This window comes from Hyperolius riggenbachi, chromosome 9 (genome assembly GCF_040937935.1).
Source record: "Hyperolius riggenbachi isolate aHypRig1 chromosome 9, aHypRig1.pri, whole genome shotgun sequence".
NCBI classification, from domain to species: Eukaryota; Metazoa; Chordata; class Amphibia; order Anura; family Hyperoliidae; genus Hyperolius; species Hyperolius riggenbachi.
The window spans coordinates 111,937,058-112,009,146 of record NC_090654.1 but is presented as its reverse complement, the minus strand read 5'-3'; the positions used below and the strand labels follow the sequence as shown (position 1 = coordinate 112,009,146).

The window sequence follows — 72,089 nt, the reverse complement described above, 5'->3', positions numbered from 1 at the left end:
AAAACAAAAAAAGTCAACCTTCAAATAATTATGTTCAGTTATTCACTCAATACTTGGTCGGGAATCCTTTTGCAGAAATGACTGCTTCAATACGGCGTGGCATGGAGGCAATCAGCATGTGGCACTGCTCAGGTGTTATGGAGGCCCAGGATACTTCGATAGCAGCCTTAAGCTCATCCACAGTGTTGGGTCTTGCGTCTCTCAACTTTCTCTTCACAATATCCCACAGATTCTCTATGGGGTTCAGGGCAGGAGAGTTGGCAGGCGAATTGAGCACATTAATACCATGGTCAGTAAACCATTTACCAGTGGTTTTGGCACTGTGAGCAGGTGCCAGGTCGTGCTGAAAAATAAAATCTTCATCTCCATAAAGCTTTTCAGCAGATGGAAGCAAGAAGTGCTCCAAAATCTCCTGATAGCTAGCTGCATTGACCCTGCCCTTGATAAAACACAGTGGACCAACACCAGCAGCTGACATGGCACCCCAGACCATCACTGACTGTGGGTACTTGACACTGGACTTCAGGCATTTTGGCATTTCCCTCTCCCCAGTCTTCCTCCAGACTCCGGCACCTTGATTTCCGAATGACATGTAAAAGTTGCTTTCATCCGGAAAAAGTACTTTGGACCACTGAGCAACAGTCCAGTACTGCTTCTCTGTAGCCCAGGTCAGGCGCTTCTGCCACTGTTTCTGGTTCAAAAGTGGGTTCATGCTTCCATCTGCTGAAAAGCTTTATAGAGATGAAGATTTCATTTTTCAGCACGACCTGGCACCTGCTCACAGTGCCAAAACCACTGGTAAATGGTTTACTGACCATGGTATTACTGTGCTAAATTGGCCTGCCAACTCTCCTGGCCTGAACCCCATAGAGAATCTGTGGGATATTGTGAAGAGAAAGTTGAGAGACGCAAGACCCAACACTCTGGATGAGCTTAAGGCCGCTATCGAAGCATCCTGGGCCTCCATAACACCTGAGCAGTGCCACAGGCTGATTGCGGAAGCAGTCATTTCTGCAAAAGGATTCCCGACCAAGTATTGAGTGCATAACTGAACATAATTATTTGAAGGTTGACTTTTTTGTTTTAAAAACACTTTAGTTTTATTGGTCGGATGAAATATGCTAATTTTTTGAGATAGGAAATTTGGGTTTTCATGAGCTGTATGCCAAAATCATCAAGATTAAAACAATAAAAGGCTTGAACTACTTCAGTTGTGTGTATTTGAATCTAAAATATATGAAAGTCTAATGTTTATCAGTACATTACAGAAAATAATGAACTTTATCACAATATGCTAATTTTTTGAGAAAATCCTGTATGTTCTCATTTGGTCTCCAGGCTGAGAGAATATTCCTGAATGCAGCCTTTTTAAAGCGGGATTGTCACCATAAAAAATGAAATTTCAACAGCAACTTGTCTGAGTGTATTAAGAAGTGATAAAAATGCCAATCCTGCATTCAAAACTTTCAAAACTTTTTCTGCTGTTATGATTTGGAGTTATCACATACTTAAGGACCACTGGCCCTTTAGAAGTCAGTGCCATACAGTTGCACGCTGGGGGTTCTTTTTATCTATAATATATTCCTCCTGTTCCATTTATTTCCCTGCCTAGCTGCTTATCTGAAACACGATCTCCTTCTCACTTGTGTTTACAAGCAAGGCTGAGGTGACTCAGTGATTGGAGGAGAAAAGAAAAAAGTAAAAGGCAGAAATGACATCAGGATTTAGCCTAAACTGTGGGCAAAAGACATGGTTCCCACCAGGAACAGTATTCTCTTCATTCACTATATAAAATTCACTGAAATCAAAACGTGGATAGTACAATAGCGGGAAATTGTATACTTACCTAACGGTAATTTTCCTTTCCCCTAGCATCCATGGCAGCACAATGGGTATTGGCCCTGCCCCTAATACCCCATAGGACAGAATACCTATAAGTGTTTAATCAACCCTATGCCCGGCGTCTTTGTAACTAGCACCTCACCGAAACGGGTGGGTACCCTGTGCTGCCATGGATGCTAGGGGAAAGGAAAATTACCATTAGGTAAGTATACAATTTTCCGCTTTCCCCTAGCCTCCATGGCAGCACAACGGGATCGAACTAGCCAAAAAACACAGACGGGAGGGATACAGTTGCAGGTGAACAAATGTTTTTTTTATTTAACAGAAGTAGAAATTGACCCAGAAGATAAAACAGCTCTTCCAAAGTCTAATGAAGTATTAGTAGTAACATCCACTTGATAATGTGCAAAACATGTATTTGTCGTAGTCCAGTTAGCAGCGTGGCATATTTTCTCTGGTGAAACTTTAGCTTGTGCTGCCCAAGATGTTGCTTCACTTCTGGTTGAGTTTGCCCTGATCTCCTTGGGTGGTGGTAAATCAACATTTGGAGGCACTCTGAATTATTCGCACTAGCCATTAGGCAATAGTCCATGTGGCTGCTGCTTCTCCCTTTCTATAGCCTGAGTAGACAACAAATAGTCTGTTCGACTTCCTAATGTCCTTTGTAGCTGATACATAAGCCCTCAACGCTCTAGCTACATCTAAAGAATGAAGCTTGGATGAATCTTCCTGTGAAAAGTTTGGTAAGGACCATTCTTGGTTTATATGATAGGAGGAAGAGACTTTAGGCAAGTACAGGACGGATCTGAACCCTGTCAGGAAAGAATACCAAGTATGGTTCCAGGTGACTCAAGGCCTGTAATTCGGAAACCCTGCGGGCTAAGAAAATTGCCACTAAGAAGATTGTTTTTGGGGTTAGATTGGCTGAAGAAAAATCCTCTACCGGATCAAAAGATGCTCTTGACAAGTAGTTCAGTACTAAGTGTAGATCCCATGTTGCAAAGATGGGTTTTACATGAGGATGGATCTTCATTACTCCAAAAACAAATTGTTTGATTAGAGGATGAAACGCCCATCTATGACTTGTTAGGGAAGAAATTGCTGTTGTTTGAACTTTCACTGAATGAAAGCTAAGGCCTTTCTTCACTCCGCATTGAAGAAACGCTAAAACTTGATGCACCAAGAGATCCATTGGATTAAACTTCTGTTGGATGGCATGTTGGATATATACCTTCCAGATTCTCTGGTAAGTAACATTTGGCGTGTTCTTCCTAGCTTTAAGTAAAGTAGTTATCACGGCATCAGAACAACCAACCTCTTTTAGCTTCCTACTTTCAATTTCCAAGCCGTCAATTTCAATCGCCTCGGATTGGGATGAAATATGGGACCCTGAGAGAGAAGGCTTGAGCTGCACGGAAGATGAAGGGGTGGTTCCATCATCATCTGTTGTGCTATAGGGAACCAGGGTCTTCTTGGCCAGTAAGGTAGTATCGTTAACAATATAACTGATTCTCTCCTCAGTCTCAACAGCAGACGTAGGATTAGTGGAACTGGAGGAAAGGCAAATGCCATGTGAAAGTTCCACGGTGCTGTTAAGGCATCTATCTCCTCCGCTTCGTGACTGTGGTAACAACTGAAAAACCTGTGGTATTTTGTGTTGTACACTGTCACCATTAGATCCACCTCTGGATACCCCCATTGATCGCAAATCTTCTCGAATACCTTCTGTTCCAGGGTCCATTCGTTGTTCGAGACTTGTACCCGACTTAGAAAGTCTGGAATCACATTTGAAACTCCCCGAATGTGAACCGCAGAAAGAGAGTTGAGATGCTGCATCGCAAATTTGAATATAAGGGCTGCTTCCTCTAGGAGAAGTTGACTGCGAGTACCCCCTTGATTGCGTATATAGGCCACCGCTGTTACATTGTCCATACGCAAAAGAACTGATGTGTTCTCTCATTTCTTGAAAGTGCCGGAGAGCACACTAAGCCACCCTCAATTGTAGCCTGTTTGCAGACCACTCCTTCATGAAAATAGGGCAGCGACACTGAGCTGTCTGAGTCCCACATGTCACCCCTCAGCCTATTGTACTGGCATCCGTTGAAATAATAGTTGGGTTGTCCTTGTATAGCATAATGCAACGCTGGAGATGCATATCCGTCAGCCACCACATTAAATCTTTTTTCATTTAATTCGTCAGTATAATGGTCTGCTGAAGATTTTGACTATCCCATTGACTTAGAAACCCTTGCTGTAGGGCTCTCGTGTTCCACTGGGCCCATGGGACCATGGGTATTGTCGAGGACATTGTCCCTAATACCCTCAGGCAAGACCTGTCTTGAACCTTGTCACAGGAGCCCTCAGTGGCTGACCGCACTTAGCCTTCTAAACGGTGCCAGCGCACAGATCGTGCGAACTCTGGTCGCAGTCAATGCGCAGGAACCGTTAAGAATTAGCCGCAGACAACTCAGAAGGGAGCCTGTGAGACACGGGTGATTACAACGTCACCTACTGGTTCAGAGTAAACTGCCACCACCGCGGTTACTATGGGACCGTGGGGCCCACTAACTGACTGACTAATCCTGCGAATAAAACGGTTAAACACACGATATTCTGTCTAGCCAACAACAAACAAACAGTAGCGTATCTTCAGAGACCCGGGATCATTTCTGTGTGTGCTGATAAGCAGGGTAGCGGAAAGTGAATGACTTGGAGAAAGTCGTTTATTCACGCAATATAAATAATTAATATATACAGACAATTATGAAAATCAACAATTATGAAAACAGTAATAGCCAGTATGAAAAATAAAAGAAGGGAGAAAAATACTTAGTTCTGGAAAGATGTCCTTATTGTGGGAAGAATCATAAAGTCCTTGGTTTCAAAGTCCAGAGTTCAGAGTTCAGACCAGGTGGATACCAGCATATCCTCAAGCTGGCATCTGATGAGTGCAAGATGGTTCAGTGTGGAGGACACTGAGTTTTAGTCCTCAGCCATTCTTATGCCCCTGCTTCAGTAGGAGGGAGTGAGGGCGGGGAGCTATACACCTCCTTCAAAGATGAGATGAGCCCTCCTCTTGTACTGGGGCTAGAAATCATATCTACCCATATATGGGCTCTATCTCACAGAACCGTACAGGTCAGGGCAGATTTACTAATATTTCCAGATCTGCCTCGATGTACCCAGCAGTCTGATACCAAACATGAGGGGTGGGACCCCTGTGGTACCATTAGGGCACTGTTGGACTGCCTAACGGGCAGTCTTTACCTCAGAAGGTTCTGAAATGTGCTCAGAACCAACGCCAGGCAGGGCCCTACCTGCTCTGTTAGTTTGGAGGGTCTGCCAGCCTGGCAACACAGAAAATATGATACATATAGCCATTTATGGAATATGAGAGACCCCTGGGATTTATACCAGGTCATTCCCAGGCAAAGGTTCTTTGAAGTTGGCAGCAGCAAGCCACATGTCGGCTCCCTGCTGGGAAAAGGAGTCGGAGTGTCTGAGTTCCCTCACTCTAAAGTTGGTTCTGTCATGGTGTTTGTCACCTTATACCTGATGGATGGGCCATCAGCACAGCTTGACGCCAGGGACTCTCTGGGCCCAGGCTCATTAGCATATCAAAAGAGCCATCCTGCAGTTAAGGTGATGCTATTCCTCTGCTAAGAAAGGACTGCAGACCTCCTACACACTAAATCCAGATTCTATCGATTTGAAGCGCAATCGACGCAGAGAATCGAGTGCGATCGCTTTTCTTCACGGGCGGTTCCAGGACGCGCCTGCGTCCCCGCAATCGTCCGTGACAGCCCCCCCCCTTGTCCGTGGCTTAGCCACTCATCCGCAAGATGTGTGGCGGCGCCGCTAACCTGGCTGACGGGCCTCGAGTTGCCGGTACGGCGGGAAAACCTATGGGAGCCTGTGGCTCGGTTCCCCTGGACCGGTCGCGGTCTGCTACCCTCAGGGTTGACCCAACATGGACCGTTCTGGACAGGGCGTTTGCGCCACTGCAGTCGGACGTGGTGTCTGCCGGGACTGCGGACAACGGGCAGTGGGTTGGTTAGGTCAACAGCCAGCCCACGCAGGGTTCCCCTGCTGAGTGGCTGTGGACCTAAGGGAACCCCGCGGGAATCCCTGGACCTTCCCAGCTCCTGACAGACGGCACATGCCCCGCAGTAGTTGGCTACATCCCTGTTCATCCGGGGCCAATAAAACTGTTTCCGAATACCGGCGAGTGTCTTGCGGACACCCGAGTGCCCGGTCAGAGGATTACCATGTGCGGATTTCAGCACATGTCCCCTGAACGCACTCGGGACCACAAGCCATTTGGTATTCGCGTGGGATCTACCTGTAGGGGGCTGTACAGACTCACTGTACAGTCTCCCACCTTCCCAGTACACCTTGAAAGCGGCCCCGTCTGCGAGGGGCTCAGCGGCTTGCTTCCTGAGCACCTCCAGGCTTGGGTCACTTTGTAGTGCGGCTGAGAATATGGCGCTGTCAGTTTCAGCCAACTGGCTCATGTCCCACGAGGCCAGCGGCTGAAAGGTCTCATCCCTGCGGTCAGAGGAGGGGGAGGAGGCCGGAACCCCCTCCACCTGTTCTGAGCTCGGGTTCCGAGCAGTGCAGCTGCGCGGTACTGCTAGCACCGGTACACTGTCAGAATGGCACAGACGGACATTACTCAAATCATCATTGCATGCAGTAATGACATTGACAGGTATAGACATTTTTTCATTACAGACAGGTTGTACAGTAAACTTAGGTACAGTTACAGCATCATCACAACAGACAGTCTGTACATCAAACTCAGGTGCCTTTGAAGCAGGCACTATTGAACCTGGTACCCTTGAACTGGGCACATTCAACCCACCTCCCCCTGGTGCTCCCCCAAGTGTATAAAGTACCTGGTGGTGGGTGGAGAGTCCGTCTCCTTCCGTGAGCGACAAGGCGGTCGTGGCAGGTTCATAGTAGGACACAAGCTTGCCCAAATCAGTCCCCAGCAACACAGGGACTGGGAGATCCTTCATAACCCCAACAACCCTTTCGTGGACCCCTCCCACTCCCCAATCCAGCTTCACTCTTGCGTGGGCTATGTGGAAAAGGGTGCCCTCTACTCCAGTAAGGGCAAGGGATCGGCTGGAGCTGATGCTCTCCTTTGGCACAAGATGTGAGTGAACTAACATGATGTCAGCTCCGGTGTCTCGAAATCCGGTGACAACTTTGCCGTTCACTCTAACAAGTTGCTGCTGGTCGGTTCGGTCGCGGATTTCCTTTCCGTGTGCAAACAGGACAAAATCTGACGATCCAGGCTGTGGTTCGCTGGCGGGTTGCCTCTGCTGTGGGTGAGGTACAGGTGATGCAGATGATCCAGGTGCTGGTGGTGTCTGTCTCCGCTCCGGACAGTCGAATTTCATGTGTCCGGGCTGGCGGCAGTAGTGACAGGTGACCTCTCCAGGCGCTGCAGGCCTGGGTGCAGCAGCTGCGCTGGGTGGCCTCTGTGGCGGACGGCTCACAGGGGCAGGAGAGTCTGCCAGAGTATTGGGCTGACCTCCTCTCCAGCTGGATGGGACAGTTCTGCGGGTATCAGCCACCCGGGTAGTTGCAAAAGTCTCAGCAAGGTCTGCAGCGACAGTTGCTGAAGTCGGCTTGCGTTCTAACACAAATTGTCGTACATCAGCAGGGCAAATGTTCAGAAATTGCTCGAGGACTATCAAGTCCTCCAGGACGCCATAAGACCCTTTGGTGAGGCCTAGAGTCCACTGACGGAGTGTGGTGAGCAAGCTGCTGACCACATCTCGGTACGAATCAGAAGACTTTTTCTGCCAGGCCCTGAACTTTTTGCGATAGGCTTCTGGCGTCAGCTGGTACTTAGTAATGATAGCGTCTTTTATAGCAGCATAATCATTATCCTTCTCCGCAGGCAATTCTGCGAAGGCATCAAGCGCTTTGTAGCGCAGCAAAGGTGTCAGATGTCTGGCCCACTGGTCTTGGGACAGACGATACTGACGGCATGCTTTTTCAAAAGACCGCAAAAACAAGTCAATGTCTGTGTCTTTTTCAATATTAGCAAACTTAAATTTTGCACTTACGGGTGCTGCAGCTCCTTCAGCAGGGAGGCTGGGCGGTGAACTCCGGCTGGCCTGTTGAACCTTTGCCATGTTGAGCTCATGCTGTCGTTGGCGCTCCCGCTCAGCGGCATCCCTCTCTGCGTGGCGTTCAGCAGCAGCAGCTTGCCGCTCCCGTTCCTCTCGGGCTTCCATGTACTGCATGTACTTGTCCAGGTCAGTCTCCATCAGCTTTTGTAATGCCTGCTGCATTACCGGGTCAGCACCCATGGACAGTCCAGTACTGGCCAGTTCCGGGCGAGTAATGTCAGAAACTCTGGGATTGGGGTCCATACTGACAGTCTCTGGCGTAACTGTTGCAACAGGGCCCGCAGGATGCTCAACCTCTGTACGCCTAAGATCTTCAGCCTCTGGTTCCCCTTGATTGTCAGATGGGCTGGTATCCACCTCAGCGGACACTCCCGGCTCCCGCAGTTGCTGGGCATCCCATCTGGACAAGTCTGCTATCAGGTCCCGTTTTGTCTTGCGGAGGATGCCAATGCCCCTCTCTTCGCAAAGATTTTCCAGGTCTGCTAGGCACATGTTCTGGTAGTTCCCGGACATTTCCATGCCAAATAAAATAAAACTTTGGGGAAGGGGTACTGGCTACACAGTCTCTCTGTATATATAAAAAATATATTGCCTTCCAGCTACACCAACGAATTAGTTCGTTTCTCGATAGCGCTAGCGCTATCGCAGATACTTTCAGCACAACACAGATCCAACCGCTGCCTAACACTGTCACAGGAGCCCTCAGTGGCTGACCGCACTTAGCCTTCTAAACGGTGCCAGCGCACAGATCGTGCGAACTCTGGTCGCAGTCAATGCGCAGGAACCGTTAAGAATTAGCCGCAGACAACTCAGAAGGGAGCCTGTGAGACACGGGTGATTACAACGTCACCTACTGGTTCAGAGTAAACTGCCACCACCGCGGTTACTATGGGACCGTGGGGCCCACTAACTGACTGACTAATCCTGCGAATAAAACGGTTAAACACACGATATTCTGTCTAGCCAACAACAAACAAACAGTAGCGTATCTTCAGAGACCCGGGATCATTTCTGTGTGTGCTGATAAGCAGGGTAGCGGAAAGTGAATGACTTGGAGAAAGTCGTTTATTCACGCAATATAAATAATTAATATATACAGACAATTATGAAAATCAACAATTATGAAAACAGTAATAGCCAGTATGAAAAATAAAAGAAGGGAGAAAAATACTTAGTTCTGGAAAGATGTCCTTATTGTGGGAAGAATCATAAAGTCCTTGGTTTCAAAGTCCAGAGTTCAGAGTTCAGACCAGGTGGATACCAGCATATCCTCAAGCTGGCATCTGATGAGTGCAAGATGGTTCAGTGTGGAGGACACTGAGTTTTAGTCCTCAGCCATTCTTATGCCCCTGCTTCAGTAGGAGGGAGTGAGGGCGGGGAGCTATACACCTCCTTCAAAGATGAGATGAGCCCTCCTCTTGTACTGGGGCTAGAAATCATATCTACCCATATATGGGCTCTATCTCACAGAACCGTACAGGTCAGGGCAGATTTACTAATATTTCCAGATCTGCCTCGATGTACCCAGCAGTCTGATACCAAACATGAGGGGTGGGACCCCTGTGGTACCATTAGGGCACTGTTGGACTGCCTAACGGGCAGTCTTTACCTCAGAAGGTTCTGAAATGTGCTCAGAACCAACGCCAGGCAGGGCCCTACCTGCTCTGTTAGTTTGGAGGGTCTGCCAGCCTGGCAACACAGAAAATATGATACATATAGCCATTTATGGAATATGAGAGACCCCTGGGATTTATACCAGGTCATTCCCAGGCAAAGGTTCTTTGAAGTTGGCAGCAGCAAGCCACATGTCGGCTCCCTGCTGGGAAAAGGAGTCGGAGTGTCTGAGTTCCCTCACTCTAAAGTTGGTTCTGTCATGGTGTTTGTCACCTTATACCTGATGGATGGGCCATCAGCACAGCTTGACGCCAGGGACTCTCTGGGCCCAGGCTCATTAGCATATCAAAAGAGCCATCCTGCAGTTAAGGTGATGCTATTCCTCTGCTAAGAAAGGACTGCAGACCTCCTACACACTAAATCCAGATTCTATCGATTTGAAGCGCAATCGACGCAGAGAATCGAGTGCGATCGCTTTTCTTCACGGGCGGTTCCAGGACGCGCCTGCGTCCCCGCAATCGTCCGTGACAAACCTGATTTGCAAGAACAAGTTGAAGTACTCTCTGTTTTAATATTGGAATTTTCTCTTGTGGTAGACATACCGCATTCTTGTCCGTTAGGAACCGAGCTCCCAGGTAAATTAGGTCCCTTGTAGGCTCCAGGTGACTCTTTCGATGATTTAGTAGCCAACCAAACTGTACTAGAGTCTGTAATAGAATCTCTCTGTGTTCTAAAATTTGTTGTTCCGACTTTGCTAGAAGTAATACGTCGTTGAGATAATGATGAACTCTCAGACCTCGTACTCTCAAAATGGCTATAACTTCCACCAGCAGTTTGGTGAATGTCCTCGGAGCAGTGCAGATTCCAAAGGGGAGGCAGACGAACTGGAAGTGATGATTTATTATGCAGAAACGCAGGTATTTTTTAAAAGAAGCTTGAATAGGGACATGCAAAGACGCGTCTTCCAGATTGGCTGAGAGTAAATAATCGTTGGGTTTCACCACCGAGATGATGCTATTGAGGGATTCCATCTTGAACTTGTCCAAGTGGATGTAGGAATTTAGATATTTGAGGTCCAAGACTGGTCTTCAGTCCCCTGATTTCCTCTCGAAAAACAGGGTCAAATAAAAGCCCCCCTGTTTTCTTTCCTGTCGAGGCACTTGTTTGTCCAATAGTTCTTGCAGGTAAGTCTCCAAAATCTCTTGTTTCTTTAAACAGACAGTTACCTTGGTTACTCTGAAGTGGTTTGAAGGAGGTGGTTTTGTAAACGTCCAATAGTGCCCGGTTGTAACTGTTCTTAAAATGCAGGGAGAATTGATTTGTTGTTTCCACACCTGTGAGAACATTTTTAGTCTTGAACCTATTGGGCACTTTTGGACTCTGTAATCGTCAAAAAGGCTTTTTGTTAGCCTGACCAGGAGGGTTAGTCTTCTGTTTATTAGCTCTGTTAGAAGCAGTTTGACTTGACTGCCAATTTCTTCTAAATCCCTTACCCGGGTTGTATGATCTTGCATTACGATATCTAGATGACTGAGACTGAGACTGCGACCCTGAAGACTGTCTATTAGGGTGTCTATCCTGAGGAATCAGGCCTGACTTGCCCCTAGTCACTCTATTAATAGCAGTGTCCATTCTTTCTCCAAATAGAGATTTTCTGTCAAACGGTATTTTGCACCATAATACTCTTGAAGAAGGATCAGCCGTCCAGGATCTTAGCCATAAGGCCCTCTTGCTTGTAACAGAATACAGCATAGATCTAGCTGAGAAACAGAGCACCTCAATTGCTGCTTCCCCAATGAAGTCTCCTGGCACCTTCAAATCTTCTAAAGCAGAGATCAATGCTTCTTTATCTGCTCCTTCTCTAATACCTTGTTCTAGGTTTTCAGTCCAAAACCTTACTGCCTTAGCAACAGATGTAAGTGCAATGGCAGGTTTGCACACCCCTCCGGATGTTGTATAGATTTTTTTGAGGTTGAAGTCCAGCTTCCTAGCCAAAGTATCCCTGAAGGAAATAGAATCCTCCACTGGAAGGGTCACATGCCTTGCCAGGCGCATTACTGAAGCATCGACTGTAGGGGCATTCTCTAAAGGTTTACTTTTTACATCTGGAATCGGATACAGCTTCGAGAAGCGATTCGCCAAAGGAAGCTTCTTCTCCAGTTTCTGCCATTCATCATCAATGATCGCTTATATTTCATCCATAACAGGAAACGTTGATTTAGTTCTGGTTAAATGCTTATAGTATTGTTTCTTTGCCTTATTTTTAGATTCTTTATCCTCTTCTTCTTCCGATTCAGGCCAATCAATCACCTCACGAACTGCCTTTACAAACGGTTCTACTAGGGCGAAATCAAATCCTATTTCATAATCTTCTTGAAGAGCTGCCGTAGCAGACGTTGAAGGCAGATCCTGCAGTCCTGGTTGTGCCAGTGTAGTTTGAGAAGGGAGATTTGATAAATAACTTTGCATTGAATCCTGAACTGCTTCCTGAATAATCTCAGAAACATCCACCGGCTCTTGGAAGCAGTTTGCACAAACAAATTTCCCAGGCAGAACTGGTTGTGCGCATGCCTAACATAATTTATCTTGTTGGCGTTGCTCTGGAGACTTTGATCCTGACTTTGGCTTTTTGTGAGACTTATGATGTTTTGATCTTCTCTTCTTCCTGTCATATGAGGGAGAAGGATCCATTGAAGCTTGTCTTCTCGGTGAACGAGAGGATCTCCTCTTATCCTGTCTTCTTGCACTGCCACAAAGAAAATAGAAGGGCAGGATTCGGCACTCCTCCTGTAGCTCCAAGTCAAACTTACCTTAACCTCCCTTACCTATAAGTATAGTGCTGGTCTGTGTAGGGCATACAGGCATCCATAAGTAGCCACCGAACAGCAGTGGTAAGCTAGAAAGACAGAAGGAAAGAAAGATAAATAGCTTTGCCAAGCTAAAGTCAATAAAGAAGTCACCTGCAAAAAAACACCTGTCCCCCCAAGTACCTATATTGTGTACAGTAGGGCCAAAAAGTCTCTGACTCCCAGAGCATGTCTATATAGCCACCGCACACAGCGTCTGGCTGCCTTAAATAGGGGCGTGCGCGCCGAACGTCAGCTGCCGCCCATCCCCGCATTGAGCACCCAGCCATCAGCCAATCAGAATGGCCGAAAGCCGAACTTCCGGTTTAGCGTGCGTTCTGGCCGGAGGAAGCGGAAGCGACGTCATAGCTCCATGGAACGTACGCCGAACCCTGCATCAGTGCCATTACCTGCCGAAGGGACAGACAGAGAGGAGAAAGAGATGAAGGATGCCCGCCTGATCACGCTTTTAGCCTGGTAAATAATAGCAGAGGTTCAAATATACAGTGGCTTGCAAAAGTATTCGGCCCCCTTGAAGTTTTCTACATTTTGTCACATTTACAAAGTGGTGTACACGTGAGAAGTGGAACGAAAATCATACATCATTGCAAACATTTTTTACAAATAAATAACTGCAAAGTGAGGTGTGTGTAATTATTCGGCCCCCTTTGGTCTGAGTGCAGTCAGTTGCCCGTAGACATTGTCTGATGAGTGCTAATGACTAAATAGAGTGCACCTGTGTGTAATCTAATGTCAGTACAAATACAGCTGCTCTGTGACGGCCTCAGAGGTTGTCTAAGAGAATACTGGGAGCAACAACACCATGAAGTCCAAAGAACATACCAGACAGGTCAGGGATAAAGTTATTGAGAAATTTAAAGCAGGCTTACACTACAAAAAGATTTCCAAAGCCTTGAATATCCCACGGAGCACTGTTCAAGTGATCATTCAAAAATGGAAGGAGTATGGCACAACTGTAAACCTACCAAGACAAGGCCGTCTACCTAAACTCACAGGCCGAACAAGGAGAGCGCTGATCAGAAATGCAGTCAAGAGGCCCATGGTGACTCTGGATGAGCTGCAGAGATCTACAGCTCAGGTGGGGGAATCTGTCCATAGGACAACTATTAGTCATGCACTGCACAATGTTGGCTCTTATGGAAGAGTGACAAGAAGAAAGCCATTGTTAACAGAAAAGCATAAGAAGTCCAGTTTGCAGTTTGTCACAAGCCATGTGGGGGACACAGCAAACATGTGGAAGAAGGTGCTCTGGTCGGATGAGACCAAAATGGAACTTTTTGGCCAAAATGCAAAACGCTATGTGTGGCAGAAAACTAACACTGCACATCACTCAGAACACACCATCCCGACTGTCAAATATGGTAGTGGCAGCATCATGCTCTGGGGTTGCTTCTCTTCAGCAGGGACAGGGAAGCTGGCCAGAGTTGATGGGAAGATGGATGGAGCCAAATACAGGGCAATCTTGGAAGAAAACCTCTTGGAGTCTGTAAAAGACTTGAGACTGGGGCGGAGGTTAACCTTCCAGCAGGACAACAATCCTAAACATAAAGCCAGGGCAACAATGGAATGGTTTAACCCCCTTGCCGTTCCAATTGTGTCGGCAAGGGGGCGGCGCAGCACTTTTTAAGGGCTCGCTACATGATAGCTGCTGACAAGCGGCATCCCCCTACCTAACCCGATCGCTGCCGACGCACTCTGAAAGCAGGAAATCCCGTTCAGAACGGGATTTCCTGCTGGGCTTCCCCCATCGCCATGGCGACGGGGTTGGATGACGTCACCGACGTCATGGACGTCGGGACATCAGAGGGAATCCCGATCCACCCCTCAGCGCTGCCTGGCACTGATTGGCCAGGCTGCGCAAGGGGTCTGGAGGGGGGGCGGCGTGGTGTGGTGGCTAGCGGTGAATTGGTGGCGAGCGGCGGCGATATAAATATGCACGCAGCTAGCAAAGTGCTAGCTGCGTGCAATAAAAAAAATTATGCAAATCGGCCCAGCGGGGCCTGAGAAATCCTCCTGCGCAGGTTACCCCGAGCTGAGCACGGGATAACCGGCAAGGAGGTTAAAACAAAAACATATACATGTGTTAGAATGGCCCAGACAAAGTCCAGATCTAAATCCAATCGAGAATCTGTGGCAAGATCTGAAAACTGCTGTTCACAAACTCTGTCCATCTAATCTGACTGAGCTGGAGCTGTTTTGCAAAGAAGAATGGGCAAGGATTTCAGTCTCTAGATGTGCAAAGCTGGTAGAGACATACCAAGACTGGCAGCTGTAATTGCAGCAAAAGGTGGTTCTACAAAGTATTGACTCAGGGGGCCGAATAATTACGCATACCCCACTTTGCACTTATTGATTTGTAAAAAATGTTTGGAATGATGTATGATTTTCGGTCCACTTCTCACGTGTACACAACTTTGTATTGGTCTTTCACGTGGAATTCCAATAAAATTGATTCATGTTTGTGGCAGTAATGTGACAAAATGTGGAAAACTTCAAGGGGGCCGAATACTTTTGCAAGCCACTGTACATCTGAATGCTCCCAACACTATTAGTGTTCACTAAGGAGATGAGAGAAACCTCGAGAAAAGACCCCCATGACACAGCAGAACGGGTCATTGTCAACCCACTCTATTAGAGTGTATATAGACAGTCATGCAGCAGGGGAGGCAGCCTGCGCGTGAGCTACATGATGCAGCTGGTAAGGGAGAAAAAATAAAAATTATGCAGTGTGAAACCTGCCAATCCATCCTATGAGGTGAAGGACAAGGAAAAAAAGACGCCGGGCGGGGTTTTATTAAACACTTATAGTTATTCTGTCCTATGGGGTATTAGGGGCGGGCCAATACCCGTTGTGCTGCCATGGATGCTAGGGGAAACATGTTTTATGTAAGTAGATCAAGTATTTACTTATATATGTGTTTTTTTCCTTGGCATAGTATGGCTAATCCTCCTGCTTTAACAGAAATGGATGGAGAGAGCTCTGCAATCGATTGGGGTGTTACTAATTCTCATGGCCTGTGTACTGGAAAATAAAATGATTTTGCTATTTAAGATCATTGAAAGTATGTTTCCTGTTTTTGCATCTCTGTCTCTGGGGTATTTCATACTAAATGTTCACAGACTAGAGCTTTATTAATGTTTCCATTAGTACTCTACTCTGTTCCCACCACACCCAGATAAAAAACGTTCAGTCCTTTCGGTTTTCACATACCACATTTTTAGAATCTGAGCTAAAAGGTTCTGTTATCCATCCTTCAGCACCCTCTGTGCGCACAGTGCGGAACACTGATACTGTGCCCTGACAGTTACAGCCAACTGTTAATCTGCAGCGACTTATCCAGCTGCCTAATGCACACTCTTTACCGCTGCAGCAGATACTATGAAACTCTCATGACATAAGCTAGCGCTACAAGCTGAAAATGCCTCAATGGAAATATCCCAAATATAAATGGTTCTGTTGTAAAACATTAGCTGTGCCAATTTTGAATGAGGATGTCATGGTTAGCAAACCCTAAAAATCATTGGCACTGTGCTCACACTTGTGATGCTTAAACTAAGCTGGGCCTGTTTTCCTTATCATGCTTTGGGGAAGGCTTATCTATCTACAAGACTGTCTACAATGTTCCTGGTTGGGAATGTGAATAGCCCATTGTTGTCTATACAGGAACATTTCTCAATGACTGAAACCTCTTCCATCCTATTTGGCTTATTTTTTTAGCCTACTGAAATGTATACATACATATTTTAAAATGCTTTTACCCATTATTTTATGTAAACAGCTTATTAAAGCTGCCTGTTTAACTCCTATCATAAAGGTGCTACACACATCCAATTTTGATTGGCCAATCACCGACCAATTTTTTTTATTAATGTTATTATTATTATTATTATTAATCACTGACCAGGTAGTATGAGGGCTAATAGACTGTGAATTCTATGAATATATTGTGTAGGTAAGCTCCCATGCTACAGGGAAGTGGTAAAATTGACCAATCAAAATTGAATGTGTGTACCAAGCTTAAAGAGACACTGAAGTGAAAAAAAATGATGATATTATGATTTGTATGTGTAGTACAGCTAAGAAAAAAAACATTAAGATCAGATACATCAGTCTAATTGTTTCCAGTGCAGGAAGAGTTGAGAAACTCCAGTTGTTATCTCTATGCAAAAAAGCTATTAAAGTGGATCCGAGATGAACTTTTACTCATTGCATAATTGCGTTCCTTACATATAGTTTATAGGGCATTCCTCAAGCCAAATACTTGTTTTGTTTTGTTTTAATACCCTAATTTCCTATAAACTAAATAAGCCACACCCACAGCTTCTCCAGAGTGCCTTGGCGCTTGCAAGGGATTGTGGGATTTCAGTCTGGGCAGGTGAAAAAGGTGTTACTAGCTATAGATTTCAGAGGCAGAGTTTTCACAATCTGAGACCTGCAGTGCAGATACAGATCAGTTGCCTGTGTAATGGATGGAGATAAGAGTGGAGTTTTCACAGAATATGCAGATTAGCATGCCTAGATACAGATAAGCTTGCCTGTGTGTGTGATTGTGTAATAGTGACAAGCAGAAAAAATGTCTGCTCCCATTGTATCACAGGAAAAAATATTAATATACTGTTGAAGCTGTTTGAAGATAGATTTGCTGTGTAAACTATCTAAACTTTAGATAAGATATATAGACAAGTCACTTGTTATATTTAGTTTTTCATCTCGGATCCGCTTTAAGCTCTCCGACCAACTTGGTCGTGGAGAGGGCTGTTATCTGACTTTTATTATCTCAACTGTAATTGAACTGTTTACTTTTCCTCTAGCAGAGGAGAGTTTATTACTTCACAGACTGCTCTGAAAGACTCATTTTCAGGGCCGGCCCGCTCATGAGGCGGGGTGAAACTTTTGCCTCAGGCGGCAAATTTCCAGGGGCGGCAGTGCGGCACCCGCCCGTCCGTGGGTGCGGGGAGCCGGCCCGCCGAGCTGGAGGGGTAGCTGGCAGGACGGGGGTATTGGGCCAGCGGCGGGGAGGGGGGTCGGACCCCCCCCCTCCCTCGCCTGGGTCCCCGTCCTCCGCTCCCTTCCAGCCTAAATAGACGCAGCCGAAGTGTAAGAGGCACGGGCGGGGAGGACACTCACCTCCTCCTCGCTCCAGCGTGCGCTCCACTGACATCACTTCCTGCAGGGCGCTGCAGGAAGTGACGTCAGTGGAGCGCACGCTAGGAAGAGGTGAGTGTCTTCCCCGCCCGTGCCTCTTACACTTCGGCTGCGTCTATTTAGGCTGGAAGGGAGCGGAGGACGGGGACCCAGGCGAGGGAGGGGGGGGTCCGACCCCCCCTCCCCGCCGCTGGCCCAATACCCCCGTCCTGCCAGCTACCCCTCCAGTTCGGCGGCCCCCCAGAGCGCGCCCCCCCCCCCTCTCGGGGGGGGGGGGGGAGGGGCGGCGGTGGCAATTTTTTTAAAATTTGCCTCAGGCGGCAAAAAGTCTAGGGCCGGCCCTGCTCATTTTGAATGCTGAGTGTTGTGTAATCTGGACATATGTTAGAAAAAACACTATATACCTGAAAATAAAAATATGAGAATATTTTCTTTGCTGCTAATCTTCTAGTAATTATTCATAGTACACAACCAATTCATTATATCATATATTTTTTTTCGCTTCAGTGTCTCTTTAAAGGGAACCTGAAGCAAGTAAAATTGTTTAAAATAAACACATGATGTAGCTGCAAATGAATATTACATACTTACCTGACCGTCAGTTCTTCTCAGAAGCCCACCATTTTCTTCTTACAGTGATCCTGTCACGATCGCTTCTGCAGCGTTTACGGCTGGCTGCAGTGGTATTGCAACCCAGGCAGTTCTGATGTCATTACATGCATTTGCTTGCATAGTTTGGTTTGCACTCAAACTAGTTGCTGATTCCATCTGCAGTCACTCTGAAGTTAATGACAGTTTAATATGCTTTTGCATACCTCCCAACATTTGAAGATGGGAAAGAGGGACACTTAAGCCACGCCCCCTGTGTGGCCTTAAGCCACACCCCTGCTTTTGCAGAAGGGTGACAATGGGTGGAATGAGTTTGCGGAGGAGGGTGCCAGTGGGTTGGAGAGGGTGACACTGGGTGGAAAGGGGGGTGCCAGTGGGTGGGGGAGGAAGGTGTCAGTGGGTAGGAGGAGGGTGTTAGTGGGTAGAAGGGTGACACTGGGTGGGGAGGAGGGTACCTGTGGGTGGAAAGGAGGGTGACACTGGGTGGGGAGAAGGGTGACACTGGGTGGGGAGGAGGGTGCCAGTGGGTAGGAGGAGGGTGTCAGTGAGTAGGAGGAGGGTGCCAGTGGGTGGGGAGGAGGGTACCTGTGGGTGGAAAGGAGGGTGACACTGGGTGGAGGAGAAAGGTGCCAGTGGGTAGGAGGAGGGTGTCAGTGGGAAGGAGGAGGGTGACACTGGGTGGGGAGTAGGGTACCTGTGGGTGGAAAGGAGGGTGACACTGGGTGGGGGAGAAAGGTGCCAGTGGGTAGGAGGATAGTGTCAGTGGGTAGGAGGAGGGCGCCAGTGGGTGGGGAAGAGGGTGCCAGTGGGTAGGGGGGTCGTCAGTGGAGGGGGGAGAATGCCCGTGGGTGGGGAGGAAGGTGCCCCTGTGTGGGGAGAGAAGACAGGAAGAAAATGATCGAGGCGCCAGCCGCGCTAATAAGGGATGCGGGAGCCTGCTTTATTCCTCCCTCCCTCCCTCCCTCTGAATGCCCACACCTGCTGTGAATTCCCCCCCCCCCCCCCGTAGGCAGTGTGTGCGGAGCAGAGCGGAGCGGTAGGTCCTCTTACCGCAATCCATGTGCATCGGCAACTAGTCTCCTGCTTCCTGTGACGTCATGGTAAACAGGAAGCAAGAGACTAGTTGCCGGTGCGCATGGATTGCGGTAAGAGGACCTACCGCTCCGCTCTGCTCCGCACACACTGCCTACGGGGGGGGGGGGGGACATTCACAGCAGGTGGGGGCACTCAGAGGGAGAGAGGGAGGGAGGAATGAAGCAGGCTCCCGCATCCCTTATTGGCGCGGCAGGCTGCATAGCTTTGTCTGCCTTTTCCTGCTGTCAGCCTGTGGTTGATTACCATTCACCTGTGTGGGAATCTGGCCTGCATGTCTGCTCCCATTGAATGACCTCAGTATAAAGGACTGCTTCCTGCAGTGCTCCATGGGCTATCATAGTCTCAGATTCAGTCTGTTTTTTTTTTTAAGCTTTCTTGGCTCTTGTTGCATGCAACAGGAGTCCCGGGTAAGCAAGGCCTTAAAGCCCATGCACGGAAAAAGCGTGAGTGCCCTAAAGCACCCCCACAAAACATGCATGGGCAGCCACGGGCCCCACAATACAGCAGGGCCCTTCCAGTGTTCCCCGAGGGGAACCTCCCCCTTTGCCTTTCGGCGCAGGGGGTTTCTTGGGTCCTGCAACACCCGAATAATAGAAGGACCCCAACCTGCCCAGTGGTTACCCAAAGGGCCTGGCAATGTGGCAACAGTGTCCACATGGTCAGTGGCTCCCCTGAGAGGGAGCTGGGGCAGGGACCGAAGTCCCCAGGGGACACGTTCCCGGTGCCAGCAAGCTGGCCCCGACCTTGCGGCCGGAGTGATAAAAATTCCGCACTCTCCCTAGCCAAAAGGCCGGGGAGCAGCGTTAGTCGGCTATGCATATGGGCAGTACAGACCAAACCACCCTACTTCCGCCTGGGATCTGCCACATCCCAGGTTTTTTCAGGTGCACCTGGAGTGCCACTTCCAGGGGCAGTACGCCTAAGCAAAGCCCTCAGCCTTTCAGCTTCGACCATGGTATAGATCCATTCCATCAGCCTCTGGGGAGTTACGACAAGAAGGGACACCCTGCCACAGTGCCATCCCTCCAGGTTCCCCCAAAAACCTCAAGAACAGATACTACACTTGATCTTAGCCAAAAGGCCGAGAAGCGATCAGATTCAGTCTGTTACTCTGTCCGAGCCTCACCTCGTTCCTAGTCCGTGTGGACTGCGCTGACTCCTGCAAAGGGGTCAGCGAGTCCTCCTAGTCTTGCTCTTGTTATCAGAAGTTGTTACTTTGCTTGTCTTGCGTCATATATTGGTTCATCGCCGATATATACGCATACTAGCACGTTTGTTATTTTCCTTGTATTCGTGTTACGTTAATACATCAGTGTCGCTGATATATACATACTCGAACTGTTTATTTCCTGTGCTCAGTCAGTTTCCAGCACGATTTGGTAGGTTGCGCGTATCGTGATGACCCGTGCTTAGCTAGTTCAGTCCTGATCCTAGTCCTGCTCCAGTTCTTAGTCAGTGTTCCTTGCTTATGTCATATATTGGTTTATCGCCGATATATACATATGTCAGTTAGTCGTTTGTAGTTCATTGATAGCTGTAATCGTAATACGCTAGGAAATCATACCTATTGTATATTTGTGTGGATTACGTCTGCCTTCTTTGAACTCTATTTCCCGACTATCCTGTCCTGTCCTTGTGAGGCACGCCACTGCTGCAATCGCATTGGCTGCCTCATTCCAGTCTGTCTTGTGTTGGACGTTTGCTGTCACTTAAGCAGTGACTAGTTAAGCAAACGTTTATTCTGTTACCTGTCTTGATTTTCGGAGATCTGGTTTATGCGCCCAGCGCTACCTTGCGCTGAGCCACTATAGTGGAAGGATTATTTGTGGCCGTTCGGATCTACGCCTGCTCTGTGCACCACATCTCCTGCTGGAGTCAGTCCTCTCCTCCACAACTGGGGATATCCTGGTTCCTTGTGCTAGTGTGTGTACCTCCTTCACGTCAGAATCCTCATTGTGTGCTGACCGTGGAGGATATACCACCAAGCGTGTCAGATCCGTTCCAGTTCTGCCAATATTTTGTCAGAACTAAAATATACCAGTTGCTGTCAGTTATATATCAGCAGCTGTCAGTTACAACTGAATGTGCAAGGTAATGTCCATGTTTCCCTATGGCTCAAGTTTAACCGTGAGCTGACCAGGAAGCTGTTATGGGGTAATGGCCATTTTTAAAATGGAGGACGGAGAATTCCACTGATCACAGTGGACAAATGGGACACAGGAGAGTAGAGATTGAGAAATAGACTACATAGGATGTACTGTAAGTATGACCTGTGTATGGTTATTTTAACTTTTTATTTTCAGTTCAGGTTCTCTTTAAAGGATCACTATCGTAAAAAAAAAGTAGGCAGTTAAAATCCGCCAGAACCTACAAGTTTTGGACTAGTCCACCTCCTCATGGGGGATTCTCATGGTTTTCTTTCTTTTCAACAGCATTTCCTGAACAGCAGTTGCAAAGTCTAACTGACAAAATAGTGTGCAAGTGAGTAGGAAGGCTGGCTAGTATCTTATTTTCTTGGCTACAGGCTTGCCACAAGGTGTTTGGGCAGGTCCCAAGTGACCCGTTCAACCTTGTCACAGCCAGGAACATTTCAGACTATTCTGGTGGCCAGAATAAAAACAGCTTCCCTGCATGTGCCCTCTCTTTCCAGTAATATGATCCTATATATCATATCATTGTATTTATTACCTCACTAGTAGACCTAAGCCCGTTTGAAAACGGGCTCTAGATCTGTGTTGAATCTCCTCCCCTCTCCTCCCCTCTCCTCCACTCCCCTTCCTTCCCTCTCACTCTCCCCGTGACCGCCGCAGTCACCTCGCATGCGCGCACCCGCCGCTCGTGCACGCCGCGCACCTGCCGCTCGTGCACGCCGCGCACCTGCAGCATGCGCGCACACCGCCCGCCCGTACTTCCTCAGCTCTCCTCAGTCTCTGCATCCCTCCCTGCACATGCGCAATAGCGCAACACATGGGACACACACACACAAACAGGAAGTGCAGTGATGGGACGCAGAGACAGTTAGGTTTTATTATAGAAGATGACTGGAAAATTCTGTACATAAGATGTCAGTGAACAGAGCTTCACAGCTGGGGGTTCTACAGAATATTCTCCAAGGGACAAGCCACAAACACATTTTCTTTGGGAAAAGACATTTGTGACAAAATAAATTCACACAATCAACAACATATTCATTACAACCATTATCCCTATAATCCCACTGCATGGGAATCTTTATTTTCTTGTATGTGTATTCATAATGCTGCATTATTGTTTCCATAGCAAGCTCCCTCCTCCCCACCCATAAACCACTTTATAAATTAATAAATAAGTTAATTAGCAAATCCTTGGTAGTGTTTATCCCACCCAATATCTCAAAGCATGAGAACTTTTTTTTTCTCATGCATGTATAAATGGATTAGCAGGACTATACTTGCATTTTAAAAATATCATTTTTTTCCCCATTACCACCTTCCAGTAACTGGAAATGCATAATAAAGTATTGGACCTGGCCGTATTCATCCAGCACATCACAAACATTGGTAGGATGTTTAATTAACCAATTAGTGAGGCTACACAGTCCTATGTGAAATACACGTGTCCTGCATGCCATTGTGACTAGAAGGGGAGGGTTTTAGACTGACAGAGCTGTCGGTGGTGTTGCAGCAATGTGTGGCGGCGGCCGGCGGAGATCTGCAATCAAGTAGTAACAGAAGAAGGTCGCAAGATAGAGGATATTGGCGTGGGACCTTTTCTGAGGATATTGGCCTGGGAACTTTTTTTAAAGGTACAGGTATTTCTTGGTTAATTTAGAATAATAAAGGACTTTATTCTTCGTTGTGTTTTTATTTCACTTAACCTTTTGTGGAAATGGGTAAGGGGTACTTTGTACCCCTATACTCATTTCTCCTGGGAGGGGGGCAGGCATCTGGGGACCCCTTTCTTAAAGGGGACTCCCAGATGCCACCATGAACCCTCCAGGGCGTCGGCCCCATCCTGGGCCACTGAAGGTAGGGAAGGGGGGAAAGCTTGGCCGCCCCTCTCACCCAGAGCCCCCCATACCATGGACCATGCCGGCTGGTATAGCTCAGGGTGCGAAGCCCCACTCGGCCGGCGCTCCGCATTCTGGCTAGCCCAGCCTGCATGGAGGACAAGGAGGGGAGCCCCCACATTGTTTTTTTTATTATTTCCCACCCTCTGAACATTAAAAAAATTAAAATATTTAAAAAGGTTTCAAAAAATGATGCCAGGGATCTTTATGCAGCCATATAGTGGCTGTATAGCGATCCCTAGCCAAAGCGTTGCGGCTCCGGAGGAGTTTCCAGAAATTCATTGCTCTTTCTTTTGATATATGTAAATGTACACTACCATTAGGTTTGCTACATTAACTGTCATTTACCGCATTTAAATGTATACTTTTTTCCTTTGAAACTTCAAAATCGAATTTATCAAAAACTATAGGGTCTTTTTGAAAAAAAAAAATCCTCTTGTTTCCACTGTTTTATTAACATATCCTGCAAATTTGGTGTTTCTAGAATGTAAGGGGGGTTTGCTATTAACTTCTAAAGGTGCCGGGTTTTTAACTACTAGCCAACCGCGTCACGCCGATGGGCGTGGCCGCGGTGGCGGCCCCAGGACCATCTAACGCTCCAACGTCAGTCTCCCAGTGGCAATCTGTACAGGTGAAACTTGAAAATTAAGACTATCGTACAAAAGTCCATTTATTTCAGTAATTCAGCTTAAAAGGTGAAACGAATACATGAAATAGGCTCGATTACAAGCAAAGCCGTCTAATTACCCCGTACAGCGGTGCGATCTGCAGCAGCGCTGTACTGGGGACAGCCGTGTGACACGGCTGTCCCCTCCATAGGCTGGGAAGTGATCGGCTGTCATTGAAGCCTATAACAGCTGATCACTAGAGTGGGGCCGAACCTCCGATTTTCGGTTCGCGAACCGGGTTCGCGAACTTCCGCGGAAGGTTCGGTTCGCGTAAAAGTTCGCGAACCGCAATAGACTTCAATGGGGATGCGAACTTTGAAAAAAAAAATTATGCTGGCCACAAAAGTGATGGAAAAGATGTTTCAAGGGGTCTAACACCTGGACCCCCAGGTGGAGGAGTGGGATACATGCCAAAAGTCCCCGGGAAAAATCTGGATTTGACGCAAAGCAGCGTTTTAAGGGCAGAAATCACATTGAATGCTAAATGACAGGCCTAAAGTGCTTTAAAACATCTTGCATGTGTATACATCAATCAGGTAGTGTAATTAAGGTACTGCTTCACACTGACACACCAAACTCACCGTGTAACGCAACAGAACAGGTATACAGTGGCGGGTTCACTGAACACAAGAGGTATGCAGTGGCGGGTGAACTGAACAGGTATACAGTGGCGGGTTCACTGAACAGAACAGGTATGCAGTGGCGGGTTCACTGAACAGAACAGGTATGCAGTGGCGGGTTCACTGAACAGAACAGGTATGCAGTGGTGGGTTCACTGAACAGAACAGGTATACAGTGGCAGGTTCACTGAACAGAACAGGTATACAGTGGCGGGTTCACTGAACACAACTGGTATGCAGTGGCGGGTTAACTGAACAGGTATACAGTGGCGGGTTCACTGAACAGAACAGGTATACAGTGGCAGGTTCACTGAACAGAACAGGTATGCAGTGGCGGGTTCACTGAACAGAACAGGTATGTAGTAGTGGGTTCACAGAACAGGTATGCAGTGGCAGGTTCACAGAAGAGGTATACAGTGGCGGGTTCACTGAACAGAACAGGTATACAGTGGCAGGTTCACAGAACAGAACAGGTATGCAGTGGCAGGTTCACTGAACAGGTATGCAGTGGCAGGTTCACTGAACAGGTATGCAGTGGTGGGTTCACTGAACAGGTATGCAGTGGTGGGTTCACAGTACAGGTATGCAGTGGTGGGTTCACAGAACAGGTATGCAGTGGTGGGTTCACTGAACAGGTATGCAGTGGCAGGTTCACTGAACAGGTATACAGTCGCGGGTTCACTGAATAGAACAGGTATGCAGTGGCAGGTTCATTGAACAGGTATGCAGTGGTGGGTTCACTGAACAGGTATGCAGTGGTGGGTTCACTGAACAGGTATGCAGTGGTGGGTTCACAGTACAGGTATGCAGTGGTGGGTTCACAGAACAGGTATGCAGTGGTGGGTTCACTGAACAGGTATGCAGTGGTGGGTTCACAGTACAGGTATGCAGTGGTGGGTTCACAGAACAGGTATGCAGCCAGGAACAAGCTAAGCCTAACTAATCTTTCCCTATGAGAGACAGTCTGCAGCAGCTCGCCCTACTCTCACTAACGCAGGCACACGAGTGAGCTTAATGGCTGTCGCTGCCTGCCTTTTATTAGGGGGGGAGTGGCTCCAGGGGCTAGTGTAGCCTAATTGGCTACACTGGGCCTGCTGACTGTGATGTAGAGGGTCAAAGTTGACCCTCATGGTGCATTATGGGGTGAACCGAACTTCCGCCAAACTTCGCCTGCGGGATGCGAACGCGAACCACTGAAGTTCGCATGGAACCGTTCGCAGGCGAACCGTTCGGCCCAACTCTACTGATCACGCTGAATGGCTGGCGGGGGGAGGGAGGGAGGGAGGATTGTAAAATAAATAAAAAAACACCAAAAAATATTACAAAATAAATCAAATAAATATTTATTCATAAACAAACAAACATCTGGGGCGATCAGACCCCACCAACAAGAAGCTCTGTTGGTGGGGAGAAAAGGGGGGAATCACTTGTGTGCTGTGTTGTGTGGCCCTGCAGCTGGGCCATAAAGCTGCAGTGGCCTAGTTTACAAAAATTGGCTTGGTCACTAGGGGGTTTTAACACTGTGGTCCTCAAGTGGTTAATCACGAATCACTATTTGTGATTACATGAGGTTATTCAACTCAAAACTGCACTCAAGTCGGATATCTGTTTCTATTTGTGATTATGATCCCTAGTCGATTCGTAAGTGGGTGGATTCGAATTCGTGATCACTCTAATACATGATTGGGGATATCCGAGGATCACTGCATGGACATAGCCAGTGACATGGCAGGGGACATGGAATGGATCAGTGCGAGCCCAGTCCTAGTTCTTTCAATGCACAAAAACACACACTAGGGGCTTGATTCACTAAACCGTGATAACTGATTTCACGTCCGCACTACCGTTTTGCGCGCGTTATAATGCACGTAACGTTTTTCACGTGCAATCATGAATTTTCGTGTGAAAATTCAAGATGCGTGCAAAAAAAAAAATCGCGATTTCGCACAAAAACATTACGCAAAACGCTAGCGCGACCGTGATATCAGTTATCACAGTTTAGTGAATCTAGCCCAAGATGTGCTGTTTAGAAGAGATGGTACAGTCTGGCAGAAACATGCACCAAGTATAGGCAGGTGCAGGGTCCAGGACATAATCAGACAGCAGCAACCTGGAATAACAAGTGCTGTCACCTGTTCTTCAGTTAAAGGAGCTTGTATGTCCTTATGACTCCAGAAATGTTTGACCTTATAACTTCAATCTTGTTTTCTCAACAATAAATATTATGTTTCTGTCATCTACAAACAGTGGTGTAGCTAAGGAGCTGTGGACCCCGATGCAAGTTTTACAATGGGGTCCCCAAGTACTCTATACATAACAATTGATACGGCACACCAAAACCTGCCAATGGCAACTACATTGTCAGAGGTGCAAGAAGGGGATGGGGAACAGTTTGTTACTGATTACTACTATTCAAAGTATCTATAGAAGGGATTCTTATGCGCATAGGACCAATAGAGAGCTAATATTGTAGTTGAGGGAGGGCCCTTAGGGGCCCCTCTGGCCCAAGGGCCCCGATGCAGTTGCAACCTCTGCAACCCCTATTGCTACGCCCCTATCTACAAAGACGTTCAGTGATGATTACTTTCATCAGCAATCAAAGGAATTAGTTGGTAAGATTTGCATGTAAAATATGTTGGTAGGATGAGGGTTAAAATATTTATTTTTTTTGATACACATGAACACAGGCTTTAATGCATCTATGTCTTTAAAAAAAGAGTGACTTAACTATACCTGAGTTTGACAGCAATATTACTTGTCCTGTCTCCAGCAGTGCAATGAAAGCATCTAATATATCAGCAATAAGTGGTCCAGCATCATACTACTCAAGACTGTCAGTGATCTCAGTGCATTTTAACCTACCAGTCATATTGATATATTTAACTCTGCTATTGAAGTGTGTTTACATTTTCTCACTACAGAGAACTTTCAGTAGGGATGAGGGTGCACAGTTTCGGGAGAAGGAAAACTGTACTTGCGTGTGTGCGAGGAGGAGGACAGGCCAGAGAATGTTTAGTTACCTGTATGACTGCTTTTTTCTGGACGATTATCCAAAAAACAGACTTTGTCAACCCCAATGCTGGTCTCCATACACGCCGTTATGGGGCAATCCCAGGCTGCTACATTTTTATACCATACATGATCCCATAATATGGGCCAAGCATGACATCAAAATGTTGCGAGACATTTCTCCCCAGGGGATTCTACTTACGTTTAATGAGTTAAAGCAGAAATATGATCTCCCTAACCGCAAGTTATTTTGTTTTTTCCAAAGTCCAAAAATTTGGGCACAAGCCCATACAATTGGAGTCTAACTGCATTAAAGCATTGCTGATTATAAGGAATCTGGGCAAACCCCTCTCAAGCACCTATTTAGAATTGTTGTTCAGCTTTGGTTACAACAGGCTCAAAGCGTATTGGGTGGAAGACCTGAGAAATATAGATAATGAAGTGTGGGACAAGGTTTTGGGTAGGTGAGAGAAAAATGCTGATCTCGTCTAAAATAGGCTCATCGAACTTAAATTCCTTCACAGGATCTTTTATACATAACAGATACGGGAAGATCATGGTATTTATACTGTGTCACCTGGTTAAGAAGGTCATGGACCCACTCCGATATGCCAACTAAGGTTGAATGGATAAATATTGTGAATAAACTTGTTTCCCTATATAAGAGGACCTACAAAAGTAGGCATTGCCCCCGTAAATTTGATAAAACATGGTCAAGGTGGTGCGGTTTGATGTTAAGCAATGCAACATTAAATATCTAATGGGTGATGGGGTACAACCCAATATGTGTGGTTCCACATTTTACAATGTCTCTAGTTGCTAGTTAGATGTGTGTACTGTGAAGCTGAGGACCCAGAGGTGGGGAATCCTGGGAACTTACAGATAAAGAAGATATTCCAATATTGTATCGCTGCCTGTACTGTATATACTATGGGGTGTATACACTCAGAAAGATAATGGAGCCACCCCCTCCCCTTCTTTTCTTAAGCCTTCCCTCCCCTTCCCACCTTTAATTTTATTTTTCTTGAACGGCTCTGAGAATGTATATAGTTGCAGTTGTTTAAAAAGTAGAAATGTACCTGTTAAAAAAAATGACTGCCTCTTGCTACTATACTGCATGCTGCACTCCATCCTCCCAGCACTTCCTGTTTCACAGAGGAAGTTCCAACTGTGAAACGGGAAGTGCAGGGAGGGTGAAGCATAGTGTGTAGCACAGCTGCAAGAATCAGTCATACAGGTGAATTAACCCTCTCTGCCCGGCCCCTTCCTCACACACATACAGGTACATAAAGTAAAAGAACCTGAAGCTCAAACCTCATGTTTGCCTCATGCGTAGGATATCCTTGGTCAGAATACAACAAATAGCTGTGAATCCGCAAATCAGCCATAGAGCATTAGTAGGCTAAAATAATAAATGTTATTGTAGCATCAAAACAGGAAGGCTAAAGTTTTACTTCTTTTGAATCTGTGCTCACTCATCCCTGGTATTGAGTGATTCAAAAGCTTTTATGGACTTTAAAAGTCTATTTGCAAATAAAATGTTCTTAATGCTGACCATCTTTTTTACCTCACTCCTAGACTGTGAGAAAAGCCGCCGCGCGTTCTGACAGCAAGGCGGCTGATTCCGCGTCCAACGCGGCGGTTTGCACGCGGAGGCGTGCATCTGGTAACATGGCAGAACGCGGAAAAGCCGCCGCATGTACTGACAGCGAGGCGGCTGGTTCCGCGTCCAGCGCGGCAGTTTGCACACAGCAGCGTGCCTCTGGTGTGGCTGAGTCTGTTAGTTCACACAGGTTTAGGAATACGCCCGCGCGCGCTGAGAGGCAGAACTTTTATGACGGCCAAGAGGGGACCAGCTGACCAGGCTGGTCAGCTGATGCCAGAGCAAGTTTCTATTGGTCCATCACTTAGAGGTGGCGCCAGAGAGCGCTACACTATATATAGTTGCTGCTGGCCAGTCACAAGTTGTCTGCCGTTGCGAACACTACGTGGAAGCACTCAGACCTTAGTCAGATCCTGCAGTGTGTTTGAACCAGGTGGACCTGGGAATTCACACTGAGCCAGATTACTTGTATTGTATTCTGTTTATGCTTAGACCAGTTCCAGGGTGTAGAGACCACGGACCTCACACCCAGACTAGGGAACCTGTGTTATCAATCTGCTTTGAAGTGATGGTCATCTGGCTGTACTACATTTGCATCTAAAGGGACTTCAGTGAATAAGCTGGGGTAATCAGACAATGGCAGAAGTGAAGTGTGGAAGTCATTGACACTTGAAACATTTACACTTCTGTTGAGGAAGAGCCTCCTGTGTGTTAAACACTATTTCGTTGTGAGGAAATTAAATTATTGGTGGAGGTGCAAACTATATCCTTATCTTTGATCAGCTAGGAAATACTGTCAACATTGGGGTTGTCACCTGTAACGTGGACTAGGGAAGTCTTTTCATGTATGTGGATGTTAGATCTCTGGAAATCCAATTATGACTGAGGATGTAATTAAATCCGTCCACACAGGCTTACAGCCTCGAGGCGAATATTTCATTATAAAAACCAGGGGACAGATACCTCAAATCAGTCCCCTCCTGACGGTAGCTGCGGCTGGTCTCCTGGCCCAAGCTAGTGGACTCCTGGTCTAACCAGAATTGTGTCCGTCCACAAAAGTCCAAGGTTCTTCTATCTGGATCCCTGTATTTTGGTAAGCAAATTGCTTGGTGTGTATTTTTGTAACTTTTACCTTTGTAACTTTTTATTTTGTTTTTTTTGTAATCTTTTGTATATATTCTGTTCTGCATTGTTCCACCTTTTTCCCTGGAATATTAAATTATTATTTAATAAGCCTGACTTCTGCTGTACTAAACTAACACTCATAGCCTAGAAGAGACTGAAGTGTAACCGTGTATAAGTTTCATGCCTAATTGTACGCTTGAGCAACACTACCGTATGAGATTGTAATTGCATTGTGTGTATGAGGCACTTCTGCGCTCGACAGCCGAGTGGGAAGTCTAACAGTATCGTTCGGAACGACTGTTATAGGTTTTGCTGCACGTCAGTGTAACTTGCATTACAAATCAGTGCCTGATTGTGCTGTGTTACTGTACAACTGTACTGTGTGTGTGAGTCCGTGGCGTTCCCGTATTCGGCCTAAGCGCAAAGCTGACCCGAATACGAAAATGCAGAGTGCACGTTGAGCCCTCGACAGCTGAGTGGACGTGTCTAGCAACGGCTAGTGGTGGCAGTGGGAAGTGTTTGAGGGGTCCCAGCCTGGTTTGTAGCTTAAATAAGGCTGTTCCCCGCTTAATCTGGTAAAACCCGCAGTCGGGAACCGTATACGCAGGCGCGCCGCGGGCCGGTTCCTGACACTAAGTTCTGTAGAGTTTTGAAATGTAGCTCTTGGGTTTATTTGCAGTTTCTTGGACCTTTGCTCAGTCTGACTTGAAGGTGATGTTGCTTGTTTGTCCTCTCCTGGAAAGGTTGGCCACTGCTTTGAATGATTTCCACTTCTGAATAATCTTTCTTGCAGCAAAATGGACTTCAAATAGGCGCGCCGCGGCGAAAAGTGAGGAGGACTGAGGAGCGCGCAGCGACGAAGACTGGGGGGAGGGGCGAAAAATGGACGTGGCCATGACATTGTATGGGCGGAGCTAACGTAATGATGTAACAGCGAGGCATAAGAAAGCAGTGTTTACGCCATGATGTGGACAAACGAGACTTTGCATCATGGGTGTGCAGAAACTGTGTGATGCTAATAGTATACCGTAACCACAAAGCAGCAAACATAGCCATCTATGACCATTAAATAATAAAAGTAACAGTTACCCCGGACACCAGAAAATAAACGCAATAGGCAACATGTCAGCACAAAATAACCGCAATGCGGGCAACATGTCAGTATAAAATAAATGCAAAGCGGGCAAACATGTCAGTATAAAATAAATGCAATGCGGGCAACATGTCAGTACAAAATAAACGCAATGTGGGCAAACATGTCAGTACAAAATAAACGCAATGCGGGCAAACATGTCAGTACAAAATAAACGCAATGCGGGCAACATGTCAGTACAAAATAAACGCAGTGCGGGCAAACATTTCACCAGAAAATAAACGCAATGCGGGCAAACATGTCAGTACAAAATAAACGCAATGCGGGCAAACATGTCAGTACAAAATAAACGCAATGCGGGCAACATATCAGTACTAAATAAACGCAATGCGGGCAGCATGTCAGTACAAAATAAACGCAATGCGGGCAAACATTTCACCAGAAAGTAAACGCAATGCGGGCAAACATTTCACCAGACAATAAACGCAATGCGGGCAAACATGTCAGTACAAAATAAACGCAATGCGGGCAAACATGTCAGTACAAAATAAACGCAATGCGGGCAACATGTCAGTACAAAATAAACGCAATGCGGGCAAACATTTCACCAGAAAAGAAACGCAATGCAGGCAAACATTTCACCAGAAAAGAAAAGCAATGCGGGCAAACATTTCACCAGAAAATTTCAAAAATTGGTTCTCGCGCCTGGAGATAATTGTCTATAAATGGACTAAATGATTAAAGGTAGCTGCAACCCTAGAAGAGATGGTATCCCCAACCACCTAAATTCAAAGGACTATATAATATTAGCTAAGGTGCGCTAATGGTACTCTTTCAGACCAATGTGGAATAAAAATAGTATTTAATTGATAAACAAACAAATACAGTTTATGCAATAAATAAATCAGTTTATGCAATAAATAAATCACATAATGCCCAGGATCCTGTTCCATACAGCATTCACACACACAGACACACTGCAATAGACTGGTGGGTGAAGAAACGTTTCACCCCCAATCGTACTCAATTGTGAACTGTTAATCAACTGTCACCTCAGCCCCAGGAGACAAACTGACGTGTTTAGCTTGTTGAAGACTATAAAGATCACTATATGGTGACCATTGGACTCCGTGTATCACAAGATGAATTGTCAGATGGAGTAAACGGCTCAAGTTCTTCTTGTAGTAAATGATTCAGTTTGCTTAAAATAAGCTGATATCAATATATGCTTCTAATACAGTTCAGACACAATGTGGATCTTACCACCTCCGTATAGATGCTGCTGTAAATTCCTCTAAACGTCCACTACGATCAGTATAGAATGTACTTGATGAGGTGTGGGAATGTCCACCTCCGTATATAGATAGTTCAGCGTGGGTAGTTTACACAGGACCGCTCGATCCAGATAGCTCCGGCTGGCAGCGTACCTGGAGAGTCTGTGCGCAATAGATTAATAAAAACGCGCTGGGTCAGCGGACCCGGTCCTGGAGCGCACGTTTCCGCGCTCCACGTGGGATGCAGAAGTCCGGCCCCCAGTTTCTGATTGGCGGTGACGTCACTCCCCTTCAGTCAATTGCTTACGCATTTCAGACGCTATACGGCGTCCTTCGTCAGAGCTGGAATATTGGGAGCGATCGGACTCTTTTATCCCCTGCGCCTTTCAGTCAGAGCTATTCCGTGAATTTCCATTGCCTTAGATGGTCAGCTATACGTCTCCATTAATGAAATACTAATAGTTACTTTCAAAATACTGAGGATATTTCAATAAACTCATTTATACACCAATCGTACTCAAGATAAAAAATAATAAAAGATTAAAAATAAACTTATATATAACAAAATCATATGCATAAAAATAGTAAATATAATGTATATAAATAATACTCTATGCTTTGATTCTTCTCATCTATATCTGCACTAGTGCTCTTATATGAACCCAAAATGCAGATATTGTGTTTTTAAATGATGATCACAAGACAATCTAGCTACTTCTACATGCCTAATATAGATGCATAAATATTGAACTCAAATCACTTCCATAATGGACCTCATGTTTAATATCCCTAGTATATAGAACATTATAATCATAAAAAAATCAGTTCCTTTATTACTTATACACATTAAAGTGACCCTGTAACAAAAATTACAACGTTTTTTCTACCATCCTACAAGTTCCTAAACCTATTCTAATCTGTTCTGGCTCACTGCAGCACTTTGTACTATCACGGTCTCTGTAATAAATCAATGTATCTTTCCCCTGTCAGACTTGTCGGCCTGTGTCTGGAAGGCTGCCAACTCTTCCATGCTGGTCTGTTCCTCTATGCACACTCCAGTGTGTGTTTTATTTACATAAGCCAGCAGCTTCTCTGCTATCTTATCAGTGATAGAAGAGAGCTGGATAAAAATCCTCCTCTGTTAGGCTGTGAAAGTAGCTGGCTGACACATACTGAGGGATTACAAACACAGGCACATGCAGAGCTGTCTGCAGGAAGTCTGTAATGTTCAGTGCATGAGAGAAGAAGGGGACAGAAGGTAAACACACAAATGATCTTTTGAGATTCAAAAGGAAAGCTGTATACAGCCTGCTTGTGTATGGATGTATTTTCTATGTGTGGACATATTGTACATCAATCTACTTCCTGTTTTGGTGGCCATTTTGTTTGTTTATAAACAAACTTTTTAAAACTGTTTTTGACTACTTTTAATGCGGCGGGGAGCGGCGAAATTGTGACAGAGGGTAATAGGAGATGTCCCCTAACACACGGGTATGTTTACTTTTGTGCGATTTTAACAATACAGATTCTCTTTAAGGCCCGGTTCACATTAGCGGTCGCCGTCCGGAATCGCCGTGCCGGAGCCGGACCGCATGCGGAACGGACGGAACGGACGCACGGCATAGCAATGAAAGTCTATGCGTCCGTTCACATGCGTCCGTTTCGTCCGGCCGGAGCCGGACCGGATCCGGACTCCGGCATAAGATCCAACATGCGCTATTTTTTGGTCCGGCTCCTCCGGCAGACGTATCCGGAGCGGAGCCGGACTGTTGCATCCGGCCAATACAAACCAATGAGAACTGGAGAGCGCACAACACACTGGCTATAAAAACCAGACGTTCTACCCCACTTCCTATGCTTTTTCTAGTGGCCATTTTGGATGGGGACCACATGGGCCCAGCGTTCACAGAGTGGAGCAGCAGGGATTTTATGCTGGAGCTCTTTGGCAGCAACATGTCTGATGATATGTCTGATAACGAGGAGGTGAGGCCTTCTCCCCACATAGTAGTAGGTGAACAACAGGAAGGAGAGAATTCCCAGGTACGAGTAAAAAATGACTGGATCCATGGTCCCAACTGCAGTCTCTGTATCCACGGATGGTCTCCACACGTCCACCTGTCTCCTACAATGACCCCAGAGCTTCTGCTGACCTCCCAGACCCCAGATATTTACAGGTTGTTATCTCTTTAAGAAACCGGATCCGGACCGCAACCGTGTTCATACCGCACGGAAAACGGATGCAAACGGACCGGATCCGGACCTGATCTGGATAGGAACCGTACGGATTAGGTCCGGTCCGGATCCGGTGCGGTCCGGACCTCCGTTCCGGTTTTTACAAAACCGCAAGTGTGAACGGGGCCTAAGATGTCTCATTGGCCCAGAATCAATTGTGAGTTCTATTGATGAATATTTTTAAAGTAAAAAAGAGGCATACACAATTGAGTGTATTATATCTACTGTTTCTTAGATCAATTAAATGCATAAAGTTCTAATTCATGATTAAGACCCAAAGGGGTCATACTATCCAGCTGGTAGATCCAAAAAGTTTCCAATTTAGACATCTGTGAGATATAGTCTCCTCCTCTCCAGTGTTTTTGTACCCTTTGGACTCCACAGAACTTTGTACCCCTCATTGACTTTGAATGGAACTGCTTATAGTGCAAGGATAACGGGTGTCCTACAAATCCTTTATTTATATTAGTACAGTGTTCTCGTAATCTTTCTTTCAGCAATCGCTTTGTCCTCCCTACGTAATGTTTATTACAAGGGCATGTTATAGTGTATATTACTCCTGCTGTATTACATGACGTTTCCTTGGAGTTTAAAAGTCACTCCTGTATTTGAAGTTATACTATCTTGGGTTGTTGAGATCTGACTTTTAGTTTCCCTGCACATCCTACAATAGCCGCAATTTCTAAAGATGTTACTTTGTTTGCTCTTTCCTGGATTTTTTACTGATGGAGCAATAAGTAAACCAAGATTAGGTGCTTTTCTAAAGACTATTTTGGGATGTTCTGGTAGGATTTGTGTCAAAATATCATCCTCCCTCAAAGTTTTCCAGTGTTTGTTGATCACTCTTCTGAATGCTCCACTTTGCGACGAGAATTGTACAATTAGATTGGGAGATTCCTCTCTGTCCATTTCAGACTTCATTCTACTTTCTAACAGGTCCTTTCTATCTCTTTCTCTTACCCGTAATTTAGCATTTTCTATCACCTCCTGTGAATAGCCTTTCTGTACAAACCTATCCACAAGGATTTCAGATTCCATATCGAAGTCATTGATGTTGGTGCAGTTCCTTCTTAAGCGGGTAAATTGTCCAGTAGGGATATTGCTTAACCAACGTTGGTGATGGCAGCTATCTATATGGATAAAACTATTTGCGTCTACTGGTTTCCAAAAAGTTTTAGTGTGTAATCTTCTGTTTTGTACAAATACATTAAGATCCAGGAAGTTGATAGAGTCTCTATTGCTTTCAGATGTAAAGCTCAAATTGTATGCATTACAATTGAGCCATTTAATAAACATTCTAAGTGATTCATATTTCACCAGAAAAGAAACGCAATGCGGGCAAACATTTCACCAGAAAAGAAACGTAATGCGGGAAAACATTTCACCAGACAAGAAACGCAATGCGGGCAAACATTTCACCAGACAAGAAACGTAATGCGGGCAAACATTTTACCAGACAAGAAACGTAATGCGGGCAAACATTTCACCAGACAAGAAACGTAATGCGGGCAAACATTTCACCAGACAAGAAACGCAATGCGGGCAAACATTTCACCAGAAAACAAATGCAATGCGGGCAAACATTTCACCAGAAAAGAAACGCAATGCGGGCAAACATTTCACCTGGAAAAGAAACGCAATGCGGGCAAACATTTCACCTGGAAAAGAAACGCAATGCGGGCAAACATTTCACCTGGAAAAGAAACGCAATGCGGGCAAACATTTCACCTGGAATAGAAAGCATTTACCCACCTGGCAGAAGTCTCCGGCCTCTGGCGCGCTGCTCCCGGGACCACATTCCTCCTGCTCTTCTCCCGCGCTGACAGGGCTACGGCAAGATGGCGCCCAAAGCCCTGTACTGGAGACACAAATAGTCTCCAGTACAGGGCTTCGGCAGCCATCTTGCCATAGCCCTGCTCTGCCTGCCGGTGTCGGAACAGACACCGGAAGAGGAGGCTGGAGCAGGGCTGCAGGCAATGAACTGGCACGGCGTCTATAGACGCCGCTGCCAGTTCATGAGGAGAGAGTGGCCAGAGTCCCGAGGCCGGGACGTCCCGCTGCTGAAAGCGGGAGGTTTCCCGGGACCTCATTAAGCCTGAGACAGCGGACCCCGAATCCGGGACGCGTCTCGGGCAATCCGGGATGTCTGGTCACTCTACCTTATACTGTTTCCTGTGGTCTAGTGCTCCCCTCCTTTATACTGTTTCCTGTGGTCTAGTGCTCCCCTCCCTTATACTGTTTCCTGTGGTCTAGTGCTCCCCGCCCTTATACTGTTTCCTGGGGTCTAGTGCTCCCCTCCCTTATACTGTTTCCTGTGGTCTAGTGCATTCCTCCCTTATACTGTTTCCTGTGGTCTAGTGCTCCCCTCCCTTATACTGTTTTCTATGGTCTAGTGCTCCCCTCCCTTATACTGTTTCCTATGGTCTAGTGCTCCCCTCCCTTATACTGTTTCCTGGTGTCTAGTGCTCCCCTCCCTTATACTGTTTCCTGTGGTCTAGTGCTCCCCTCCCTTATACTGTTTCCTGTGGTCTAGTGCTCCCCTCCCTTATACTGTTTCCTGTGGTCTAGTGCCCCCATCCTTATACTGTTTCCTGTGGTCTAGTGCTCCCCTCCCTTATACTGTTTCCTGTGGTCTAGTGCCCCCCTCCTTATACTGTTTCCTGTGGTCTAGTGCTCCCCTCCCCTATACTGTTTCCTGTGGTCTAGTGCTTCCCTCCCCTATACTGTTTCCTGTGGTCTAGTGCTCCCCTCCCTTATACTGTTTCCTGTGGTCTAGTGCTCCCCTCCCTTATACTGTTTCCTGTGGTCTAGTGCTGCCCTCCCTTATACTGTTTCCTGTGGTCTAGTGCTCCCCTCCCTTATACTGTTTCCTGTGGTCTAGTGCTCACCTCCCTTATACTGTTTCCTGTGGCCTAGTGCTCCCCTCCCTTATACTGTTTCCGGTGGTCTAGTGCTCCCCTCCCTTATACTGTTTCCTGTGGTCTAGTGCCCCCCTTACTTATACTGTTTCTTGTGGTCTAGTGCTCCCCTCCCCTATACTGTTTCCTGTGGTATAGTGCTCCCCTCCCTTATACTGTTTCCTGTGGTCTAGTGCTCCCCTCCCTTATACTGTTTCCTGTGGTCTAGTGCTCCCCTCCCTTATACTGTTTCCTGTGGTCTAGTGCTCCCCTCCCTTATACTGTTACCTGTGGTCTAGTGCTCCCCTCCCTTATACTGTTTCCTGTGGTCTAGTGCTCCCCTCCCTTATACTGTTTCCTGTGGTCTAGTGCTCCCTCTCCCTTATACTGTTTCCTGTGGTCTAGTGCTCCCCTCCCTTATACTGTTTCCTGTGGTCTAGTGCTCCCCTCCCTTATACTGTTTCCTGTGGTCTAGTGCCCCCATCCTTATACTGTTTCCTGTGGTCTAGTGCTCCCCTCCCTTATACTGTTTCCTGTGGTCTAGTGCTCCCCTCCCTTATACTGTTTCCTGTGGTCTAGTGCTCCCCTCCCTTATACTGTTTCCTGTGGTCTAGTGCTCCCCTCCCTTATACTGTTACCTGTGGTCTAGTGCTCCCCTCCCTTATACTGTTTCCTGTGGTCTAGTGCTCCCCTCCCTTATACTGTTTCCTGTGGTCTAGTGCTCCCTCTCCCTTATACTGTTTCCTGTGGTCTAGTGCTCCCCTCCCTTATACTGTTTCCTGTGGTCTAGTGCTCCCCTCCCTTATACTGTTTCCTGTGGTCTAGTGCCCCCATCCTTATACTGTTTCCTGTGGTCTAGTGCTCCCCTCCCTTATACTGTTTCCTGTGGTCTAGTGCTCCCCTCCCTTATACTGTTTCCTGTGGTCTAGTGCTCCCCTCCCTTATACTGTTTCCTGTGGTCTAGTGCTCCCCTCCCTTATACTGTTTCCTGTGGTCTAGTGCTCCCCTCCCTTATACTGTTTCCTGTGGTCTAGTGCTCCCCTCCCTTATACTGTTTCCTGTGGTCTAGTGCTCCCCTCCCTTATACTGTTTCCTGTGGTCTAGTGCTCGCCTCCTTTATACTGTTTCCTGTGGTCTAGTGCTCCCCTCCCTTATACTGTTTCCTGTGGTCTAGTGCTCCCCTCCCTTATACTGTTTCCTGTGGTCTAGTGCTCCCCTCCCTTATACTGTTTCCTGTGGTCCAGTGCTCCCCTCCCTTATACTGTTTCCTGTGGTCTAGTGCTCCCCTCTCTTATACTGTTTTCTATGGTCTAGTGCTCCCCTCCCTTATACTGTTTCCTATGGTCTAGTGCTCCCCTCCCTTATATTGTTTCCTGTGGTCTAGTGCTCCCCTCCCTTATACTGTTTCCTGTGGTCTAGTGCCCCCATCCTTATACTGTTTCCTGAGGTCTAGTGCTCCCGTCCTTTATACTGTTTCCTATGGTCTAGTGCTCCCCTCCCTTATACTGTTTCCTGTGGTCTAGTGCTCCCCTCCCTTATACTGTTTCCTGTGGTCTAGTGCTCCCCTCCCTTATACTGTTTCCTGTGGTCTAGTGCTCCCCTCCCTTATACTGTTTCATGTGGTCTAGTGCTCACCTCCCTTATACTGTTTCCTGTGGTCTAGTGCTCCCCTCCCTTATACTGTTTCCTGTGGTCTAGTGCTCCCCTCCCTTATACTGTTTCCTGTGGTCTAGTGCTCCCCTCCCTTATACTATTTCCTGAGGTCTAGTGCTCCCCTCCCTTATACTGTGTCCTGTGGTCTAGTGCCCTCATCCTTATACTGTTTCCTGTGGTCTAGTGCTCCCCTCCCTTATACTGTTTCCTGTGGTCTAGTGCTCCCCTCCCTTATACTGTTTCCTGTGGTCTAGTGCTCACCTCCCTTATACTGTTTCCTGTGGTCTAGTGCTCACCTCCCTTATACTGTTTCCTGTGGTCTAGTGCCCCCATCCTTATACTGTGTCCTGTGGTCTAGTGCTCCCCTCCCTTATACTGTTTCCTGGTGTCTAGTGCTCCCCTCCCTTATACTGTTTCCTGTGGTCTAGTGCTCCCCTCCCTTATACTGTTTCCTGTGGTATAGTGCTCCCCTCCCTTATACTGTTTCCTGTGGTCTAGTGCTCCCCTCCCTTATACTGTTTCCTGGTGTCTAGTGCTCCCCTCCCTTATACTGTTTCCTATGGTCTAGTGTTCCCCTCCCTTATACTGTTTCCTGTGGTCTAGTGCTCCCCTCCCTTATACTGTTTCCTATGGTCTAGTGCTCCCCTCCCTTATACTGTTTCCTGTGGTCTAGTGCTCCCCTCCCTTATACTGTTTCCTGTGGTCTAGTGCTCCCCTCCCTTATACTGTTTCCTGTGGTATAGTGCTCCCCTCCTTTATACTGTTTCCTGTGGTCTAGTGCCCCCCTCCCTTATACTGTTTCCTATGGTCTAGTGCTCCCCTCCCTTATACTGTTTCCTATGTTCTAGTGCTCCCCTCCCTTATACTGTTTCCTGTGGTCTAGTGCTCCCCTCCCTTATACTGTTTCCTGTGGTCTAGTGCTCCCCTCCCTTATACTGTTTACTGTGGTCTAGTGCTCCCCTCCCTTATACTGTTTCCTGTGGTCTAGTACTCCCCTCCCTTATACTGTTTCCTGTGGTCTAGTGCTCCCCTCCCTTATACTGTTTCATGTGGTCTAGTGCTCCCCTCCCTTATACTGTTTCCTATGGTCTAGTGCTCCCCTCCCTTATACTGTTTCTTGTGGTCTAGTGCTCCCCTCCTGTAATGCTATGTTTTTGGCGTTGCTAAGGCCTCACACTCGACTCACACTAGCACACAGACTAGGTAAATACATAGCTTACGACTTCACACTGTAGTAGGATATTTATTCAATTATTTACATTATTTACAGGTATAGCAGTGAATCATGGATAAGTAATAGAGTAAAGAATCAATACATTACCGGATATTGCATCATCACTCCGTATCGGGGGACCAGCGATCGTCAGGAGGCAGCGCATACACAACATCACACAACTCGTCAGTAGTGGAGAGTCCCATCAGAGCAAGGGAAATCTCTCTTTCTTATACTCATAGCTCCACCCATTTTCCCTATTGCATCTTGGGGATGCTCAGGCATGAGCCTTGCTATGATTGGATGACTTATAGTCAATATTCTCATGAACAGGACTAGTTCTGGTTAAGTCCCGTGTGAACGTGCAATTCCTGAAACAGTTAATTCAGGGTTACGCGCTTATTGCAACACAATGTTATATAACCATATCACGTGCCACGCATGCTCAGTACTTGTTGTGACTGGGTGGGTTCGTCCTTCAGCCTATCCACAACGTGGAAGTATGATTCATCCCTCGTGATAACCGCGTGAACACAGCGCACAGCCGTATGTTTTTATAACTTGCAGTAACCTTTTGTTCTTCTGTCAATGGTTTTCTTATGGAGAATGGTCCATCACTACTAAAAGATCAAAATATGTCCTATCTGCCTACAGACTAGCTTGCTAATGTGTTTCTTACCTAACAGCCAGTCATTCACACAGACTCTTCAGACTTGTATCACATTCGGTCCTTAGTGATGACCATTAACATATGAAACCATGACAACTTTTTTCCTCTTACAACAGATCCCATATGCCACATACCAGTTCCATCTGGATAGGATAACTATAACAATCATTACAATCAAAAAATAGGATGAACTATACACTTCATCATTGTTTCTGCTGATGGCGAATAACCCATAAATACATCCCACCAATGGTGAGAGGTGGCATCTGCTATGGCAGAGCCCACTTTAACAATTTTGTTTGCAATCACGGCAGTACTGAGCTGGTGTACGATTATACTTCTATTCAACTTTTTAATAGCACTTTTTCACTTCCGTTAGATTTTTCAACAATCCGCTTTAGTTTAGTCAGGTTTAGATCCCAATTGGGAACTTCCAAACCTTGGCCTTGCCAGGAAACCTTTGTAGTTAACGCTATATCAGGCATCAACATAAAAGTTTCATTTTCCCATTGGAATACAGTGATATTGTGTATGCATCCTGCAAAAGGCACCCTCATTTTAGGGACCACCTGATGATCTGTCACTACACATACCACTTGAGGTGTTATTTCCACCATCCAGCGGTATGTTATAGGCATTATGGTCCACCCACATTTGTTTACAGTGTTCTGTAACAAACAAGGTTCATATGCAGTAGACTGTAACTTACATATTTTACTGTTTAAAGTATTATCACAAAAAGTCAAATCATCTGTTCTGTTGCTGTCATCAATAACCTGTCCATAAAACGTAGGTACCCAGAAGTGCTGATCACCTTCTGGCCCAATTAATAATGGCAAAATAACATTCTTACACATTATACTACTTTTAGTAACATTGTAAAGTGTCAATTGTCCCATGCAAAATGTATCATTGCACATCACTTTAGGTGCTTTGATATCTATCCAGTGATCAGTTCTTATCATGGAACTGAACACGGTCCTCCAAACCACCTCACATCCAGTCAACAACCTAGTTTGAAATAACCCTTTCTGTTGTTGCTGTTGTAAGGTTTGCATGGACCAGATAGTCCAGTTTACAATTCTAGTTATATCAACATCTGTTTCATACATAACAGAGGCACTTGCGTTAATTAAATCAAGCAAATCATCATCTATTTTAGCTTGTAACTTAAATGGCGCCCATATAGTTGGCATCCATTTAGCTTGTAAAATTAAGACATCATTTATTTTACTTCCAACGTTATGCAATCTATTTGCTAATGTTTCAATATCAAAACTATTAAGAGTTCCAGTCAATGTCCCATATCCTCCTAACAAAGTGTCATACCACTCTCTCCGTATTTGGTGTGGTTTAGAACAGTTTATGGCAGCTGGAAACGTGATTTTAGCATGAATCACAGTCTTTTAGGCATGTTGCCCCACCTTTACACAAGTGGAAGGTAGTCTCTTTATATGCCCAGGGTCCACTTTAGCATCCATCATATCCACAAATATCAAAGTAGGCCCCACCGAGACATGTTCCATTGAAAGTAACATTGAGAACGTCACATGCTTGCCTAGCATTAACGGTAAAGTTTCTCTGTAGACAACTCTTGGTTTTATTTCCCCACACGAAAGTCACCGTGGATCCCCTGTATCGGTTACTCGAATACCTGAAGTCCTTGCATTAACGCAACAGCTTTCCAACCACACGATACCAAGGATTCCAAGGACAATGCCATAGACATGGAGATCAATCTGCAAAAAACCCAAACAAGTGTGACTTATTCTTGCAAATAACATTTTTCCTGTGGGATATATTCCCACTTTTTCTGTTCTGGCCTCATTACCAGCAGAGTTCGGTCCTTGCTTACTGCAATCACATCTGCTGGAGGAGGCGGTCCTTGGGGATTCTGACCCACATTTTAGCTCCAACATTTACTGTATTAGTAGAACCAAAATATTCATCACCCTTTACTGATGGGCTTCCCTCTCTACAAATAAAGGAATTAGGGTCCCTTTACACTTAATCAGCTGCTGTTAACTGTAATCAAAAAATAACAACTGATGTACAGTCCAGCGTCCGTGTCCCCCTATGGCCTCTTTCACACCATACACTGAAAAAACATTGAAATCTTTTCACAGTGCATTGCCATTGGGGAAAAAACAACAACAACAAAAAACAAGAAAAAACAAACAACAACAAAATTGTATGCGTACTACTACTAATGCATACCAGCGCATTAAGTGTAAAAGGGCCCTCAGGAGAACCTGGGCCATACAACTCTTTGGCCTGTGTATACACAGTGTCCTCCCCTAAAAACTTTAACCCATCCTCTCTCCTCTTCCAATAATTAACTCACTATTTCCCAGGTTAATCATGATCACTTTAATTTATTCTTGATAGTCGGAGTCAATTACTCCTCCTATTACTATAGCTCCTTTCTGAGCAAAACTGAATTGGGTAGCTATTTGCCCATAATGTTAGTCAGGTATTTTACATCCTATACCTGTGGGAATGGTTGTAACCTGTGAGGGGTTAATGATAACAACTTCTAAAGCATGCAAATCCAACCCAGCTGATACAGGTTTTCCCCTATATGGAGCTACCGCATCCTTATGCATTTTTCAATAAGAAATCGTTTCTACTTTAACCACCCCACCAGCTAGTTTCTGGTATAAACAAAAATCTGTTATCTTCACAGTTTGTATTATTCTAAACTAGCATATGCATACATTCTAGCATCTTTAACAGAGGTATTCTTAAACATATAATACACTATATCAGTAAGGTCTCAAAGCAAACTTCATACAATTCATTAGAAACAACTCAATTCACACTTCATCATCAACACATTCTGCCACTTCACGCCATTCAGCTAATCAGTACAACATTCAACCCTAGAGAAACCAGACATTTCTCTGCAAGACAAACAAATCTCATTTAGTAACTAATGACCTTGGCCCGTTTAAAAAAAAAAACCAAGCTAGGCCTTTCGCTGCGCATGCATGTGCCCGCTGTGCACATGCACCCGCCACGCGCGTGCCCTCATACACCGTTGCGCACACGCTGGCCGCCTCTGGCCCTATCCCCCCTCAACTTTTCCCCAGTGTTTCTGCGCCCCTCCCTGCACATGTGCAGTGCTAAAAAAAAAAAAAACTCTGAATAGACGCAGAGACACAGGGATATTATATAAAAAGGTTTTCCAGTCTAATTACGCAATACTTTCATGCTACATTGCCATAATAGACTTCACAATTCTATTTCTTTCACACAGTCTCATCTAATCTAGCTTTCAGCTCAACAGGTAAACAATTTCACTCCTGCACAATTATAGCTAGAAACCAGGGGAAAAGTTTTGCTGGCACAGATGTCACCGTGACATCATAATCACATTTAACCCTGTAACCCAAAAAAAAAAAAAATGAGCATTTGCAGGGATTTGGAAGTTCTAGCAAAACCCAGCACAACACACAACGCACACAAGAAAGTTGCTTTACTATTTCTCACCTCTTTAACCATTTATTTTATCAAACAAGATGCATGTCCCATGAAGTAAGAGTTAAAGGTCAATATTTTTTTTACAACATGTACTCCTGAATGAAAAAAAAAAAAAAATAATGCTTGCCAAGCGCCCCCAGCTGAGGAGAGCAGCATCTCAAACACTCACTGGCTCGCACACATTCCCTAGGAGCACTCACCGCCCGTGCACAAATGCATTTTAAAAAAAAACATTCCTCTATGCATTCAATTAAACAAAAAACAGACATATGAATACACGATTAATCAGGACTCGCTATAACGGATTCACCATATAAAACATTCACTAGAAACAACAATGTTAACCCACCTGTCTTGTCCAGATTATATTACCATTTCAACTCTGCAAGTGCAGTCAGATACTGTCACTTTAAGGAATTTGCTTTACAAGTTTAAACACAGCACTCCAAGATTATACTCCGAAATCTACCAACAAAGACACAGACTGTATTAAAAACCGTAGTAGTAAAAGCTGAGATTCACTGTCAGGTTACTCTCTGCCCCTTTTTCCCATCCATATTTTATCATTAAAAATATGGGGTTTTCCTTAAGAGGGACAAAAACAGCAGTAACAACCTAAAGAAAGTTCCCAGCTATTCCTAATCTTTTCAAATGGAACAAAATACTTTTGTGCTAAACACTTCCAATTCCAGTTCAATGCACATTGTCCTATTTCTTGTGCAATGATCAGTGGCAGAGTTTGGCTTCCTTTTATTTACAGAAGCTCCCTGCTCCACTGATAACAATCCAAAATGTGTCATCACAGGAGCCTCTTCCCCAGCTACTTCCTCCAGCACATTTATTTTACCAGCTGCAGATTCTGTTACATGTTGGTATTTATCTGCAGCTGCCTGTGATGACACTTGTGCAACTATCACTCTGTCATCCTACTCTAGTTCCTTTTTCTAACAGGACTACCCTTTTTCCAACAGGAATACCCTCAAGTAAAGTAACAACATTGAGGGATTCTGATTCTTTCAACTTACACAATCTTTGTTGAAGCTTTCTATAAGCTGTCAACAACATCCCACTATGCCGCCCGAGAGCGACATCATGCCCCGCCTTAACAGGGCCCCCCTCTAGAGTCTTATCTACATCTAGAGAGAGCAACATCACCCGCTTTAACGGGGAACCACTATATTCCAGCATCAGGCAGCGTCCCTCAACTTCAAGTTGAGCCTGTTCCGCCTTTTCTTGATCCTGGAACGCCTTCTGCAATCGCTTGTGCACACCACGATATGCAGAGGCCAACACCCAGCTAATTCTAGCTGGGGTAACTGCATCACCTACCTTGGTAGGGAGTTTCTCAAGTACTTGAACTAAATCAACCGGTTCTGATTCTTTCAACTGCTTATCCCACAATTCTACCAACCCATGGCTAGCTAATTCTACTGCTATAATATTATACGGAGACTCGGTCCAGCCGGGGATCTCCGCAGGTTCTTTTAGGCATTTGGCCTTTTTCTTAAACATATTGCCTTACTTTTGGCACACTGCCAACTGGGCGTGGCTTTGACCAGAGGTGCCCCTCAATTTCTAGACACCAATGGTCAAACTTCCCACAGATAAATTTTGCTTAGTTCAAAAGATATCTTGACTTGAAACTAAGTGGGAGGAGCTATCGACTCCAAACTTTTCCCACACCTGTAATCTGTCCTAAGATATATATATATCAAGTATCAAGTCAATATACCATACAGGGGCAATTTTACAAAGATTTAGATTACTTGCCCCACTAACTGGCAAAATGCCAAATTTTGCAAAATTACACCCAGAGACCCACAGAATCATAGGCAATATATTTCAGAGGTCAAAAGTCATCCTCGTCGCCATTTATGTAATGCTATGTTTTTGGCGTTGCTAAGGCCTCACACTCGACTCACACTAGCACACAGACTAGGTAAATACATAGCTTACGACTTCACACTGTAGTAGGATATTTATTCAATTATTTACATTATTTACAGGTATAGCAGTGAATCATGGATAAGTAATAGAGTAAAGAATCAATACATTACCGGATATTGCATCATCACTCCGTATCGGGGGACCAGCGATCGTCAGGAGGCAGCGCATACACAACATCACACAACTCGTCAGTAGTGGAGAGTCCCATCAGAGCAAGGGAAATCTCTCTTTCTTATACTCATAGCTCCACCCATTTTCCCGATTGCATCTTGGGGATGCTCAGGCATGAGCCTTGCTATGATTGGATGACTTATAGTCAATATTCTCATGAACAGGACTAGTTCTGGTTAAGTCCCGTGTGAACGTGCAATTCCTGAAACAGTTAATTCAGGGTTACGCGCTTATTGCAACACAATGTTATATAACCATATCACGTGCCACGCATGCTCAGTACTTGTTGTGACTGGGTGGGTTCGTCCTTCAGCCTATCCACAACGTGGAAGTATGATTCATCCCTCGTGATAACCGCGTGAACACAGCGCACAGCCGTATGTTTTTATAACTTGCAGTAACCTTTTGTTCTTCTGTCAATGGTTTTCTTATGGAGAATGGTCCATCACTACTAAAAGATCAAAATATGTCCTATCTGCCTACAGACTAGCTTGCTAATGTGTTTCTTACCTAACAGCCAGTCATTCACACAGACTCTTCAGACTTGTATCACACCTCCCTTATACTGTTTCCTGTGGTCTAGTGCTCCCCTCCCTTATACTGTTTCCTGTGGTCTAGTGCTCCCCTCCCTTATGCTGTTTCCTGTGGTCTGGTGCTCCCCTCCCTTATACTGTTTCCTGTGGTCTAGTGCTCCCCTCCCTTATACTGTTTCCTGTGGTCTAGTTCTCCCCTCCCTTATACTGTTTTCTGTGGTCTAGTGCTCCCCTCCCTTATACTGTTTCCTGTGGACTAGTGCTCCTGTCCCTTATACTGTTTCCTGTGGTCTAGTGCTCACCTCCCTTATACTGTTTCCTGTGGTCTAGTGCTCCCGTCCCTTATACTGTTTTCTATGGTCTAGTGCTCCCCTCCCTTATACTGTTTCCTGTGGTCTAGTGCTCCCCTCCCTTATACTGTTTCCTGTGGTCTAGTGCTCCCCTCCCTTATACTGTTACCTGTGGTCTAGTGCTCCCCTCCCTTATACTGTTTCCTGTGGTCTAGTTCTCCCCTCCCTTATACTGTTTCCTATGGTCTAGTGCTCCCCTCCCTTATACTGTTTCCTGTGGACTAGTGCTCCTGTCCCTTATACTGTTTCCTGTGGTCTAGTGCTCACCTCCCTTATACTGTTTCCTGTGGTCTAGTGCTCCCGTCCCTTATACTGTTTCCTGTGGTCTAGTGCTCCCCTCCCTTATACTGTTTCCTGTGGTCTAGTGCTCCCCTCCCTTATACTGTTTCCTGTGGTCTAGTGCTCCTCTCCCTTATACTGTTTCCTGTGGACTAGTGCTCCTGTCCCTTATACTGTTTCCTGTGGTCTAACCTCACCTCCCTTATACTGTTTCCTGTGGTCTAGTGCTCCCGTCCCTTATACTGTTTCCTGTGGTCTAGTGCTCCCCTCCCTTATACTGTTTCTTGTGGTCTAGTGCTCCCCTCCCTTATACTGTTTCCTGGTGTCTAGTGCTCCCCTCCCTTATACTGTTTCCTGGTGTCTAGTGCTCCCCTCCCTTATACTGTTTCCTGTGGTCTAGTGCTCCCCTCCCTTATACTGTTTCCTATGGTCTAGTGCCCCCATCCTTATAGTATTCATTGGAGATCTAGTGTCCGTTTAGAGCATTTCCGGTGGTCTAGTGTCCCCCCCTCTTTATAGTCTTCCCTAGTGTTCTAGCATCTCCTTTTCTTATAATATTTCCTGGTGGTCTAGTGCCCCTTCCCTTAGCATCTTCAGGATACAGGTCAAGTTGCCTGGGGTGCCAAATAGGTCAGAAAAGACTTTGTAATCAGAAAATATGTTTGCCTGAGGAGATAAGTTGAGGTTTTCAGTTGAAGATCTTTGGAGATGGCAACTGCTGAAAAGGTAGTAAAAGATAAGAGGAAAGGCTTGTAAGACTTCTTGAATGTGAATGTGGTAACATATAACTACAATGAATCCGAGGTGTAGTTTGTGTAGCAAGTGGAAATTGCATTTGAAATGGTATTTAGAAAATAGTGTAGCAAAAAAAAAAAAAGTTACATTAGAGAGTCTTATAGGTTAGGAATAGCACCTTGAATTAAATGGTAGAACTACTGGAGAAAAATATCTCAAAAATTCTGGGGATTCTGCTTCTTCTTTCCTACCCTTTAGTCCAGGAGCTTCCACAGGCGCTCCCCTCATAGCAGCTTTCTGCCTCCCCAATGCAGGGTAGTTCCACAGAGCAGTTTAAATGATCTGGTCCTTTTTTGAGTCTGTTTATCTTCATTGAATCCACCCATTGTCAGCCATGGCGCCTGTGCCAGGAAGATGTACAAGCCACAAACAATTGGCAGAAAAGTAAGATGACTATACACTTTGCCAAGTGTTTTTCAACGGATTCAAGGATGTTGAGATAATCAGCAGATAACAAATGTGTTATGAGCTTAATTATTACATTAAAGCATCTCTGCCACTTATTTAGAGTGGGATTGTTAGGCATTGCACCACATCAAGTGTTAAAGCAGCCTTATTGTTAGGTGAATTAAGTAAGTATGAACCTACTTACTTAATTCACCTAACAATAAGGCTGCTTTAACACTTGATGTGGTGCAATGCCTAACAATCGCATCACACCCCAGAAGTTGCACCACCCCGTGGTGCAACCAGTTCAGTGAGGCATACTTTCCACTAAAATATACAGTGCCATGCAGGAGGATGACCTGAGGCTACCAAGCCGCATCATTTAAGAGGGTGGGCATTTGGTCATTTGGATGGTTGGGTCAAGCTGGTTCAAGCTCCATCATATGGGGAAGTGGGCGGAGCTAGGACACAAAAAAATAAAAATTAACAGCTGTCAAGCTTTTCCTCTATGCAATTAATAAACTGAGAGTACTTTTGCACAAATGCTGCTCTCCCTATCTTGTATCCAGTTATTAGGTTGGTTAACTTGTATGCTAATCAGGAATTCCACTTTATTCTGTAACATATAACTGGGTTGACCAGGGGATATAGTATAACTCTGACATTATAGATCCATATGTACTATAACTTCTGTCCTACAACATCTGTCCTATCACTTTCATAATGTAACCAGCAGCTGTGTATAATAATTCCATAAAGAATAGCATGAATGGCACTGTCCTGTGGTGTCCCCTCCTTTTGGTGATTCCCTAAGAAAATGTCTAGTTAACAAATGAGGGAATATGTTTCCCAAATAGGTATAAAACTAAGTTAAAATAAAATTGATAATGAAGAGGTGGCTTATCTCAAAAGATGAGACTAATTGTAGTGTAAATAAACTTTTTTAATAGACTATGACAACGTGTTAGTGGGCTCAACTTGCTTCTTCAGGCTCTACATTTGCAGCCGAGCTACAATATAACCGTCTTGGCACGACTACTTGGCCTGAAGAAGTGGGTTGAGCCCAGAAAACGTGTTGCCACAGACTAATAAAAACGTTTTTTACACTACAATTAGTGTCATCCTTTGAGGAAAGCCACCTCTTTATCAATTTATTTGTATTTAACTTAGTTTTACATATATTTGGGCACCCCTCTCCCCGATTTGTGATTGTTATACTCCCATTGGGAGCTTGTGGCTTGGGCCCCAACCGGCTCTGCTGAAGTCCCTATTTTTCATAAGACAAACCCAGAGGATCCAGTGATTACCTGAGTGGAGATGGTTTTGTTATCTCCACCTGTCGACTTGTTTGGTTGCCCCTTACAGCATCCTACCTTTGTGAGTACCTCTCTTTCTACTCTATTCTACGAGAAACTCATTAGTCAGAGCACCATTTTGGCTCCTTGTGTCACTGTTTTTGTTTTTAAAGGTGCAGCATCATCTCACCCCCTCAACTGTCTAGTTTTCCTATGCCTCAAACATCTGGAGGATTAAGCAGGATACTTCTTAACACAGGCAAAGAAAAATGTGTTAAATGTACGTCTTTGGCAGCAGTCAATAGACACTTCACTAAGAAAAACGAAATGTTCTTTAGCTCCATAGCCAGTGAAGCTGATAGTGAATGACATGGGTGGTGGATAGTGCGGAGGATTTTGTTTTCCAGAATGTGTGGTAATTCCAGCCCCACCCTGTGTGTGACGGCTCTGTCTGCAGCTGGTTTCCTGAGCATCACAATGGTACAGCAAAAGTATGTGGGCAGCGTCAGCCAACTGAATCTAATCAACACAAGTCTCATTGTGTGCGCAGCTCAGAAGCCTCCACACAAGGGAGAAGGGCATTCTGTGTAATTACTATGATTCAGCAACAGAATTTAAATATATTCAAAGCCCTCTTGGGTTTCAGTACATTATAGCAGCAGTGCCACATGCAAAACAGACTCATTACATCTGTAATGTCTCTGGGCATTTGCATTCTCCACAGGCCAGCTAGTTTGATTTATACTTCAGTTAGAATGGAAAGGTATAATGCATTTTTCTAACATGAACTTTTCCAATTTTCTTCAGTATGAAGTCTCCAGGTATTCATAATAGTAATAGTTATGATGTCTAGAATCAATGGACCCCCTAACTCCTGGAAACTCAATTCTGGACCCCACATTACTGGCGTGTACACACAGGTATTTCTCCTTCTGCACCAATTTTAAAAAAAAAACCTCACAATAACTTTGACTTCAAAATGATCATTTTAAGGCCTCTTTTCCACAAACTGTTGAATTTCGTGCTCAGCAAGCAGTTGCCAGGTAGCAGTGAGCAGTTACCAGGCAAAAGTGAGCAGTTATAAAACAATAAAAAAGGAAGATCTGCACTCGCTCTATATATTGCGGTCTAGTGAAGTCCCAAATGATACAGTGGGGCGTCACAAATGCCAGCAATAGCGTATCTCAATATTCAAGTGCTGCAACACAGCCTCTGGGTTATAGCCAGTAGTGCAGAATAATGAAGTTATGATGGTGCGCTTCTTGATATGGATACATGCATCACACCTTCCCATACCCCCCCCCCTCCCCGCATTCAAGATACCACTCACCGGATGTTGGGGTCTCAAAAGACCATTCAGCCCATTCAGGGTGAATGGCCCCCTCACACGCATCCTCCTTCCGGCAAGGGCAGATGGTAAGGTGATATGGAAGTCAACCTCTTGTGCGTCCTTTTAGGGCTACAGGTGATACATGAAAAAATACGACCGGCTTCCAATAGTGTAATTCCGTTTTAATTTTAAGTAAAAAGTTTAAAAAGGTTAAAAACCATAAGAGCAGCAAATGTACATATGGGCTGGGGAGAAGTCAGGCCATAAGGAAACTGACTTCTCCCCAGCCCATATGTACATTTGCTGCTCTTATGGTTTTTAACCTTTTTAAACTTTTTAATTAAAATGGAATTACACTATTGGAAGCCGGTCTTCCGTTTGTATTTTTTCATGCATCACCTGTAGCCCTAAAAGGACGCACGAGAGGTTGACTTCCATATCACCTTACCATCTGCCCTTGCCGGAAAGGAGGAGGCGTTTGCTTGAGAGGCGACATCAGGCAACATGAGAGACTCAGCCTGTGACGGATTCACCAGCACTAAATACGCCCAGTGTATGAAAATACTCATGAAGTTGTGATGTAGAGTACCCCTTTAGACCCCCAGCCTCACTTAAAAACAAGATATATTCTGTCAGTCCAAGCCAGTCACTCTCTATAGGAAATTATGTGGAATTTATTCCTCCCTGGAGAGGGTGCCATAAAAAGGCCACAGCAGATTCACTTTACATTTGTTGTTCCTACTTCAAAAGGGACACTAATAGCTAAGCCAGAACAGCGCACCAGTCATAAAACTATAAATGACAAAGAGAAATTCAAAGGGACATTCCACAGGCCTGTCCTCTAGAAGCCAGTGGCCCTTAATTAAATTTTGATATATATAATTCCACATGGTGTCATAATTTGATGAATATTCTGGATCTGCTTTTGCGCAGTCATTCCTAATTCACAGTGTGTCATACGCCAAAAGCGATACGTCTTTGCAGAGGTGAATGATGCTTCTAGCTCGTTCACACCATGAAATATCAATTCCCTAGACAGGAATGGTGTTAAAACAAGCTTGTTTGATATGTATGGGTTCAGCGCATGATGACTGAGGGTAAAATGTTGGTTTTTATATCATATAGCATAATTGGAGAAAATACCAAACTGTGCCCCTAAGACAAGGTAGCGGACCTCAGCATGAGGTCAGATTTCTGGGGGTAGGGGAATCATCTCTTCTTACCATCGCCACCCTCCAGAGGAGAAAGAGTTAACACTGCTGGACACAGGCTGGCCAGGAGCCCTTCCTCAGCTGGTATCCATATTTCATCAAGGAGCCCGACTTTCCATCATTGAACTATTACACACAGCTCTTTATATCTTCTGCTTTGGACCTACAATCCCAAAAAGACTTGGTAACTTCTACAAAACGAATCAGACTATAGCTAGTTATAATTTTTCACTTTTATTCCCATTATTTTTTAACTATAACAATCTATTCAAATGCTGCATCTAGTTTATGCATTATTTTAGCCTCTATAATAAAACCCCTCTGTCTCAGCGTCCCATCCCTGCACTTCCTGTGTGTGTGTGTCCTATGTTTTGCGGTACTGCGCATGTGCAGGGAGAGACGCAGAGACTGAGGAGAGCTGAGGGAGGACGAGGCCAGAAGAGGCGTGCGGCGGGCGTGTCCGCGGCGGGACAGTTGGATTGGTTTCCCAAAGAGGGACTGTCCCTCCAAAAAATGAACAATTGGGAGCCGTGTGTGTGTGTGGGGGGGGCACAATAAAGGAGGGGGGATCAGCTGTACAATAGGGATCAGCGGTACAATAGGACTTAGCTACCAGTAGAGGGACCCGACTCCTCCCTCCCCCTCCTCGGGTCCCCCTCCATGATACCCCCTCAATTGAATATATATAATTGAATATAGAGGAGGGGGGCAGCGACACAATGTAACTCAGCCCATGGGAGAGGGATCCGACTCCTCCCTTCATCTCCTTGGGTCCCCCCATCTTGCCCCCCTCCCTCATTTGAAGAGATCTGCAGCAGCAGGGAGTTTGCAATTACTCACATTCCAAGCTCCAGGAGATGCTTATGTGCCGCTCTCTACATCTCCTGAACCCAAGGAGATGGAGTGAAGAGTCCCTCTATATTGCCACAGTCTGCGGGTGGGTGGAATCTATGACTGACTAACCTATACTGGGAGCACTTATGGCTGACTAACCTACACTGGAGGTGCTTATGGCTGACTAACCTATACTGGGGGCACCTATGGCAGACTAACCTATACTAGGGGTGTAACGATCGGTGTCAGCACGCAGAGAGAATCTGATTATTGGTGATCTGCAGTATCACCAAGAATGCAGATATATACCTGATTATTGATGATCTGCAGAATCACCGATAATACAGATATATTGCTAACCTCTGGACACCTATATAGTGTGAGTGTTTGGTGCAACAGTAATAACTTTGAGTGAGGACCATCCGAGGAGCAGGTGGTCCTTGGCAGTATGAGAAGTACCTCCCTTTGGAAGTGCAGAGATCTTGCAGCAGCCTGTGACATCCAAGGGGGCGGAGTCCCAGGCTGAATAGCAAGAAGACCCGGTGACTAGTGACCCCTGGAAGATGGGCGTCACCAGCAGGTCTGGAGAATAACACAAATGATAATACAGTTCCCTAGTCTTGGGTGCGAGGTCCGTGGTCTCAGCACCCTGGAACTAGTCTGGAATATAACACAAATGATAATACAGTTCCCTTGTCTTGGGTGCGAGGTCCATGGTCTCAGCACCCTGGAACTAGCCTGGAGTATAACACAAATGATAATACAGTTCCCTAGTCTTGGGTGCGAGGTCCGTGGTCTCAGCACCCTGGAACTAGTCTGGAATATAACACAAATGATAATACAGTTCCCTAGTCTTGGGTGCGAGGTCCGTGGTCTCTACACCCTGGAACTGGTCTAAGGAATAACACAGATGATACACAGTATTCCTAGTCTGGGGTGTGAGGTCCGTGGTCTCTGGTGTAAGGAATAACACTAGTGTAAGGAATAACAGAATAACAATACAAGTAATCTGGCTCAGTGTGAATTCCCAGGTCCTCCTGGTTCTAACACACTGTAGGATCTGACTAAGGTCTGAGTGCTTCCACATAAGTGTTTGCAATGGCAGACAACCAGCAACTGGCAAGCAAGCTATATATATAGTTGCAGGACTCTGCCGCCCCGCCCGAGCCACTCAGCCAATCAGGAGTCCAGCAGGAATCAGCTGATCGTCCTGACCAGCTGATCCATCTCCTGCCGGCATAAAGGTCCTGACTTCTGGCTCGTGCGCGTAGTTCTCCATCCAGGTGCACTAACAGACCCAGCCACACCAGATGCACGCTGCTGCGTGCAAACCGCCGCTTTGGACGCGGAAACAGCCGCCTTGCTGCCAGTAAATGCGGCGGTTTTTCCGTGATCTATCATATTATCAGACGCATGCTGCTGCGTACAAACCGCCGCGCTGGACGCGGAGCCAGCCGCCTTGCTATCAGTACACGTGGCGGCTTTTCCGCGTTTTCTCACAAGGGGCACCTATGTCTGAATAACCTATACTGGGGCACCTATGGCTCACTAACCTATACTGGGGGCACCTATGTCTGACTAACCTATACTGGGGGCACCTATGGCTCACTAACCTATACTGGGGGCACCTATGGCTCACTAACCTATACTTAGTGCACCCATGGCTGACTAACCTATACTGGAGACACCTATGGCTTACTAACCTATACTGGGGGCATCTATGGCTGACTAACCTATACTGGGAGCACTTATGGCTGATTCACCTACACTGGAGGTGCCTATGGCTGACTAACCTATACTGGGGGCACCTATGGCTGACTAACCTATACTAGGGGCACCTATGTCTGACTAAACTATACTGGGGGCACCTATGGCTCACTAACCTATACTGGGGGCACCTATGGCTCACTAACCTATACTTAGTGCACTCATGGCTGACTAACCTATACTGGAGGAACCTATGGCTTACTAACCTATACTGGGGGCATCCATGGCTGACTAACCTAAACTGGAGGCACCTATGGCTGACTAACGTATAATGAAGGCGCCTATGGCTGACTAACCTATACTGGGGGCATCTATGGCTGACTAAACTATACTGGGGGCACCCATGGCTGACTAACCTATACAGGAGGCACCTATGGCTGACTAACCTAAACTGGAGGCACCTATGGCTGTCTAACCTATACTGGGGGCACCTATGGCTGACTAGCCTATAATGGGGGCACCCATGGCTGACTAACCTATACTGGGGGCACCTATGGCTGACTAACCTATACTGGGGGCACCCATGGCTGACTAACCTATACTGGGGGCACCTATGGCTGACTAGCCTATACTGGGGGCACCCATGGCTGACTAACCTATACTGGGGGCACCTATGGCTGACTAGCCTATAATGGGGGCACCCATGGCTGACTAACCTATACTGGGGGCACCTATGGCTGACTAGCCTATACTGGGGGCACCCATGGCTGACTAACCTATACTGGGGGCACCTATGGCTGACTAGCCTATACTGGGGGCACCCATGGCTGACTAGCCTATATTGGAGGTACATATGGCTGACAATTTTAACAACCTCGCCCTGGGAGCAATTTAGCCTAGAAAGTAACTGCCCTGACCTGCAGGATGATTTGGGATCAAACAATATGAATAAATTACATAGTGAATATCAATAATTTCTTGATCTCTCTTCTAGTCTTTAACTTCTCACTTTGCAATGTATTGATTTATTTTATTTTTTTTACACTTTTTTCGCTAAAGTTCCTCTTCAGCTTTTGTCTTTATTGCCCAGCTCACGATAAGCAGTGTCTGCCCACGATATGCAATGTCTGACATTTTTTATGTGTGTTTCCATATTATTCCTGTTGTTAATTCACAACACACCTAGGAGGTATATTTGGTCCACTTCTGCACTACTGAAGGACAGTGAGTCATTGCCTGAAATAAAATAAACAGCAGTCACCCTAGAGCTTAAGCTGCTTCTTAACAAAGGTCAGTCCCAGAAGGAAAACAATTAAGGCAAACATAAGAGGATTTTTTCAAAGTGACGTTATGGGAAAAAAAAAGCAGAATTAGCAACTGGTATAGTGCTGAGTTGTCTATTCTGCTCAGCACTTCATAATGTTAGCATTTAACATGCAAAATCCATTGTTATTGCTCTCTTTATGGGAGTTGCTCAGTATTTTCTTTATACTTTACAAAAGCACTCCCTGGAAAGGCTCTACAGTGGGATGTGAAAGTTTGGGCAACCTTGTTAAATGTCATGATCTTCCTGTATAAATAGTTGGTTGTTATGATAAAAAATGTCAGTTACGGTAAATATATTATATAGGAGACGCACACAATGATATTTGAGAAGTGAAATGAAGTTTATTGGATTTACAGAAAGTGTGCAATAATTGTTTAAACAAAATTAGGTAGGTGCATAAATTTAAACACCACAAAAAAGAAGTGAAATCAATATTTAGTAGTTCCTCTTTCTGCAGAAATTACAGCCTCTAAGCGCTCCCTGTAGGTTCCAATAAGAGTCTGGATTCTGGTTGAAGGTATTTTGGACCATTCCTCTTTACAAAACATCTCTAGTTCATTCAGGTTTGATGGCTTCCGAGCATGGACAGCTCTCTTTAACTCACACCACAGATTTTCAATTATATACAGGTCTGGGGACTGAGATGTCCATTCCAGAACGTTGTACTGCTTCCTCTGCATGAATGCCTTAGTGGATTTTGAGCAGTGTTTAGGGTTGTTGTGTTGATGAAACATCCAGCCCTGGCACTGCTTCTGTTTTATCACTAATTCCTGGACATTGGTCTCCAGAATCTGCTGATACTGAGTGGAATCCATGCTTCCCTCCAGTGGTGCTCGGATGTCCCGATCCACGAATCCGGCAACCACGATTGTTGACAAAAAAAAATCCGCATTCGGTGTTATTGGATCCGGAATTCGATACGCGTCCACTGAATGACGCGATCACGGCCGGATCCACGGCCGTATCCGGATTTTCTTTTAACGTTAATAGCAAAGCCCCCATACATGCTACAATCCCCCAAATTGCATGGATTATCAAGGTGATAAGGGGCTACAACTAAAACATAAAACATTCCAAAAATATTTTTTTTTTGAGAAAATGTATTTTAAAGTGAAATCAACACTTGAAATGGGGCCATTAATTGGTAATAAGTGGTTTTAAACAGGGAAATACAGGTTAAGCAATCACAGAGGTGAAGGTGAGTTCCAATGGCACTTGGCGGCAATGGTACCACTGGAGGAGGGTGAGTGGCTGACTGACGCCAAAAAGGCCCAGAGAGGTTTTTGTAATTTGTTGGGGTTTTTTTTGCAGCGATTAGCAATGATATAACAGCAGAGTTGTCAGTGGACCTTAGCATTGTGAACGCAGACTTTAGTAGCGACTGAGTCAGGAGGACAAAGCGGCCGGTCAGTTCAGCAGCACAGAAGGACCATGTCAACTCACTGGTAGTAGTACCACAGTGTAATAATGCTGCCCCAAACATTAGATGCGTCCGGTGACCGGGGCAGAGTGAACGCAGAGTAGTATTAGTAGCGACTGAGTCAGGAGGACAAAGCGGATGGTCAGTTCAGAATCAGCAGCACAGAAGGACCATGTCAACTTACTGATAGTACCACAGTTTTATAGTGCTGCCCAAAAAATTATATGCATTCGTGGACCCGGGGAGTGTGAAGGCAGACTTTAGTACCTAAACACAAGATACAACATGTTTTCCGGGGTCTGAGGCACATACAGATGGTCCCGATCATCATCATCATCATCATTATCATAGAACTCTTCTCCTGACCCCCCCACCACCTCTGCCACCCCAACATTCCCAGACACAGACCCCTCATCATCCTCTACATAAACTTGGGATGCTGGCCCGAGCCCAACCTCCTCCACATCAAGCCCCATCATCTCCTCAACGGCAGCCCTCAATTGCCCAGACGCCGGACCGATGGACACAACGCTCTCGTCCAGGGAGGGCTGCTGACCACTGGCTGCTGGGGTGGATGTCATAACTTGCATGGGGCGTTGGCTGTTGCTGCTGTTGGGAGTGCTGCTCACAGCGGAGGTCTGTGAGAAACTCATGATGGGCTCACGAAACGTGGTGAACGAACTGCAGTGGCAATCTGACTGTCTGTAAATAGTAACTGAAGCGAATCACTGGCTAACGAGCTGAATAATACCAGTGAGCAGTGAGCACAGTACAATGTAAGTCAAGGGTATCACTAGGTAATGAGATGATTAATACCAGTAAGCAGTGAGCACAGTACAACGTAAGTGAAGGGTATCACTGGGTAATGAGATGATTAATACCAGTGAGCAGTGAACACAGTAGTAAAACCTAAGTGAAGGGTATCACTGGGTAATGAGATGATTAATACCAGTGAGCAGTGAACACAGTAGTACAACCTACGTGAAGGGTATCACTGGGTAATGAGATGATTAATATCAGTAAGCAGTGAACACAGTACAACATAAGTGAAGGGTATCACTGGGTAATGAGATGATTAATACCAGTGAGCAGTGAACACAGTAGTACAACCTACATGAAGGGTATCACTGGGTAATGGGATGATTAATACCAGTGAGCAGTGAACACAGTACAACATAAGTGAAGGGTATCACTGGGTACTGAGATGATTAATACCAGTGAGCAGTGAACACAGTACAACTATAACATCTGCAAATATAGCGGCTACAGACACACGGGGTATATCCGCAGCCGCCTTTGTTCCCTGTTCACAGGCCTCATCCGTTCCGTCGGCGTCTAGCACGCCGGGAACGGTACTGTCTCGTGCTCATAGGGTCGCTGTATCGCGTGGGCGCGCGCGGAGACAGGACCTTTATGCTGGAAGAAGGTGCGTCAGCTGACCTGCCGGTCGGCTGACGTCAGAGGTGACGCATGCCGCTCGGATTGGCTGATTGGTAAGGGGCGCGGCTGTGAGCTCTCCTCGGCTTCTTAGGCCTTCACTGGTCATTTGCAGCTTGTCTGCTGTTGCGAATACACTCGTGTTAGCGCTCAGACCTTAGACTAGTATCCGGTGTGCTTTGATCTGGGAGGAAACCAGGGATTTCACACAAGACTAGGACTATTGTTATCTTGTATTACTGATTACCTGTGTATGATTCTGGATAGACTCTAACCTTGCTATTGCTTATCGATTCTGTACTTCCGCCTATCTGACATTAGTTGCTGAACCACTGCCTGATAACTCACTATTCTTCTGCCTCACATTTCTGTACTGTATTCGCCTCTCAGTTGCCAAGCCTTGCCTGTCTGATCTCTCTACTCACCAGTGGGCCCTTGCCACTGGTGAGGTGCTCTTTTGACTAAATACCCACCAGCTCCTCTGGTGTGGTTTAGTTTAAGTTATACTACTCCAGTGACGGATAGTACTTTACCAGCTCCACTGGTAAGGTCTACTATTTATCTACTGTTGCACCAAACACATTACACCCCTGTTTCTCAGCCTTCTGTACTTGCATTATTGGTGATACTGCAGATCACCACATAATCGGGTATAGAGTCTGTATTATTGGTGATTCTGCAGATCACACAATAATCAGACGTCTGTGTGCTACACCAATCGTTACAGAACAGCAGACCAGAAAAAACCATGGATACACTGGCTAGTTATGTGGAAGTGTTGATTACGGCTGTTGATCGACTTTCTCTCACAGTTAGCACTCAACAGACTCAGATTTACCAACTATCTGAGGCCCTCCAAAACATTTCAACACATGCTACACCAGTGTCATCCCCTCTTGTTCTGGAACCCAGATTACCTCTTCCAGAAAGGTTTTCTGGGCATAGGGCCGATTTTCAGAATTTTAAAAATCAATGCCTTTCATATTTCGAATTATGTCCTATGGCATCAGGGTCTGAAAGCCAGAGGGTCGTTTTAATAAAGACTTTAATATCAGGAGACTCGCAGTCATGGGCCTATTGTCTCCCAGATAACCATGAGGCTTTGGCTTCTGTGCAGGATTTCTTTAAGGCTATGGCAGTTATATACGATGATCCTGATTTAGCAATAACGTCAGAGAGGAAGCTTTAGACCCTCAGACAAAGTCATAACACTGTAGTTATGTATGCAGCAGAGTTTAGAAGGTGGGCAGTGACGACCAGATGGGGGCAGCATGCTTTACTTGATTGTTTTTTTATAGGGATTGTCTGACACTGTGGCCGATTTGATGTTAGGTCACGCTGAACCTAGGTCCCTTGACGAGGTGATATCTTTGGCTATTAGCAATGGCGTAGGGCCCGCGGTCGCAACGGTTGCCATGGCGACTGGGCCCGACTCCTGAGGAGGCGGGGGAGGGGCCCGGGGGGCCCATGTCCGTTTGGAGGGTCATGCGGCCCGTGCACGCTATTGGGAGGGGGGAGCCGCAGCCGCGGGGAGGGCAGCCCGACCTCTTCCTCCCCTCCTCTCCCCGGGGCCCCCCACTCAGATGCAGAGTGAGCGCGCACGGAAGCGCTGTAGGCAGAACTCACCTCCCTGCGTTCCAATTGCCGCTGATCTCCTCTCTGCATAGAAGCTGATACACACACTGCTTCCGGCAGTGTGTGTATCAGCATCTATACAGAGCGGGAGGAGATCAGTGGCGATTGGATCCAGGGACGGAGGTGAGTTCTGCCTACAGCGCTTCCGTGAGCGCTCACTCTGCATCTGAGGGGGGTGGGCCCAGGGAGAGGAAGGGAGGGAGAGGTCGGGCTGCCCTCCCCGCGGCTCCCCCCTCCATTATGGGGGGGGGCACCTACCTACCCTATCCTGGGGGGCAGCTACCTACCTAATCTATTCTGGGGGGCAGCTACCTACCTAATCTATCCTGGGGGGGCAACTACCTACCTAACCTATCCTGGGGGGGGGGCAACTACCTACCTAACCTATCCTGGGGGGGCAGCTACCTACCTAACCTATCCTGGGGGGGGCAGCTACCTAATCTAACCTATCCTGGGGGACAGCTACCTAACCTATCCTGGGGGGCAGCTACCTACTCTAACCTATCCTGGGGGGCAGCTACCTACTCTAACCTATCCTGGGGGGCAGCTACCTACCTAACCTATCCTGGGGGGCAGCTACCTACCTAATCTATCCTGGGGGGGGCAACTACCTACCTAACCTATCCTGGGGGGGGCAGCTACCTACCTAACCTATCCTGGGGGGGAAGCTACCTACCTAACCTATCCAAGGGGGGGGGCAGCTACCTAATCTAACCTATCCTGGGGGGCAGCTACCTAACCTATCCTGGGGGGCAGCTACCTAACCTATCCTGGGGGGCAGCTACCTACTCTAACCTATCCTGGGGGGCATCTACCTACTCTAACCTATCCTGGGGGCAGCTACCTACTCTAACCTATCATGGGGGGCAGCTACCTAATTTACCCTGGGGGGCAGCTACCTAATCTATCCTGGGGGGCACCTACCTAATCTATCCTGGGGGGGTAGCTACCTAATCTATCCTGGGGGGCAGCTACCTAATCTAACCTATACTGGGGGGCAGCTACCTAATCTATCCTGGGGGGCAGCTACCTAATCTATCCTGGGGGGCAGCTACCTAATCTAACCTATCCTGGGGGGAAGCTACCTAATGTATCCTGGGGGGCAGCTACCTAATTTAACCTATACTGGGGGGCACCTACCTAATCTAACCTATAATGGGGGGCACCTACCTAATCTAACCTATATTGGGGGGCACCTACCTAATTTATCCTGGGGGCAGCTACTTAATCTATCCTGGGGGGCAGCTACCTACCTAACCTATCCAAGGGGGGGGGGGGGCAGCTACCTAATCTAACCTACCTGGGGGGCAGCTACCTAACCTATCCTGGGGGGCAGCTACCTAACCTATCCTGGGGGGCAGCTACCTACTCTAACCTATCCTGGGGGGCATCTACCTACTCTAACCTATCCTGGGGGCAGCTACCTACTCTAACCTATCCTGGGGGGCAGCTACCTAATTTACCCTGGGGGGCAGCTACCTAATCTATCCTGGGGGGCAGCTACCTAATCTATCCTGGGGGGGCAGCTACCTAATCTATCCTGGGGGGCAGCTACCTAATCTAACCTATACTGGGGGGCAGCTACCTAATCTATCCTGGGGGCAGCTACCTAATCTATCCTGGGGGGCAGCTACCTAATCTAACCTATCCTGGGGGGAAGCTACCTAATGTATCCTGGGGGCAGCTACCTAATTTAACCTATACTGGGGGGCACCTACCTAATCTAACCTATACTGGGGGGCACCTACCTAATCTATCCTGGGGGCAGCTACCTAATCTATCCTGGGGGGCAGCTACCTAATCTATCCTGGGGGGCAGCTACCTAATCTAACCTATACTGGTGGGCACCTACCTATCTAACCTTTACTGGGGGGCAGCTACCTAATCTAACCTATACTGGAGGGCACCTACCTCATCTAACTTTATACTGGGGATCACATACCTCATCTAACCTATACTGGGGGCAGCTACCTAATCTAACCTATACTGGGGGGCACCTACCTATCTAACCTATACTGGGGGCACTTACTTATCTAACCTGTATTGGGGGAACCTAGCTAGCCTATACAGGTGGCAACTATACTGGCTACCTATATTGGAGGCACCTACCTCACTAACCTATACTGGGGGCACCTACCTATCTAACCTATGCTGGGGGCAACTATTCTGGCTACCTATATTAGAGGCACCCACTAGCTAACCTGTACTGGGGGCACCTATCTATCTAACTTATACCGGCGGCGCCTGCCTATCTCACCTATACTGGGTGCAACTATACTGGCTACCTATGCTGGAGGCACCTACCTGGCTAACCTATACCGGGGGCAACTATACTGGCTTACCTATGCCTGGCTACCTATACTGGGGGGTCCTATAGCTGGCTATAGGGATTCAGATATGTGCGTGCGTCGGGTGTTGCCGGGGGAGGGGGAGCTGTTGTTGCCGGGGGGCCCACATCCAGATTCCGCATCGGGGCCCAGAGGTTTGTAGCTACGCCACTGGTTATTAAGATCGACCGCCAAGTTTGACATCAGAGACATGTAATAATCTGCTCAGCTGTCTGCACGAGCAGACAGCTGTTTGTCCATTCTGTGGGTCTGAGGGCTGCAGGTCTGTGGAAAAGAGACCTGTCTTTGCTTTGCAAGTTTCAGAGTTGCTCTACTGGTGAGGGATTTGCATATACTTGTCATGCAAATTGCTTAGCTGCTTCCTCTGATGGTTTGCAGTATAAAAGCCATTTCTTCCCAGAATTCCTGGCTGGTCATGATGGTTTGTTCCTGCTTACTCACCTGGAGTATCAGCCTTGCTATTGTTTGCTAAAGATTATCTTAGAGTAATTCCTTGGGACTGCACTAGGCATCCCTTCTAGTGCAGTCAGGTTGTATTATCTGTATTGCCTTGTTCTGCCTCTCTGTCGCGATTGTCTTGTCGCCAGTGGCGGTCGACAGGAAATCGTTCTGTCTGTCTGGGAGTGTAAGTCAGAGCAGCAGTTGCTACTGGCTGCTCCATCTGCCTTAGGGGTGCTAGCCAGAACAGCGGTTGCTACTGGTAGCCCCATCTGTCTGTCTGTCTGGATCGCATTCGCTCTAGCGGTAGAAGCGGTGGTTCCTTCTGTATTCTGTCTGGGAGTGTAGGCCAGAGCTGCGGTTGCTGCTGGCTGCTCCTTCTCTCTGTCTTGTGTGGTACAAACGCTTGCTGTAGGCTTGGTGAGGTAACCATTTAGCAAACATTCGCGTTCTCTATTTCATGCTTGTGTTTTATTGGTAGTTAGGGTGGCACGCTTATCACTGGGCGCCTAACGCGCGGTGATCGTGTCTTAAACGCGTTCGCTGTTGCAAATTAGTGCGGTGTTCGAGTTTATCTAGCGTTTGTTATTTTCCTTGTTGTTCTGAACGTTGTTTTGAGCATGTCTTTCTTGTTGCATTTGTGCTCTGTGTGATTCAGTCTTGTTACATAGTTACATAGTTATTTTGGTTGAAAAAAGACATCGACGTCCATCGAGTTCAACCAGTACAAAGTACAACTCCAGCCTGCTCCCTCACATATCCCTGTTGATCCAGAGGAAGGCGAAAAAACCCTTACAAGGCATGGTCCAATTAGCCCCAAAAGGGAAAAATTCCTTCCCCACTCCAGATGGCAATCAGATAAAATCCCTGGATCAACATCATTAGGCATTACCTAGTAATTGTAGCCATAGATGTCTTTCAACGCAAGGAAAGCATCTAAGCCCCCTTTAAATGCAGGTATAGAGTTTGCCATAACGACTTCCTGTGGCAATGCATTCCATATCTTAATCACTCTTACTGTAAAGAATCCTTTCCTAAATAAATGGCTAAAACGTTTTTCCTCCATGCGCAGATCATGTCCTCTAGTCCTTTGAGAAGGCCTAGGGACAAAAAGCTCATCCGCCAAGCTATTATATTGCCCTCTGATGTATTTATACATGTTAATTAGATCCTCTCTAAGGCGTCTTTTCTCTAGACTAAATAAAATCAGTTTATCTAACCTTTTTTGGTAAGCGAGACCTTCCATCCCACGTATCAATTTTGTTGCGCGTCTCTGCACCTGCTCTAAAACTGCAATATCTTTTTTGTAATGTGGTGCCAAGAACTGAATTCCATATTCCAGATGTGGCCTTACTAGAAAGTTAAACAGGGGCAATATTATGCTAGCATCTCGAGTTTTTATTTCCCTTTTAATGCATCCAAAAATTTTGTTAGCTTTAGCTGGAGCGGCTTGGCATTGAGTACGATTATTTAACTTTGTTGTCGATGAGTACTCCTAAGTCCTTCTCCAAGTTTGAAGTCCCCAACTGTATCCCATTTATTTTGTATGGTGCTAGACCAAAATGCATGACTTTACATTTTTCAACATTGACTTTCATCTGCCATTTATGTGCCCATATAGCCATCCTATCCAGATCCTGTTGCAATATGACACTATCTTCCTGAGAGTTGATGATTCTGCACAATTTTGTATCATCTGCAAAAATAGCAACATTGCTCACTACTGCATCTACTAGGTCATTAATAAATAAATTGAATAGCACTGGACCCAGTACAGACCCCTGTGGGACCCCACTGCTAAGTCTCCCATTTTGAGTACGATCCATTGACCACAACTCTTTGTTTTCTGTCCATTAGCCAGTTCCCTATCCATGTGTCACTCTTGGCAATCGCTACACTTGCGATTGTGTTCCCACTTCGTTTCCGTTGGTGTGTGTTCGCCATCGCTGGGTGGCGACTAGATTGGTGGACACATACATTCTGTCTCTGTGTTCTTTCTCTACACTTGTGCTCAGTCTTTCGGTCTTGTGTCGCTGTTAGCAATCGCCACTCTTGCGATTGCGTTCCCACTTGGTTTCCGTTGTTGTGTGTTTACCGTCGCTGGATTGGTGGACACACATACATTCTGTCTCTGTGCTCTCTCCTTCTTTAAGGGCTATCTTGCCCTGCATTGCTTCAACTCGTACAATTCCCATTTGGCATCTGTGGCTGTGCAGAGGCTGTGTTCATCTGCACTCCACAGCTCCATCTGCCGGTGGGAATCTCCCTCTACAGGTGCATTGCACCCAAGCTGGGTTCTATCAAATCACACGCTTGTGGAGGATTTCCGCAGTGTCATCGCGCCTCCTGTGTGCTGACCATGGAAATAATTCCCCATTTGTTACAAGACGGACTCGTGCTAAGATCATTAGGAAAGCTGGGGTGGTTCCTTCACTTTTTCTCAGGATGACTCGGGACAACCCGATTACTTCGAGTTTCCCGAGTCTGAGGGAGATGGGAGATCTTGTTCGAGATCCTGTTCCGACGCCTGAGACAGATCATATGGTTCAAGATTGTCTCAAGGAGACGGACACTTTATATCGCCCTCTGGTGGTCGGTGGTACCATGGTGGGCGACTCAGCTGTTCCGATAGGAGATAGTAGATTACTCCTTCCATGCACGATTACCTGGGGAGATGAAGTCCAGGAAAAACAGGCATTCATAGAGTCGGGTTCAGCAGCCAACTTTATGGATTATGGTTTTGCAGTTCAGCTCGGCCTTCCTCTCCAGTCGTTGGGACATCAGTTCGTTCTTACTGCAGTGGATAACTCACCACTACAGGGAAACGATCCCCCTTGCAGACTCCTGTATTGTTATGTCAGATTGGGGTTCTCCATAGAGAACAAATACAATTTCTTGTTCTCAAAATGGCAACCTCCTCGGTGATCTTTGGTATGCCCTGGCTTCAGAAGCATTCCCCTCGGATTGACTGGAGTTCCAGACAATTACGAAGTTGGTCCTCTTTCTGTCAGCAACATTGTTTGGGGAAAGTCACGGTATGCGCCACGGAAGTCCAGGTGGAGGGTTTGCCTAGTCAGTATTCTGATTTCGCAGATGTATTCTGTCCCCGGGCTGCAGACAAGCTTCCACCCCATCGAAGCTTTGATTGCCCCATAGATTTAAGATCAGGTTGTATGCCCCCTAGGGGCCATCTGCATAATTTGTCTGGGCCCGAAAAGCTTGCTATGCAGGAATATATCACTGACAATTTGGCCAAAGGTTTCATCCGCCCTTCTAGGTCCCCGGCCGGGGCAGGTTTCTTCTTTGTAAAAAAAAAGGACGGTGGCCTCAGGCCGTGTATCAATTACAGGGGTTTGAATAAGATTACAGTAAAAAATCGTTATCCTCTACCCCTGATCAACGATTTATTCTCTCAGGTTACTGAGGCTGGTGTGTTTACCAAACTTGATCTCAGGGGGGCATACAACCTGATCCGTATAAGAGAGTATCTCGTTATGCCCTTCGGGTTGTGCAACGCACCCGCCGTCTTCCAAGAGCTGATTAATGAGGTGTTCAAAGAGGTTTTGGGAAAATTCGTCCTCGCCTATTTGGATGATATCCTCATTTTTTCCCCTACTTTGGCCGAACACAGAAAACATGTTAGATATGTCTTGAGGAAGTTACGGCAGAACTCCTTGTACGCCAAGATAGAAAAATGCCTTTTTGAGGTTTCGGAGATTCCTTTTTTGGGGTATGTGATCTCCACTTCAGGTTTATCCATGGACCCCAAGAAAGTATCTGCTGTACTGGAGTGGCCTCAGCCTGTGGGGTTGAAGGCACTCCAGCGATTCCTTGGCTTCGCCAATTACTACAGGAGATTTATAAAAGGCTTTTCTTCTGTAGTCTCACCCCTTACGGAACTTACCAAGAGGGGGGCAGACACTTACAACTGGTCATCAGAGGCACAAGCCGCCTTTTCATCTCTCAAACAGTTGTTTTGTGCGGCCCCCATCTTGAGACATGTGGATGTGTCCCTTCCCTTTATTGTTGAAGTGGATGCTTCAGAGATTGGAGTGGGGGCTGTGTTATCCCAGCATTCTGGCCTGCAAGGCAGGTTGCATCCCTGCGTTTACTTTTCTAGGAAATTCTCCCCCGCTGAGAAAAATTATGACATTGGGAATCGCGAGCTATTAGCCATTAAGCTCGCATTTGAGGAATGGCAACATTGGCTGGAGGGGGCTGAGCACACTATAACAGTATATACGGACCATAAAAACTTAGAGTATATTAAAAGTGCCAAACGTCTTACCCTCAGACAGGCTCGGTGGTCGTTATTTTTCAGGTGTTTCAGGCTTATTATTACCTACAGGCCAGGTAGCAAAAACGCGAAAGCAGACGCGTTGTCTAGATGCTTTAAGGCCGGAGTCAGTGCAGCCTGCCACTCCAGTTGGCATTCTTCCCGAAAAAATTGTTCTGGCAGCTGTTGATTTTCGGGTTGAACAGACTTCACTTGTAGACTCTTCTCTATTAGACAACAAAAGACAGTCTGAGGAATGGGAGTTCATTCCAGGGGATATAGTTTGGGCTCTGCCACCTAGGTCAAGAGAGTCCAGATCTTCCTCTATCCTTTGTTTGGGTTCACTTGTTCAGGGACATCCCTCTCCCTCCCTCCCTGGGTTCGCTGGGGCAGATAAACTGGGGGAGAAGTCCCATGATTGGTGTCTTGACACTCGAGATGAATCGTGTCCGGAGTCCACGCCTAGAGGGGGGGGGGTACTGTAACATCTGCAAATATAGCGGCTGCGGACACGCAGGGTATATCCGCAGCCGCCTTTGTTCCCTGTTCACAGGCCTCATCCGTTCCGTCAGCGTCTAGCACTCCGGGAATGGTACTGTCTCGTGCTCATAGGGTCGCTGTATCGCGCGGGCACGTGCGGAGACAGGACCTTTATGCTGGAAAAAGGCGCGCCAGCTGACCTGCCGGTCGACTGACGTCAGAGGTGACGCATGCCGCTCAGATTGGCTGATTGGTAGGGGCACGGCTGTGAGCTCTCCTCGGCTTCTTAAGCCTTCACTGGTCATTTGCAGCTTTTCTGCTGTTGCGAATACACTCGTGTTAGCGCTCAGACCTTAGACTAGTATCCGGTGTGCTTTGATCTGGGAGGAAACCAGGGATTTCACACAAGACTAGGACTTTTGTTATTGTATTACTGATTACCTGTGTATGATTCTGGCTATACTCTGACCTTGCTATTGCTCATCGGTTCTGTACTTCTGCCTATCTGACCTTAGTTGCTGTATCTCTGCCTGATAACTCACTATTCTTCTGCCTCACGTTTCTGTACTGTATTCGCCTCTCAGTTGCCAAACCTTTTCTGTCTGACCTCTCTACTCACCAGTGGGCCCTTGCCACTGGTGAGGTGCTCTATTGATCATAATACCCACCAGCTCCTCTGGTGAGGTTTAGTTTCAGTTATACAGCTCCTGTGACTGATAGTACCTTACCAGCTCCCCTGGTAAGGTTTAGCCAAACGTTGTTATACTTCCCCTGTGACTGATAGTACTTTACCAGCTCCACTGGTAAGGTCTATTATTTATCTACTGTTGCACCAAACACTTTACACCTCTGTTTCTCAGCCTTCTATACTTGCATTTTTGGTGATACTGCAGATCACCACATAATCGGGTATAGAGTCTGTATTATTGGTGATTCTGCAGATCACACAATAATCAGACGTCAGTGTGCTACACCAATCATTACAGATGGTGAACAATCTTTGTCTTCAGGTCATTTGAAAGTTGTTTTGAGGACCCCATGTTGCTACTCTTCAGGGAAAATTAAAAGAGGAGGGAAACTTACAATTTAACCCCTTAAATACTCTTTCTCATAATAGGATTCACCTGTGTATGTAGGTCAGGGGTCACTGAGCTTACCAAGCTATTTTGAGTTCCAATAATTAGTTCTAAAGGTTTTGACAAAATGACAAAAGTGCCCAAATTTATGCACCTGCCTAATTATATTTAAACAAATATTGCACACTTTCTGTAAATCCAATGAACTTAATTTCACTTCTCAAATATCACTGTGTGTGTCTCCTATATGATATATTTAACTGATATTTTTTATCGTAACAAACAATAATTTTTTACAGGAAAATCATGATGATTAACAAGGTTGCCAAAACTTTCGCATCCCACTGTATATGGGGCCAGAACCTGAAGTCAATCCTCTTTGGGTTCTGGCCGGCCAAAATGCAAAGTGGCTGTGCTACTGCGGCCAATTTGAGAAAGAGTCCAGCTGCTCCGTCTCCTCTCCTTGCCCCTCTCAATGGCTCTGGCTCCTCCCCCTGCCTCCTCCTATAACCTCTGGCAACCAGTCCAGTATCTCCCCACACACACCATCCTTGATCTCCCCCCCCCCCCCATTTACTCATCAATGCAGGGAAGCACTTGGAGGATCAGGCAATGTATTTGCTGCCGACATTGCTTCCGCCAGCACCTCTGCAGTGCCTACCTTTAGAAACAAAATAGTTGGCACGAATACATGCTTCTGGCGGTACTTCCCTGCAGTTACAACCAGTAACTTGTTGCATGGGCAAAGCGGGCTGAGCGGTAAGATACAGGGTGGGTTTGGGATAATGGACCAGCTGCCAGTGGTGAGAGGAGGGTGGTGGGAGGAGGAGCCGGAGCCGCCAGACTCTATTTACTTCTCACAGCGGCAGACTGGAGAGAGGAGGGGGCTGAGAGAGGGCCCGAGCCGCCAGACTCTATTCACTTCTCACATTGACTGTAATAGCACGGCCACTTCGCATTTTGGCCGGTCAGAACCCGAACCACTTCAAATAACCAGATTCATAGAAATGTCTGTTTAAAAAAATGCTCTAAAATTGTTTGGCGTATTTAAAGTCAAAATATAATTTCCTTTCTCCATAGCACCTGGCCCATAAAAGATCAACATGATGGAAAAAGTATAAAAGTGAGACAAAAAGGTAATCTGTTATTCTGGATGTTGAAACTTAATTACCCCTTTAGAGCGTAAACTTGTAGACACAAGTAAAATAATTGGTAGCGTGAAATTATCATTCAGGGCTTTGATTCCATAAGAGTCAGGAAAGAGGAAGTTACATTAGATGGTGAGTGATAAGGATATACAGCAATTACACATTTAAAATACCAGTAAATGATAAGGTCTAATTTCACATCACTACAAATATGCTATAATTGCAAATATTTTTCCATATAAAATTATTAGAATTTAATTTTTTATTCAACTTACACCAAGCTATCAATTTGAAAAACTGTCTGGAAGGACAAACTGCATTTATTTTCTAGTCTAGAATCTGTACTCTGTGTTTCAGTACAGACAGCCCAGGTATTTCCTCCCCCTGTGTGAGTAATCAGCTGCACAAAGTGGCTATCTTGTCAGTTCTTTTTACCATGTTTACTAATTGAGTGATTGATAACAGCAACATGTATAGACAATCTGTGTTATGATTATGGTGGAATGGGGGAATTCAAACTGAACTTCATCCCAATCAGTAGCTTTCCCATCCGAAATTTTAACCTTTTTTCGAATAAAGCATCAAGGATGTCTGTATGGCTGATATAATGGCTGTTGGCAACTGCCAAGCAAGCAGTATCTCCCTTCCTCTATATATACCTTTTAGCCTATTACATTGTTAGTGGCTGTGTTTATAGACAAGGACAGTCTGTTTGCTCCCTTTTTTTTATCCTTGCCTGCTAGCAGTAAAGATGC

General features: G+C 46.1%; 1 long non-coding RNA gene and 1 pseudogene across 1 annotated transcript; both read right to left on the bottom strand.

The window, feature by feature from the left end:
* Positions 1 to 20,302: 20,302 nt before the first annotated feature.
* LOC137533714 (U2 spliceosomal RNA) lies at positions 20,303 to 20,415 on the bottom strand (annotated as a pseudogene).
* Positions 20,416 to 40,771: 20,356 nt separating this feature from the next.
* LOC137532619 (uncharacterized) lies at positions 40,772 to 47,577 on the bottom strand. The gene is made up of 2 exons (XR_011023961.1): positions 45,260 to 47,577; positions 40,772 to 43,166 (listed from the first exon to the last, which is right to left on the bottom strand). It is a non-coding gene; the product is annotated as an uncharacterized lncRNA (long non-coding RNA).
* Positions 47,578 to 72,089: the final 24,512 nt, after the last annotated feature.